This window comes from Bombina bombina, chromosome 7 (genome assembly GCF_027579735.1).
Source record: "Bombina bombina isolate aBomBom1 chromosome 7, aBomBom1.pri, whole genome shotgun sequence".
In the NCBI taxonomy this organism is placed as follows: Eukaryota; Metazoa; Chordata; class Amphibia; order Anura; family Bombinatoridae; genus Bombina; species Bombina bombina.
This window is the reverse complement of record NC_069505.1, coordinates 554,234,023-554,289,022: the sequence shown is the minus strand read 5'-3', so window position 1 is coordinate 554,289,022 and position 55,000 is coordinate 554,234,023. Positions and strand designations below refer to the sequence as shown.

The 55,000-nt window shown below is 39.8% G+C and overlaps 1 protein-coding gene and 1 long non-coding RNA gene across 2 annotated transcripts in view; both read right to left on the bottom strand.

Annotated features, from left to right (window-relative positions):
• The window catches only part of SLC39A7 (solute carrier family 39 member 7), a 17,825-nt gene extending 16,269 nt beyond the window's left edge, over positions 1-1,556 (bottom strand). Inside the window, exon 1 of the mRNA XM_053721879.1 lies at positions 1,455-1,556. The gene's annotated coding sequence lies outside the window, so the exon portion shown is untranslated. The remainder of the gene's footprint in view (positions 1-1,454) is intronic.
• Positions 1,557-32,225: 30,669 nt separating this feature from the next.
• Positions 32,226-41,413, bottom strand: LOC128667019 (uncharacterized). The gene is made up of 3 exons (XR_008403286.1): positions 41,188-41,413; positions 40,417-40,470; positions 32,226-32,293 (listed from the first exon to the last, which is right to left on the bottom strand). It is a non-coding gene; the product is annotated as an uncharacterized LOC128667019 (long non-coding RNA).
• Positions 41,414-55,000: the final 13,587 nt, after the last annotated feature.

The following is a 55,000-nucleotide window of genomic DNA, read 5'->3' as shown; positions in this document are numbered from 1 at the left end:
GATGCCCACTGTCTATAGTGCTCTTAGCAATGGCATTACACTGTTTGCACCATGATGCCCACTGTCTATGGTGCACTTAGCCTCAGACTGCACCCTGATGCTCATGCTCTATTGTACTTTCAGCATTAGACTGCCCCTGCCTCTCAGCATAAGACTGTATGTAACCTGCTGCCAAGTGTGTATGGTCCATTCATCATCAGATTATATGCAAAGTGTCTATGGGGCTCACAGCATCAGTCTATTTGTTTGCACTCTGCTGCCCAGTGTGTCCTCCAAGCCTCAGACTTCTGCATGCACCCTGCTGCCCAGTGTGTATGGTGCTCACAGCATCAGACTGTCTGTATGCACCCTGCTGTCCAGTGTGTATGGTGCTCACAGCATCAGACTGTCTGTATGCACCCTGCTGCCCAGTGTGTATGGTGCTCACTGCATCAGACTGTCTGTATGCACCCTGCTGCCCAGAGTGTTTGGTGATTACAGCATCAGACTGTCTGTATGCACCCTGCTGCCCAGTGTGTATGGTGCTCACAGCATCAGACTGTCTGTATGCACCCTGCTGCCCAGTGTGTATGGTGCTCACAGCATCAGACTGTCTGTATGCACCCTGCTGCCCAGTGTGTATGGTGCTCACAGCATCAGACTGTCTGTATGCACCCTGCTGCCCAGAGTGTTTGGTGATCACAGCATCAGACTGTCTGTATGCACCCTGCTGCCCAGTGTGTATGGTGCTCACAGCATCAGACTGTATGCACCCTGCTGCCCAGTGTGTATGGTGCTCACAGCATCAGACTGTCTGTATGCACCCTGCTGTCCAGTGTGTATGGTGCTCACAGCATCAGACTGTCTGTATGCACCCTGCTGCCCAGTGTGTATGGTGATCACAGCATCAGACTGTCTGTATGCACCCTGCTGCCCAGTGTGTATGGTGCTCACAGCATCAGACTGTCTGTATGCACCCTGCTGCCCAGTGTGTATGGTGATCACAGCATCAGACTGTCTGTATACACCCTGCTGCCCAGAGTGTTTGGTGATCACAGCATCAGACTGTTTGTATGCACCCTGCTACCCAGTGTATACGGTCCTCTCAACATTATACTGTGACTGTCTACAGCACCCTGATTCCCAGTGTGTATGGTACTCTATAGTTCAGACTGCACTGATGCCCATTATTTATAGTCCTCTCAATATCAGAATAAATGCAAATTGTCCAAGGTACTCACGGCATCATGTACAATGATGCCCAGTATCAATGGTACTCTCAGGAACCCTGATGCCCAATCTCTATGGTCTTCTGTAACTTAATCTGACTGTCTGTACACTGATACCATGTCTCTATGGTACTCCCGACATCAGCCTAACCCCTGATGCTCAGTGTCTATGGTGTTCTCGGCATAAGTCTGTACACAATTGTATAGTGACTGCGCCGCTCTCAGTACCCAGTATATATTCCATACCCAGTTCGTGCCCAGCCTTTCCGTTCACACCTGCAATCCGCTGTATTCTGTGCAACTCAGACGTGGCACATACAGATCCGCAATTAAACCCCGCGAGAATCACAAAAGGATGCGCGGCCCCAAGTGCTGGCGGAAGAATGTCAATAAAGTGCACATTGCCAATAGAGAGTATGGCGTCTCAACGTTATTGTGTTTATTTGTTATGACAAAGAGTTATCGCAAGATACAAAGATGCCGCTTTTCATACGTTGATAAATGTACATAGTAAATAAACGTACTGAGCATATCAGTAGTCAGCTGCTGCTTTTGTATACTGTGTATCTCATGTTATAGATTCATATAAAGCTCCTTATAACCTCTGCACTGAATTACATGTGATTCTCATGTCGGATCTGGTGTAATACAGCTGTTTAGCTCACAGGGTCTTCAGGTTCTACCATAGAATTATTTTGCTTTTGTGGATTCTACTTTTTGCTAAATGTCACTAAGACATACATATATATTTTTATCATTAGATTGGTTCTCTATTACAATACAAAGAGAATACAATACATTAATTGTTACATCAGAGAATCAGTACTGATATTTGTAGTTACAAATATTGATTACTATAATAGTCCTAATTTATTCATGAGTAGTGTCAGGAGGTCTCTATGATAGATATATATATATATATATATATATATATATATATATATATATATATATATATATATATATATATATATATATATATATATCATAAAAGCACAGAGAAAGACAAAACATGAAATAAAAATGTAACAAGTCAAAATTTAACAGAGAAAAAAATAGAAATCAACATCTCCAAAATATTTCCGGTGTATCCAGATTAAACTTAACAAAAAAAATAATAATGGGCTGGTTATTGTTGAATAAAGCACTTCACTTTAATGTTTAATAAATTAGCAATTTCATAATATAGATCCAATTGATCCATAAGCAGATAATATAATTTTCCAGTGTAAAGGTGGATTTACATGCATTGCAATTGCCAATCTAATATCTGGGCATTATCTGTTTGGCACTATTCAGAAGAATTAGTAGGGCACAATTATGAGATTTGGGGAGTTTAGGGATAGGTTTATGAATAAGGATTATGGAGCGATCTTTCACAGATAATAGGGCATTCATTTCTCTTAGCACTTGAGACCAAGAGGGTATTATTATAGGGCAAGACCACCATAGTGCCCCTTTCTCTGCAATTCCTCCAGCATCAATTAGTGGTTGTAGGGAATATAATCTATAATCAGTGTGGGGTCATATACCATCTCATAAGAATTTTTTAGTTTGTTTCCAATATTGAGGCTGAGATAGAAGCTTTAGCCGTGCGCTGGAAGATGAGAAATATTTTTAGCCCTTATATGACTAGGGTTGCCAGTTGTCAACGACAAACATACCGGAAAACCTGCACAAGTGGTAGGTGAGGAGGACACAGTTTGTCTCCCAAATTAGAAAAAGATAAACCCCCTTGGTTACCAGTAATAGCAGTGATTTGACCATCCATTGGCTGCCAATAGCACGCACAGAGCAGAAATGTTACTATTAAAGAGACATTGTACACTAGATTTTTCTTTGCATACATGTTTTGTAGATGATCCATTAATATAGCCCATCTAGGAGTGTTTTTGTAACAATGTATAGGTTCGCTTATTTTTTTAATAACATTGTGCTGATTTTCAGACTCCTAACCAAGCCCCAAATTATCAGATGTAGACTAAAGTCTACAGATTCCTGCTTGCTCCTTTTTGTGAAATGGGTCTTCTTATATGCAGGGAAGGGGAGAGTGTCTGATCTTCTTGCTTTCCCAGCCCCTTTCAATGGGTTTCCCAGCCTAACTTCATCAACTTTGCTAAACTGGGAGCTTCTAAGTAGGGTTTTAAAAGGTTTTATACTGCATTTCTAGATCATTATCTGTGCATATTTTTCTTTATAGTAGTGTCTATCACATGCAGTAAGTTATATGAAAATTGGTGTAACCTGTCCCTTTAATATCAGTAACACTTAAGAGAGTGTTTGTTACTGACAGCACAACATTTTTTTGATGATTGATATTATTCCCATTCATATTCAAAATTTGAGGGACTTGCAATCATTTAAAATATCAGTGTGATTCCAGATGCACACGACTAAGGGCAGGCCTGAAACGTGGTTGTTTTTTGCTTATGGTCCTAGTATAAGAAATTAAGTTCTTTTGAACCATTTGGAGACTGAAATTGCATGGATTTTAGTGATTCAAGATGCAGGGCCAGACTGGAAGGAATAAGCTGCCCACATCTGACTGAGGAAATTACTACCTTTACGGTTGGTTATCATCTCGCAGTCTATGCGGTGTTCGTGTCTGTCCTAGTCACCTCACAGTCGGCCAATCCCATCTCCTCATCCAATTGAATTGATCTCTTAACCCAGAGAGTGCAGCCAGAAGACAATTGAAGGTTATACAGATGGTTGGCGTTCTAAGTATTTGAAATTATTGACATGGTAAAATTAGATCGTCCGCTACCCCATGATGGCCTCATTTTTTTGGAGTATGCGGACATCACCTCCCCTGCAACATTGACGAATTGGCTCTTTTACCCCAGAAACACAGGGTTCCTGATCATTGAACCTGAAAAAAATATCTGCACCTGGAGATGGTTCCCCTCAGCTCATTTGTAAAGGGACAAAAAACCCATTTTTTTTTCTTTCATGATTCAGATAATGCAAATTATTTTAAACAACTTTAAAATGTACTTCTATTATCTAATTTGTTTTGTTGATATTCTTATTGGAAAAGGATTTCTAAATAGACTCAAGAGCTGCTGATTGGTGGCTGTACATATTTGCCTCACCTAGTGCATTCAACTAGCTCTAAACAGTGCATTGCTGCTTCTTCGCCAAAGAATATCAAGAGAATGAAGCAAATTAAATAATAGAAGTAAATTGTAAAGTTATTTAAAATTGTATGTTCTATCTGAATCAGGAAAGAAAAATGTTGGGTTTCACATCCCTTTAAGCAAGTTGGTAGGTAGTAGAGTTTAAATGGGTGCCCAGCTACCTAAACTTTACTCCTTTTCTTTAATTTCACATTTACTGTCCCTTTAATATAGGTTTTCCCTTATGATCTTAAAGTGTCAATTATTATTATTATTATCAGGTATTTGTAGAGAGCCAACAGATTCCGCAGCGCAATGAACATAGGTGGTATACAAGATAACATTTACAGGGGTCAAGTGGGTACAGGGCCCTGCCGAGAGTTGCACTGTTGTAGTCGGCTCTTATGAATGTGAACTACAAACAGCTGGGCTCATAGGCTTACATGCTATGGGGTGTAAGGGGATAGCAGTGGAGATAGGAAGGTTAATGTAGGTTGTATGCATCCCTGAATAGTAGAATCTTCAGGGAGCGCTTGAAGCTTTCAAAACTAGGGGAGAGTCTTGTGGAGCGAGGCAGAGAGTTCCATAAGATGGGAGCCAGTCTGGAAAAATCTTGTAAATGGGAATGTGAGGAGGTAACAAGAAAGGAGGAGAGTAGGAGATCATGAGCGGAGCAAAGGGGATGGGAGGGAGAGTATCTGGAGACAAGGTTTGAGATGTAGGGGGGAGCAGTGCAGTTGAGGGCTTTGTGTGTCAGAGTGAGAATTTTGTGTTTAATCCTGGAGGCAAGAGGAAGCCAGTGAAGGGATTGGCAGAGGTGTGCAGCAGATAAAGAGCGATGTGTAAGGAAGATGAGCCTGGCAGAGGCATTCATTATGGATTGTAAACGAGCTAGGTGGCAGCTAGGGAGACCAGAGAGGATGGAGTTGCAGTAGTCGAGGCGGGAAAGGATAATCTTAGAGATGTCTAATTTTAGAGATGTTTTTAAGGTGGAAGCGGCAGGCTTTAGCCAAGGACTGAATGTGAGGAGTGAAAGATAGATCTGAGTCAAGTGTGACCCCAAGACATTGGGCATGTGGGGTTAGGGGTAATGATGGAGTTATCAACAGTTATAGAGAAATGGGGGTGTGGAGATTTTGGATTAAGGGGGGAAAATAAGGAGCTCAGTTTTGTAGAGATTTAGCTTGAGGTAGTGAGAGGACATCCAAGATGAGATATGAGAGAGACAGTTAGTGACACAGGTTAGCAAGGAAGGAGATAGTTCTGGTGCAGAGAGGTAGATTTGGGTGTCATCGGTATACAAATGATAATGAAACCCGTGGGACTTAATTAAGGAACCTAATGAGGACATGAAGATTGAGAAGAGGAGGGGAACGAGGACAGAGCCTTGCGGTACCCCAACAGAAAGAGGTAACGGGGCAGAGGATGCCCCAGAGAAGGCTATGCTAAAGGAATGGAGGGTTTGGAGCAAAAGAGGGTGGTCAACAGTTTTAAAGGCTGCAGACAGATCAAGGAGGATAACTAGAGAGAAGTGGCCTTTGGATTTTGCTGTAAGTAGGTCGTTGGTAACATTAGCAATTGCTGTCTCTGTGGAGTGTAGGGGGCGAAATCCAGATTGCAGTGGGTCAAGGAGGGAGTTTAATGTAAGAAATGGGATAGACGTGCATATACTAACTTTTCAAGAAGCTTTGAGGCAAGAGGGAGTAGGGAAATAGGATGGTAGTTGGATCAAGAGGTTTTTTGAGGATAGGTGTGACCAGTGCATGTTTAAGAGATGAGGGAAATCTACCAGTGCTGAGGGAGAAGTTGAAGATGTGTGTGAGTATAGGGGTAAGGGTAGAAGAGAGGGAGGGGAGTAGCTGTGAGGGGATAGGGTTGAGGGGACAGGCAATGAGGCGAGAGGATAGTATAAGGGCAGAAACGTCTTCCTCTGTAACAGGGGCAAAAGAGCTAAATTTTTGGCTATATGGGTTTTGGATGACTGTGAGCTTTTTGGGGGATGGGAGAACGGTAGTATGTTGCAAGCCGATATAATTTCTGATGGAGTCTATTTTGTTGTTGAAGTAGCTGGCAAAATCTTGAGCTGAGAGAGAAGTTGTAGTGGGAGATGGGGATGGGCAGAGAAGAGTATTGTAGTAGTTGTAGTGGCAGATGTATTGTAACATGTTCTCCCCTTTAATTTGTTCAAAATTATCAGTTTTACCTGCTGGAGTGCATTGTTTACAAATAACTAACTCCTTTACCTTTATTTTGGAATTTGATATAACAGTTTTTACCTGTGGTATCACCACCTATATAAAAGTGATAAAATATGGAAATCTGATTCCCTGCAAGCTCAGCCCATTTAATTGGTTTTCATTGGTCGTGGTGTCAAACACAAAAACAATGATTTCATGTAGGAAAATAAACAAAACAATGTAATATAACACACATTTTATACTCTGATATAACAAGTGATTGGAAACACAATAAGCCAGAGAAAATCAGTGTTGTGCATCTGGCTACACAAAAGCTCTGTAAAATGACCATACCATGCTCTGATTTGCAGACCTCTCAACTGTCCCAGCCTGAGGGGAACAGTCCCATATTCTGAGCTCTGTCCCTCTGAGACAGCCATTTGTCCTGTTTTAAAGAAATTTCCTTAGCCCCACCCACAGAATACCCAGAAACACCCACAAACTGCCTGGACACACCCACAGATAACTCAGAAACAGCCACAATCCCACCCACTAACCATCCACAATCCCTCCCTTCCCAACACGGCCCCACCCACAAAATGGTGATGGACTCCTGTGTCCCTCATTTTTAGCCACAAATGTTGGGATATATGGATTTGAAGTAAAATGGGCCCCACTGATTATATTGATTTTATAGTAAGCTAATAAGTTATAACAGAATAAGCATAGATACATTTTCCTGGGGAATGCTAGGACTTGTGAGATTAATGGAAAAACAACTTTATTGTACATAAGAAAAGAACATGTTTATCGTTACAATGCACTTTATCTCTACATATAGGGGTTGGTTTATCAAAGGCTTTGCCCGCCTTTGCCCCCCCTACGACTGCGGGTTCTCACAAGAGAACCTGCAGTCCATATTTAACAATCAGCGGTCATTAGACTGCTGCCTCCCTAACCTCTTTGCCACCTGTTAGGTGGCGAATTTCTTTCTCCCCAGTCTCGTCCGACCAGGGAGATTGACAGCTCCTGCCCGCACACGATTGGCTGTGCGCAAAAGTGCGTTCTTGTGCAATACTGAACTCCGGCAGCAGAATTCGGCCCGCCAGAGGTGAGCTGCGGTGGACAGGGCATGCATATACACCCCTGTCCACCGTAGCTTGATAGACCGACCCTATAGACTATATGCCATAATGTTAATTTCATTGAATTTCAGACTTTCAAAACTACATTCTAATGCAATAATTACATAATAAAATACTTTAAGAATTAGTGCATCACAAAAAGGTTTATTGATAACTACATAAAGGGACCGTCTACTTCCCCTTATCACATGGCTATTTATTTATTATCTATTGACTTGCATTTTAGCCAATTAGTGCTGTCTCATGCACAACTCTAAGGGAGTAAGCACAATGCTATCTACATGGCACACATGAACTAGCAGTCTCCTCTTGTGAAAAGCCAATAAAGCATGTGATAAGAGTCTGTCTGTAGTGGCTTAGAAACAGGCAGAAATGTAGAAGTTTAAAGGTTATAAAGTATATTAATATAACAGTGTTGGTTGTACAAAGCTGGGGAATGGATAGTGAAGGTGTTATCTAGCTTTTTAAACATTAACAATGTTGGTGTAGACTGTGCCGTTAAAGGGACATGAAACAACATTTTCTTACTGGGACATGATCCAGATAGAGCATGCAGTTTTAAGCAACTTTGTAATTTACTTCTATTATCAAATTTTATTTGTTCTCTTGGTATCTTTTGTTGAAAAGCTGTGAGGTAAGCTTAGGGGAGTGCACATGTCTGGAGCACTAAGTGGCAGCAGTTGTGCAATAATGTTATTCATTTGCAAGAGCACTGTTCCCTGCCACATAATGCTCCAGACTCTTACCTAGGTATCTCTTCAACAAAGAATACAATGGGAACAAAGCAACTTTGATAACAAAAAAACTAATTTATTTCTATTATATGCTCTGTCTGAATCATAAAAGAAAGTCCTTTGGGTTTCATTATCCAGGTAGAGCATGCAATTGTGAACAACCTTTTTTTTAATCTAAGTTGCTTAATTCTTTTGGTATCCTTTGTGGAATGGCATACTTAGGTAGGTTTAAACGCAGCAAAGCACTAGTTGGAGCAAGTTGTTGATTGGTGGCTGCACAGATGCCTCTTGTCATTAGCTCGCCCAATCTTTTGAGCTAGCTCTCAGTGGTGCATTGTTGCTCCTTCAACAAAGAATACCAAAAGAAAGAAGCACATGTGATAATAGACGTAAATTGGAAAGTTGATTAAATTGTATATTTGTTAATCATAAAATAAAGAAAAATGGGTTTCATGTCCCTTTAACCTCTCCAAAAGGAGGTAAACACATATTTAATACCTGAAACAGCAAACATACGTCCGTAGCCAGTAGCCACTAACCACCATCCCTGTCTCATTCAAGCCTCGAGTGCATCTTGCGTGTGAGTTTGTTTTAAAGGGACAGTGTACACCAATTTACATATAATTGTATGTAATAGATACTACTATAAATACAAATATGCACAGTTACTGATCTCAAAATCCAGTATAAAACCTTTTTAAAAACTGACTTAGAAGCTCCCAGTATAGAGTTAGAGTTGATGCGGTTAGGCTGGGACACCCAGTGAAAGAGGCTGGAAAAACAAGAAGGGCAGACACTCCCCCCTTCCCTGCATATGGAATGACAGATAGCTTAACCCCTTAATGACCACAATGTACCCTGGCTGTATGTCACTGGTCGTTAAGGTTTTTTTCAGGACATAATAGCACAAGTCTAGCAAGAACATGCTATTAATGCCCTCCCTCCAGAAGGCTTTGTGGAATAGAGCAGTCTCAACGCTGGTGGCAAGACCACGTTATAAAACAATCAAGTCCCAAAAAAAGGCCAGCGACATACAGGGTACGTCGCTGGTCCTTAAAGGGTTTTAAACAGGCGCTAACAGTAGTCGCATTCATGCATCTGACACTGTGCGGCTTGGTTAGGAATCTGAAAATCACCTCAATGTTATTAAAAAAAAAATAAGACAAACTATAGATTGTTACAAAATCACTCTCAGATGGGCAGTACAAATGGATCATCTACAAAACATTTATGCAAAGAAAAAATCTAATACAATGTCCCTTTAACACTAGCAAATTAGGACATTGTATTGTTGCACTAAATGTCACTTTAACTCCATCCTGCTACACTGGGTTTAAGATATAAACTTTATGAAAAGGCACTCACACATTAATGAAAAAAAAGTAATTTGAAGTACATTTATTGCTGATAGTTAATATTTGTTATATAAAATGATACACATTTTGCAGAATGAAGCTGCAGTTTGCAGATTTTCTTCATATATTTCAGATGTATAATTTAAATATACAGTCTTTGTATCTTCTTTTGTTTTGGATATATTAATTACAGTAGGAAATTCCAGCTTCAAGAGGCTTACAGTCAAAGACAGGGGGATGTATAAAGATTGTCATTCTGTTCCTTGTGTAATTTCTCCAAGCTCTGTAACCTGAAAGTACATAAAATAAATTAATAACTTTTTATTATAAGTCGGAGATTGTAACATAAACTTACATTAGAATAGATTTTTATTAGGGTTGTGCTTATTGACCTAGCAGATCCTAAAACTGTGCTCCCAACAGTTCTTAGAAGCTATTCTAGTATCTTTTCAACCGCTGTATATTTCCAAAGTGAAACTTTGACTCCACCCTGATGCCGCCTCATATTACACAGACTCCGCCCCCCCCCCCCATTCCTGGAACCTAGGATTGAATAGCACATGACTGTTTAACCGTAGGGCCTTGAGACATGATGTTTCTGTTTCTGCATGTATATCAGATCTGGGGAGTTATTTTGCTCAAATATTATTTCTTTAAAGGTTTAGTCATCTCCAGAATTGTTATTGTTTAAAAAGATAGATAATCCCTTTATTACCCATTCCCCAGTTTTGCATAACCAACACCGTTATATTAATATACCTTTTACCTCTGTGATTACCTTGTAGCTAAGCCTCCTCAGACTGCCCCTTTCTTTCAATTTTTTTGACAGACTTGCACTTTAGACAATTAGTGCTAATTATAAATAATTCCACAGGAGTGAGCTCAATGTTATCGATATGACACACATGAACTAATGCCCTCTAGCTGTGAAAAACTGTCAAATGCACTGAAATAAGTGGCGGCCAGAAATTAGCGTATGAGCCTACCTAGGTTTAGCTTTCAACAAACAATACCAAAAGCACAAAGCAAAATTGATAAAAGTGAATTGGAAAGTTGTTTAAAATGACATGTTCTATCATGAAAGTTTAATTTTGGGCAGAAAGCTGCCAGCCTCTGCCCAGCCCCTGCAGCAGCTCTGGTAAACCAGGGAGAGGAGGTAGTCGTCCTCCCTCCCCTTACACAGAACCCCTTGCAGGGAGAAACGGATGTCAATAACTCTCCCCAGCGGCAGAACCCCTTACCGGTAGTGGAGACAGTCGATCTCTCTCCCCAGCGGCAGAGCCAGGAGCAGGAAGAGGAGACAGTCGTTCTCTCTCCCCAGCGGCAGAGCCATTCCTGGGGAGTGGATGTAGTCGTCCTCCCTCCCCTTACGCAGAACCCCTTCCTGGGAGAGAAGACAGTCGGTCTCTCTGTCCAGCGGCAGAGCCATCCCCTGGGAGCGGAGGTAGTCGTCCTCCCTCCCCGTAAGCAGAACCCCGTGCAGGGAGAGACGGATGTCGATAACTCTCCCCAACAGTTGGTCACTTTCCCCAGCTGCAGAACCCCATACAGGGAGCAGAGACAGCCGGTCTCCCTCCCCAGTGGCAGCACAGTTTTTCAGGGAGCGGAGGTAGTCGACCTCCCTCCCCAGCAGCAGATCCCCTTCCCAGAAAGAGAGACAGCCCATCTCTCTCCCCAGTAGCTGTGCATGATCTCTACCCTTTTTGCGCCCAGGAGGATTTCTCACTGGGGGCAGGCGTTGCATTGGGCAAGGAGGATAAAATCTTATGCAGTTGGTGCCACATGTTTGGGCACCCAAGCTTTGCCTGCCCCACCAAGGAGCAACCTCACCCTCCGGTCTGGGGTGGGAATATAGCTGGGAAACCGGCACTGGCTTTGCTTGTGGGTGGGTCAGCCGGTACTCAACAGAGGGTCACAGAGGGAGGCAGTATGGCCATGGAATTTAAAGACACTGGAACTTGTGGGAGAGCAACTGTTTGGGAGCCGGCCTTGGCAAACTTGTTTAGTACTTTGCATCGTGTGACTATCCCTGTGCCCAGGGCGCAGGGGATAAATGCCAGCAGAAACCCCCCAGGGTGCCTCAAGCGCAGGGGACATGGGATAACCTTCTCCATCATCCGAGAAGTGGAGGGTCACCGTCGGACAGCCCCAGGCCGACCCGTTAAGGATCTAGCCGGGTCTGCCGAACTGGAAGGGTGGATACCGGGCTGCAAGGGTTAAACCCTTACCCCCCTACCACCTCACCCCTGTTGTTTCTCAGTGGTTTTGGGCTCCTCAGAGCAACCACAAACTCTGGAAGCTTTTGTTTGCTTGTTTTGTGTTCTAAACTTGTTAAGAGAAGAGCTGGTCTATGACTGGGAAAACCCTCCTAGGCTGGTCGGGCTCCTGGAACTTCCGGTCGGCCACAGAACAGCAGGACACTGGCTAACTTTACCCCTGGTCACTCCAGCAACCATGTGCCTCAGAGCTCCGCTCTTTTGGGGATTAGTATCCCCTAGGGAGGACAAGAGGTGGGGCAATTACCGGAGGGGAGCTCCTTTGGGAACCAGGTTTTTTTGACACCCCTACCCCCATAACTTCAACAGGCTGTATCTCTGGTCCTCAATGACAAATCACGCTGATTTTTGAAATGTGGCATCTGGGAACTGAGAGCTTTAAAATGATAGAAGTGCTGCAGCTCCCCGGGATCACCCCGAAACTGCCACCAGTGTCCTGGGATTCTGTGGGACTGTGGCTGCTATGGAGGTACCATTCTGTCTGGAGGGGCAAGAATGGAGGGAAAATTGTGGGATTGTCCAGTATCTTATCAAGATGATCTTTGTGTATAAAATGAGTGTGTGTTTTCAATAAAAGGAGTTCCTGTTTCACCTGAATGCTAGTATGTCTAGTTATTTGGGTGGGCTCCTGCTAAAACCACTTTCCTGGGCTACATAGCAGCCTGTTCCAGGCCGAGGAAGGACCCTCTGGCAAAGCTACCTAGTCTGGGTAGCTGGAGTCTGACACAGGGTGGGACCCCCAGTACTGGTGCTGTCGGGCATCAGAGGTGGCTACAGGCTGTGGTCACTTGCCAGCTACATAGCTGCAGTCGGCAGGGAGGAAGCAGGACCTGTTTGGCGGAGCTACCCAGTCAGGGTAGCCGGGGTATCCGTCACAGGTTTCATGTCCCTTTAACAGGAAGTACCATCTATTTTTGGTTGGCTGATATTAGTTGTTAATTCTCATTGGCTGGTATTTATGTCCTTCTAATACTCATTGGCAGGAGATTAGCAAATTTATGGGCGGTGGAGGCAAGGTGGTTGGTTGTGATTGGTTTCTTGATCTACTATGGCTATTGGTTGTATCACACACAGGTAAAGCACAAGCCATTCACTGGTCAGAGGATTCAAGCAATGAAGAACTGGGGAACTGCTGATATTTTTAAAACATTCTTAACAATTAAATTCAATATTGGTTTGGCACTTGGCAATGTGGAGTGTTGTACTCGACTAAAGTCTTACATACGGAATGTTTATTAGTCCCTGAGAGTTCACTTAAATGGATACTGAGCCCCAAATAAAACAATGTTATACAATATTTAAGAAGAGTAAAAATGATCTCTCGCCCACCCTCACTGGGAGGCTTATTTCTTCTGCAAAATCTTGTTTACATAGCCTTTCTGCAGCTATTTTTGTAGTATAGGCTGAGTTTTAACAGGAAAAACAGCTATTTCAAATGACAATATGAAGGGAACACATTAAAGGATAGAACATTTGACTGCACACTGTCCTTTTAAAGGGGCAGTCTACTTGAAAATGTTTATTATTTAAAAAGATAGATAACCCCTTTGTTAACTATTCCACAGTTTTGCATAACCAACTTGGTTATATTAATATACTTTTTACCTCTGTGATTACCTTGTATCTAAGCCTCTGCAGACCGCCCCCCTTATCTCAGTCCTTTTTACAAACTTATATTTAGCCAATTAGTGCAGGGTTCATAAATATCTCCACAGGAGTGAGCACAATGTTATCTATATCCCACACAGAGGCGTATTAAGGCATAGGCCAACAAGGCCGGTGCCTAGGGCAGCAGATTTTTAAGGGGCAGCAGAATTTTGAGTCCCTAGGGCCACTCTACTGAACTCAGGGCCGGATGGCTAAATCAACCAATTAGTAATGACTTAAATGGCTGACCCGGCTATTGCTATCCTATGGGATTGTATGTGGGTGCGCATGACGTGGTGACAGTGGAGGCGGAGCTCACTTGCGCAGCCTGGCCTGGACAGAGAGGGAATGCGGTATTCTTCCTGGCTCCACCGCGTGATTGAGACTCACACAGACTACACAGTGCAGTGCACACTACAACGTGACCACTGTGAAACAGCATATGCCTTTCTCCCTTCAATACATCTTCATTAGGCATTAAAATACTTCAACGGATTAGTCACTAAATACTTGTACATTTACTGTTTGTCTATCTGTCATACATGCAAAGAATAAGTATTTATTGCTGAATCTATACAACTATGTGACTTAAAACACAACTGAAAATATGTTGTATGCATTTAATACATTCAGAAACAATACAAGTACATACTTTATTATGATTGTATCATGTGACTTTATCCCCTAGGATACAATTCCTAAACCTATCATAACTACTGTTTTAAAGGCCAGTTTGTATATTCATTACATATTTATCCAAGCAGATATTTTGCTTAAATAACTGTCAATCACAAAAGAAGATGTTTAAGGTTAAACAACTACCTACTGACAAACTATCATACAGTGAAGGATATTTTTTCTGATATAAACACTTTAATCATCTGACTTGCAAAATAATGTCTTTAATAATGGTCGTTAAGGTTTTTTTCAGGACATAATAGCACAAGTCTAGCAAGAACATGCTATTAATGCCCTCCCTCCAGAAGGCTTTGTGGAATAGAGCAGTCTCAACGCTGGTGGCAAGACCACGTTATAAAACAATCAAGTCCCAAAAAAAGGCCAGCGACATACAGGGTACGTCGCTGGTCCTTAAAGGGTTTTAAACAGGCGCTAACAGTAGTCGCATTCATGCATCTGACACTGTGCGGCTTGGTTAGGAATCTGAAAATCATCTCAATGTTATTAAAAAAAAAATAAGACAAACTATAGATTGTTACAAAATCACTCTCAGATGGGCAGTACAAATGGATCATCTACAAAACATTTATGCAAAGAAAAAATCTAATACAATGTCCCTTTAACACTAGCAAATTAGGACATTGTATTGTTGCACTAAATGTCACTTTAACTCCATCCTGCTACACTGGGTTTAAGATATAAACTTTATGAAAAGGCACTCACACATTAATGAAAAAAAAGTAATTTGAAGTACATTTATTGCTGATAGTTAATATTTGTTATATAAAATGATACACATTTTGCAGAATGAAGCTGCAGTTTGCAGATTTTCTTCATATATTTCAGATGTATAATTTAAATATACAGTCTTTGTATCTTTTTTTGTTTTGGATATAGTAATTACAGTAGGAAATTCCAGCTTCAAGAGGCTTACAGTCAAAGACAGGGGGATGTATAAAGATTGTCATTCTGTTCCTTGTGTAATTTCTCCAAGCTCTGTAACCTGAAAGTACATAAAATAAATTAATAACTTTTTATTATAAGTCGGAGATTGTAACATAAACTTACATTAGAATAGATTTTTATTAGGGTTGTGCTTATTGACCTAGCAGATCCTAAAGCTGTGCTCCCAACAGTTCTTAGAAGCTATTCTAGTATCTTTTCAACCGCTGTATATTTCCAAAGTGAAACTTTGACTCCACCCTGATGCCGCCTCATATTACACAGACTCCGCCCCCCCCCCCCCCATTCCTGGAACCTAGGATTGAATAGCACATGACTGTTTAACCGTAGGGCCTTGAGACATGATGTTTCTGGTTCTGCATGTATATCAGATCTGGGGAGTTATTTTGCTCAAATATTATTTCTTTAAAGGTTTAGTCATCTCCAGAATTGTTATTGTTTAAAAAGATAGATAATCCCTTTATTACCCATTCCCCAGTTTTGCATAACCAACACCGTTATATTAATATACCTTTTACCTCTGTGATTACCTTGTAGCTAAGCCTCCTCAGACTGCCCCTTTCTTTCAATTTTTTTGACAGACTTGCACTTTAGACAATTAGTGCTAATTATAAATAATTCCACAGGAGTGAGCTCAATGTTATCGATATGACACACATGAACTAATGCCCTCTAGCTGTGAAAAACTGTCAAATGCACTGAAATAAGTGGCGGCCAGAAATTAGCGTATGAGCCTACCTAGGTTTAGCTTTCAACAAACAATACCAAAAGCACAAAGCAAAATTGATAAAAGTGAATTGGAAAGTTGTTTAAAATGACATGTTCTATCATGAAAGTTTAATTTTGGGCAGAAAGCTGCCAGCCTCTGCCCAGCCCCTGCAGCAGCTCTGGTAAACCAGGGAGAGGAGGTAGTCGTCCTCCCTCCCCTTACACAGAACCCCTTGCAGGGAGAAACGGATGTCAATAACTCTCCCCAGCGGCAGAACCCCTTACCGGTAGTGGAGACAGTCGATCTCTCTCCCCAGCGGCAGAGCCAGGAGCAGGAAGAGGAGACAGTCGTTCTCTCTCCCCAGCGGCAGAGCCATTCCTGGGGAGTGGATGTAGTCGTCCTCCCTCCCCTTACGCAGAACCCCTTCCTGGGAGAGAAGACAGTCGGTCTCTCTGTCCAGCGGCAGAGCCATCCCCTGGGAGCGGAGGTAGTCGTCCTCCCTCCCCGTAAGCAGAACCCCGTGCAGGGAGAGACGGATGTCGATAACTCTCCCCAACAGTTGGTCACTTTCCCCAGCTGCAGAACCCCATACAGGGAGCAGAGACAGCCGGTCTCCCTCCCCAGTGGCGGCACAGTTTTTCAGGGAGCGGAGGTAGTCGACCTCCCTCCCCAGCAGCAGATCCCCTTCCCAGAAAGAGAGACAGCCCATCTCTCTCCCCAGTAGCTGTGCATGATCTCTACCCTTTTTGCGCCCAGGAGGATTTCTCACTGGGGGCAGGCGTTGCATTGGGCAAGGAGGATAAAATCTTATGCAGTTGGTGCCACATGTTTGGGCACCCAAGCTTTGCCTGCCCCACCAAGGAGCAACCTCACCCTCCGGTCTGGGGTGGGAATATAGCTGGGAAACCGGCACTGGCTTTGCTTGTGGGTGGGTCAGCCGGTACTCAACAGAGGGTCACAGAGGGAGGCAGTATGGCCATGGAATTTAAAGACACTGGAACTTGTGGGAGAGCAACTGTTTGGGAGCCGGTACTTTGCATCGTGTGACTATCCCTGTGCCCAGGGCGCAGGGGATAAATGCCAGCAGAAACCCCCCAGGGTGCCTCAAGCGCAGGGGACATGGGATAACCTTCTCCATCATCCGAGAAGTGGAGGGTCACCGTCGGACAGCCCCAGGCCGACCCGTTAAGGATCTAGCCGGGTCTGCCGAACTGGAAGGGTGGATACCGGGCTGCAAGGGTTAAACCCTTACCCCCCTACCACCTCACCCCTGTTGTTTCTCAGTGGTTTTGGGCTCCTCAGAGCAACCACAAACTCTGGAAGCTTTTGTTTGCTTGTTTTGTGTTCTAAACTTGTTAAGAGAAGAGCTGGTCTATGACTGGGAAAACCCTCCTAGGCTGGTCGGGCTCCTGGAACTTCCGGTCGGCCACAGAACAGCAGGACACTGGCTAACTTTACCCCTGGTCACTCCAGCAACCATGTGCCTCAGAGCTCCGCTCTTTTGGGGATTAGTAGCCCCTAGGGAGGACAAGAGGTGGGGCAATTACCGGAGGGGAGCTCCTTTGGGAACCAGGTTTTTTTGACACCCCTACCCCCATAACTTCAACAGGCTGTATCTCTGGTCCTCAATGACAAATCACGCTGATTTTTGAAATGTGGCATCTGGGAACTGAGAGCTTTAAAATGATAGAAGTGCTGCAGCTCCCCGGGATCACCCCGAAACTGCCACCAGTGTCCTGGGATTCTGTGGGACTGTGGCTGCTATGGAGGTACCATTCTGTCTGGAGGGGCAAGAATGGAGGGAAAATTGTGGGATTGTCCAGTATCTTATCAAGATGATCTTTGTGTATAAAATGAGTGTGTGTTTTCAATAAAAGGAGTTCCTGTTTCACCTGAATGCTAGTATGTCTAGTTATTTGGGTGGGCTCCTGCTAAAACCACTTTCCTGGGCTACATAGCAGCCTGTTCCAGGCCGAGGAAGGACCCTCTGGCAAAGCTACCTAGTCTGGGTAGCTGGAGTCTGACACAGGGTGGGACCCCCAGTACTGGTGCTGTCGGGCATCAGAGGTGGCTACAGGCTGTGGTCACTTGCCAGCTACATAGCTGCAGTCGGCAGGGAGGAAGCAGGACCTGTTTGGCGGAGCTACCCAGTCAGGGTAGCCGGGGTATCCGTCACAGGTTTCATGTCCCTTTAACAGGAAGTACCATCTATTTTTGGTTGGCTGATATTAGTTGTTAATTCTCATTGGCTGGTATTTATGTCCTTCTAATACTCATTGGCAGGAGATTAGCAAATTTATGGGCGGTGGAGGCAAGGTGGTTGGTTGTGATTGGTTTCTTGATCTACTATGGCTATTGGTTGTATCACACACAGGTAAAGCACAAGCCATTCACTGGTCAGAGGATTCAAGCAATGAAGAACTGGGGAACTGCTGATATTTTTAAAACATTCTTAACAATTAAATTCAATATTGGTTTGGCACTTGGCAATGTGGAGTGTTGTACTCGACTAAAGTCTTACATACGGAATGTTTATTAGTCCCTGAGAGTTCACTTAAATGGATACTGAGCCCCAAATAAAACAATGTTATACAATATTTAAGAAGAGTAAAAATGATCTCTCGCCCACCCTCACTGGGAGGCTTATTTCTTCTGCAAAATCTTGTTTACATAGCCTTTCTGCAGCTATTTTTGTAGTATAGGCTGAGTTTTAACAGGAAAAACAGCTATTTCAAATGACAATATGAAGGGAACACATTAAAGGATAGAACATTTGACTGCACACTGTCCTTTTAAAGGGGCAGTCTACTTGAAAATGTTTATTATTTAAAAAGATAGATAACCCCTTTGTTAACTATTCCACAGTTTTGCATAACCAACTTGGTTATATTAATATACTTTTTACCTCTGTGATTACCTTGTATCTAAGCCTCTGCAGACCGCCCCCCTTATCTCAGTCCTTTTTACAAACTTATATTTAGCCAATTAGTGCAGGGTTCATAAATATCTCCACAGGAGTGAGCACAATGTTATCTATATCCCACACAGAGGCGTATTAAGGCATAGGCCAACAAGGCCGGTGCCTAGGGCAGCAGATTTTTAAGGGGCAGCAGAATTTTGAGTCCCTAGGGCCACTCTACTGAACTCAGGGCCGGATGGCTAAATCAACCAATTAGTAATGACTTAAATGGCTGACCCGGCTATTGCTATCCTATGGGATTGTATGTGGGTGCGCATGACGTGGTGACAGTGGAGGCGGAGCTCACTTGCGCAGCCTGGCCTGGACAGAGAGGGAATGCGGTATTCTTCCTGGCTCCACCGCGTGATTGAGACTCACACAGACTACAAAGTGCAGTGCACACTACAACGTGACCACTGTGAAACAGCATATGCCTTTCTCCCTTCAATACATCTTCATTAGGCATTAAAATACTTAAACAGATTAGTTACTAAATACTTGTACATTTACTGTTTGTCTATCTGTCATACATGCAAAGAATAAGTATTTATTGCTGAATCTATACAACTATGTGACTTAAAACACAACTGAAAATATGTTGTATGCATTTAATACATTCAGAAACAATACAAGTACATACTTTATTATGATTGTATCATGTGACTTTATCCCCTAGGATACAATTCCTAAACCTATCATAACTACTGTTTTAAAGGCCAGTTTGTATATTCATTACATATTTATCCAAGCAGATATTTTGCTTAAATAACTGTCAATCACAAAAGAAGATGTTTAAGGTTAAACAACTACCTACTGACAAACTATCATACAGTGAAGGATATTTTTTCTGATATAAACACTTTAATCATCTGACTTGCAAAATAATGTCTTTTTATATATATATATATATATATATATATATATATATATATATATATATATAATGTGTGTGTGTGTGTGTGTGTGTGTGTGTGTGTGTGACCAGAGTGAATGCAAGCCCTGGTGAACATCTACTTAAAAAGACATTATTTTTTTAATTTTTTACACCCTGCCCCAAAAATATTATGTCTAAAAAAAGACCTTAAACCTGGGGTCGGGTGGGGGGGGGGGGCAGCAGAATTTTGAGTGCCTAGGGCAGCACAAAACCTAAATACGCCCCTGATCCCACATATGAACTAGCAATGTCTGGCTGTGAAAAGCTAGTACAATGCACTTAGAAACAGGCAGAGGTTAAGAGTTTATAAAGTGTATTAATATAACAATGTTGGGTGTGCAAAACTGGGGAATTGGTAGTAAAGGCATTATTTAAAAAAAAAAAAAAAAAATTTAAAAATCAAGTAGACTGTCCCTTTAAATACAGTAGAATTGCATAATCGATGGATAGTAAAAAGACAATGCAATAGCACTTATTTTGAATTTTAAATGGGCGGTAGATTTTTTTTTTTATAAATAAATATTCTTCCATTTGCTAACCCCCTGTATCATGTGACAGCCATCAGCCAATCACAGACTCTTATACGTATACACCGTGAGCTCTTGCCCATGTTCAGTAGTAGCTGGTTCCTCAGAAAGTGTGCATATACAAAATCTGCACAATTTGATAAGTAAATTGGATTTTTTTTTTATAGTATCCCTTTAGGTCGTATGCATACCCCAAGCATGCTTGAATTCCCTTACTGCATTTGTCATTACCAACTTTACTGGAAAGCTATTCCAAGAATCAACCTATAGGTGCTATTGAATTGAACCTATTACTCCAACATGCTTAGTAGGATCTGGTACCTCAGAAAGTGTGCATATAAAAAGACTGAGAACAAACTGATAATGGAAATAACTTGGAAATTGTTTAAAATTGCATGTTCTGTCTGAATGACAAATTTTTATTTTGATTTCAGTGTCCCTTTAAGGGCTGCATTTAAATTTATGGCTATTAAAACACACAAATAATAATATATTTCCTAAAAATGTTTAGTGACACAGGGGTAGATTTTGGTAAGGTTGCAGGGTACCCTATATCTGCTGTTCACCACTCCAGAGGGCTCTTGAGTTGTGGCCAAATTTTTGGCCCACTCACCAGGAGTCGCTAAAGAACAGACTGTTAGTTTAACTTTTTCCAAGGTCACAAAAACAATGGCACTCATTCTTTGTTTTGTTTGATCCTGGGGGTCCACATGAAATAGTGCAGAAGTCCGCCTTTGACCACAGGCCTCTAGCTGGCACCTCTGCATGCTATGCTATACAGTTTTTGGACCATACACTAGTTTAGTAGCTATCCTTTGACTAGTTACTAGAGAAGATGTTTAACAAGCTAGGTTCTAATTTAAAAAAAACTAGTTAATTGTTGTTGTTTTTTGAGTGGATCCAAAAAAGGAATGCACTGTTTGAGTCATTTAGAGAGTGAAATAATTGATAAGCACTAATTTATTGAAATCTATTTGGCATTCAGCTTCACTCACCTTAAAGGTCCAGATCTTCCTCCCCATCCTCCTGTGTCAAGAGCCAGTTTGTCAGTCCACGAGATAACTCCATCCATGGTATGGCGTAGTAAACTATGTAACACACCTCTACCATTAACACCAACGCAAAGATGGCAAGGAAGCAGAGGAAAATTCTGTCAGCCACATAGACCATCTTCATTTTTGTGCTACGTCGTTCCCAGGGTACTAAATCTGGTGAGTCCGTCACCCGGGCCAGGACAGCAAAGGCATCATCTTCATCAAAGTCATCATCATTATTGGAAGGGGGCAACAGCGGTGCAGAAGGGTCTTCATTGTCACTGTTACTGGTGTCGTCCATTAGCTTAATGAAGAAAATAAATTCTAAGGTTAAGGAATTAACACAGAACAATGGGACTTGGGAAGGAATTTAGAAATGAACCTTAAAAGAACCACAAAATAAAAAATATATATAAAAGAATAGGGAAGAAACAATTGCCATTACAAGAGAGACAGCTGGTAAAAATAATATATCTATGAGTCAGGCTAAGTCAGGCTATAGAGGGATTGACAAGGAACAGGGATAACCTTATCCGTCTGAGGACAATACACATTTGTACAGTCAGCAAGAAACAGATTACCAGCTCAGTGACATTTGTCTCAGACCATCTGTATTGTTATACAAAACCAGGGATGTCCAACCTTATCACTAGAGTGCACATTTGTTTATTTTTAAGGGACATTCAAATTAAATTCCCTAATAATGAATTTATAATTAATAATTAAAAGGGACAACAAAATAAGCAATGAAAAAATATATATAAATAAATAAAATGCATGGGTCAGCACAACTTTCTGCCGTAAAGGGACAGTATTCATATTTAAGGGTTTGCAGGCTGAGACAAAAGGGAAGATACTATGTACTTCCTTCTTTAAAGGGACACTTAAGTCAAAATTTAATGATTTAGATAGAGCAGCAATTTTAAACAACTTTCCAATTTACTTCCATTAACAAAATGTGCACAGTCTTTTTATATTTACAATTTTTGAGTCACCAGCTCCTACTGAGCATGTGCAAGAATTCACAGAATATACATAAATGGATTTGTGATTGGCTATTGGCTGTCACATGATACAGGGGGAGTGGAAAAAAGACAGAACTTTGAAAATTGTCAGAAAAAAAATCTAATACTTCTATGAAGATCAGACATGGGGGTCGAATTATCAAGCTCCGAATGGAACTTGATGCCCCCGTTTTCTCGAGAGCCTTCAGGCTCGCCGGAAACAGTAGTTATGAAGCAGCAGTCTAAAGATTGCTGCTCCATAACTTGTCCGCCTGCTCTGAGGCCACGGACATCAATCCGCCCGATCCTATACTATCAGGCTGATTGACACCCCCAATCTGCAGGGGGCGGCATTGCACAAGCAGTTCACCAGAACTGCTGGTGCAATGAAAAATGCTGACAGTGTATGCTGTCGGCATTTATCGATGTGCGGCAGACATGATACGCTACATCATATCATGTCCGCTCGCACTTTGGTAAATTGGCCCCTAAGTGTTATTTTGCTTAATTTGCTTAAAATTGCCTGCTCTATCTGAATCATTAAAGAAAAAAAATGGGTTTAGTATCCCTTTAAGCGCCATTAGGGTGTGTAGGACACGCTTTCATTGTCCACCGTGACAACTCATTGAACTGCGCATGCACGCATTCATTGGATGCACGCATTCATTGGCAGCAGCAAAATCCGACAAGACAACTTCCTTATCAGAATTTGCTACCTGTCAGTGCGCATGCTGCCGATTTACGTAATCGCATTCCACACATTCCTTTTTAGCATATGTGGAGTGCGATTACGTAATACAGAGCATGCGCACTGACAGGTAGCAAATTCTGACAAGGGAGCTAAATCTGACAGAACACCGGCAGGAGAGGGGTTAAAAAAAAAATACTTTTTTTTTTAAATAAATAAAAAAAATGATTTGACTGTACAAAACAGGAAGCGGGCCTCATTAGACCTTTCTCCTGGCTGTAGTTTGCTGTAATATACAGGACTAGAGCATGTTATTTTTGTGTTTAACTTGCAGAGATCTGTGTGTTTAATCACCACAAAGGTGGTAATGATGGGAGTTATCTTATGTTAGTGACATCTAGATTCTGCTGCTGGTTTTTTTTTCCCTTGTATATTTTTGTGGTAATTTCTTAGTGGTTTTTACACACATCTTGCTCTCACAGCTTTGCATTCAGGTTTAAAGAGTGGTTTGTGAAATGCACCCAGTTTATTCTGAAAAACCTCCCAACATTTGTGTCTAGGTATTAGGGACTAAGGAAGTTGAGGGCGGAGTTGTGTCAGGAGGGGGTGTGGTCACAGGTAGATAATTTACGATATTGTGGATATAGTCTCAATGGTGCATTACTGACTGTAATTAAAGAAGAAAGGGAATTGGGAATTATTATTTCAGATGATTTAAAATTTGGTACACAATGCAGCAGTGCAGCCAGCAAGGCCAGTCAAATGCTTGGTTGCATTGGAAGAGGTATTAGTAGCAGAAATAACAAGGTTCTTATGCCACTTTACAGATCATTAGTTAGGCCAAATCTGGAATACTGTGTACAGTTCTGGAGACCATATCTTCAGAAATATATAAATAAACTAGAAGCTGTCCAAAGGAGGGCTACTAAAATGGTACATGGTCTAAAATATAAAACGTACAAAGAAAGACTATGATCTAAATATGTATAGTTTAGAGGATAGAAAGGAAAGAGGTGACATGATAGAAACCTTCAAATTTATGAAGGGACTTAATAAAATAGAAGTTGAAAGCATTTTGCACAAAAAAATAAATGCCAAAACAAGGGGTCACAATATAAAGTTAGAGGGTAGCAGATTCAGGAGAAACTTGAGTAAGCGTTTTTTTACAGAAAGGGTGGTGGATTCATGGAATAAACTTCCATTTGAGGTGGTAAACACAAAGACTGTAAAGGAATTAAAAATGTCTGGGACATGCATAAGGCTATCCTAAGGAAAAAGTAACATGTAATATGGGTAGACTTGATGGGCCTTTTTGGTTCTTATCTACCGTCAAATGCTATGTTATGTTTCTATCTAATCAGTGGGCATGTCTGATTGCTTTGTGGGTGTGTCTGAGCAGTCTGTAGGCGGGGCTAAGGAAAATTATTATACATATCAGGACATATGGCTGTAGCCAATCCACTTTGAGAGTACAGTCCTTTGCCCTGTTTTGTGCATATATATTTATTTCAGACAGAACAGTAAAACATTCTCAATGATCTTTTAAATGCAACAATAAATTATCTTTAAAGTCACTTTAACACTGTTTTTTTATTTTTAATTAAATATAACTACCACATATTCCCACTTATATATTTATTTTTCACTTTGTTATTTTTATCATGCTTTTTCCTCAGTTTCCTATGACTAAAAAATAAAAGTAAATAGATTTTTGTGGAGTTAAAAGGACATGAAACTCAATTTTCTTTCATGACAGCGCATACAATTTTAAACAACTTTCTCTTAGGGCTTGATATATCAAACTTTCGCCTAGATTACGAGTTTTGCGGTAAGGTGAAAAAGCAGCGTTAACAGATCCTAATGCTGCTTTTTTACGCCCGCTGGTATTACGAGTCTTGCAGGTATAGGTGTACCGCACACTTTTTTGGCCTTACCCCAAACCGACTTACGCAAAGCCTTTTTTCTATGGGACTTCCATAGCGCTGGTATTACGAGTTTGTCCTGGGAGGCCAAAAAGTGAGCGGTACAGCCTCTACCGACAAGATTCCTAACGCATTTTAAAGTCAGTATAGTTATGAGTTTTACACTACAACGCTGTAGCATAAACTCATAACTAAAGTGCTAAAAAGTACACTAACACCCATAAACTACCTATTAACCCCTAAACCGAGGCCCTCCCGCATCGCAAATACTAAAATAAATTTTTTAACCCCTAATCTGCAACTCCGGACATCGCCGCCACTAGAATAAACATATTAACCCCTAAACCGCCACACTCCCACCTCCCAAACACTAGTTAAATATTATTAACCCCTAATCTTCCGCTCTGGACATCGCTGCCACCTACATTATACTTATTAACCCCTAATCTTCCGCTCCGGACATCGCCGCCACCTACATTATATTTATTAACCCCTAATCTGCTGCCCTCGACATCACCGCCACCTACCTACATTTATTAACCCCTAATCTGCCGTCCCCAAAGTCGCAGCCACTATTCTAAATTTATTAACCCTTTAAACCTAAGTCTAACCCTAACACCCCCTAACTTAAATATAATTTAAATAAGTCTAAATTAAATTACTATCATTAACTAAATTATTCCCATTTAAAACTAAATACTTACCTATAAAATAAACCCTAAGCTAGCTACAATATAACTAATAGTTACATTGTATCTAGCTTAGGGTTTATTTTTGTTTTACAGGCAAGTTTGCATTTATTTTAACTAGGTAGAATAGTTACTAAATAGTTAATAACTATTTAATAACTACCTAGCTAAAATAAATACAAATTGACCTGTAAAATAAAACCTAACCTATGTTACAATAACACCTAACACTAAACTACAATTAAATCAATTCCCTACATTAAATACAATTAAATAAATTAAATTAGCTAAATGACAAAAAAAAAACACCAAATTACAGAAAATAAAAAACAAATTACAAGATCTTTAAACTAATTACACCTAATCTAATAGCCCTATCAAAATAAAAAAGTCCCCCCAAAATAAAAAAATCCCTAGCCTAAACTAAACTATCAATAGCCCTTTAGCGGGGCCTTTTGCGGGGCATTGCCCCAAAGAAATCAGCTCTTTTACCTGTAAAAAACAAAATAAAAAAAATACAAACAACCCCCCCAACAGTAAAACACACCACCCACAAAAAAAAAAACACTAAATTACAGAAAATAAAAAAACAAATACAAGATCTTTAAACTAATTACACCTAATCTAATAGCCCTATCAAAATAAAAAAAGCCCCCCAAAATAAAAAAAAAACCCTAGCCTAAACTAAACTATCAATAGCCCTTAAAAGGGCCTTTTGCGGGGCATTGCCCCAAAGAAATCAGCTCTTTTACCTGTAAAAAAAATGCAAACAACCCCCAAAACAGTAAAACCCACCACCCACACAACCAACCCCCCAAATAAAAGCCTAACTAAAAAAAACCTAAGCTCCCCATTGCCCTGAAAAGGGCATTTAGCTCTATTGCTGCCCAAAGTCCTAACCTAAAAAATAAACCCACCCAATACACCCTTAAAAAACCCTAACACTAACCCCTGAAGATTCACTTACCAGGGGAAATCTTCATCCAAGTGGCAAGATGTCTTCAACGAAGCCGGCAGAAGTGGTCCTCCAGACGGGCAGAAGTCTTCATCCAGACGGCATCTTCTATCTTCATCCTTCCAACGCGGAGCGGCTCCATCTTCAAGACATCTGGCATGGAGCATCCTCTTCAATCGACGGCTTCTTCGGAATGAATGTTTCTTTAAGTGACGTCATCCAAGATGGCGTCCCTTAGATTCCGATTAGCTGATAGAATTCTATCAGCCAATCGGAAATAAGGTATAAAAAATCCTATTGGTTGATGCAATCAGCCAATAGGATTGAACTTCAATCCTATTGGCTGATCCAATCAGTCAATAGGATTGAGCTTGCATTTTATTGGCTGATTGGAACAGCCAATAGAATGCCAGCTCAATCCTATTGGCTGATTGCATCAGCCAATAGGATTTTTTCTACCTTAATTCCGATTGGCTGATAGAATTCTATCAGCCAATCGGAATCTAAGGGACGCCATCTTGGATGACGTCACTTAAAGAAACATTAATTCCGAAGAAGCCGTCGATTGAAGAGGATGCTCCGGACCTTAGATTCTGTCAGGGATTTTTCCCTGTTTTGTTTGCCATGTGCTGCTGGCAGCCATTTTATTCACCTCTCTTGGTGACTCTGGTGCATACTGTGTGATGCTGCTCATTTCCTGCACTTCCTTTTCTGGCCAGACTGGTGTACATCATCCGTGTGAGACAGGATGCAGTCTCAGAATTGTGATGTCATCACTTATTATTTAAAGGGCCTATGTTCAGTATGCTTTGCCCTTGCGTTGTATCAGACCTGTTTGTGAGAGCTCTTGTGTATTACCTGGCTGTCTGACGTCCCTCCTGGTTCCTGATCCCTGGCTTGTTCCTGACTCTGTTGTTCTCCTTGTTCCTGATTCCGGCTCGTCTGACTACTCAATTTGGCTCCTGACTTGGCTCGTCTGACTATTCGCTTTGGCTCCTGACTAGGCTTGTCTGACTACCAGCTCTGGTTTTGATTCCTGGCTTGTTATTTGACTTGTGGACTTTTTATTATTTTTTGCTATTAATAAAGGTGTGATTATTTTTGCACTTCTCGTCTCAGTCTGATTCCTGGCACCCTGACAGATTCTGTTTGGCTGATAGAATTCTATCAGCCAATCGGAATTAAGGTAGAAAAAATCCTATTGGCTGATGCAATCAGCCAATAGGATTGAACTTCAATCCTATTGGCTGATCCAATCAGCCAATAGGATTGAGCTCACATTCTATTGGCTGATTGGAACAGCCAATAGAATGCCAGCTCAATCCTATTGGTTGATTGCATCAGCCAATAGGATTTTTTCTACCTTATTTCCGATTGGCTGATATAATTCTATCAGCCAATCGGAATCTAAGGGACGCCATCTTGGATGACATCACTTAAAGAAACATTCATTCCGAAGAAGCCGTCGATTGAAGAGGATGCTCCGCGCCGGATGTCTTGAAGATGTAGCCGCTCTGTGTCGGAAGGATGAAAATAGAAGATGCCGTCTGGATGAAGACTTCTGCCCATCTGAAGGACCACTTCTGCCGGCTTCGTTGATGACATCTTGCCGCTTGGATGAAGACTTCTCCCAGTAAGTGAATCTTCGGGGGTTAGCGTTAGGATTTTTTAAGGGTGTATTGGGTGGGTTTTATTTTTAGGTTAGGGCTTTGGGCAGCAATAGAGCTAAATGCCCTTTTAAGGGCAATGGGGAGCTTAGGTTTTTTTTAGTTAGGCTTTTATTTGGGGGGTTGGTTGTGTGGGTGGTGGGTTTTACTGTTTTGGGGGTTGTTTGTATTTTACAGGTAAAAGAGCTGATTTCTTTGGGGCAATGCCCCACAAAAGGCCCTTTTAAGGGCTATTGATAGTTTAGTTTAGGCTAGGGTTTTTTATTTTATTTTGGGGGGCTTTTTTATTTTGATAGGGCTATTAGATTAGGTGTAATTAGTTTAAAGATCTTGTATTTGTTTTTTTTATTTTCTGTAATTTAGTGTTTTGTTTTTTGTGATTTAGCTAATTTATTTTAATTTATTTAATTGTATTTAATGTAGGGAATTGATTTAATTGTAGTGTAGTGTTAGGTGTTATTATAACATAGGTTAGGTTTTATTTTACAGGTCAATTTGTATTTATTTTAGCTAGGTAGTTATTAAATAGTTAATAACTATTTAGTAACTATTCTACCTAGTTAAAATAAATACAAACTTGCCTGTAAAATAAAACCTAAGCTAGATACAATGTAACTATTAGTTATATTGTAGCTAGTTTAGGGTTTATTTTATAAGTAAGTATTTAGTTTTAAATATGAATAATTTAGTTAATGATAGTAATTTTATTTAGATTTATTTAAATTATATTTAAGTTAGGGGGTGTTAGGGTCAGGCTTAGGTTTAGGGGTTAATACATTTAGAATAGTGGCGGCGACGTTGGGGGAAGCAGATTAGGGGTTAATAAATATAATGTAGGTGTCTGCGCTGTTAGGGGCAGCAGATTAGGGGTAAATAAATATAATGTAGGTGGCGGCGATGTCCGGAGCGGCAGATTAGGGGTTAATAAGTATAATGTAGGTGACGGCAATGTCGGTGGCGGCCGATTAAGGGTTAATAAGTGTACGATTAGGGGTGTTTAGACTCGGGTTCATGTTAGGGTGTTGTTAGGTGTAAACATAAATTTAGTTTCCCCATAGGAATCAATGGGGCTGCGTTACTGAGCTTTACGCTGCTTTTTGGCAGGTGTTAGACTTTTTCTCAGCCGGCTCTCCTCATTGATGTCTATGGGGAAATTGTGCATGAGCACGTACAACCAGCTCACCGCTGACTTAAGTAGCGCTGGTATTGGAGTGCAGTTTGGAGCGCAATTTTGCTCTACGCTCACTTCTTGTCTGTTAACGCCGGGTTTGTAAAAACTCGTAATACCAGCGCTGCAGGTAAGTGAGCGGTGAGAAACAACTGCATGGTAGCACTGCACAACTCATAACGCAAGACTCGTAATCTACCTGATATTCTCCTACATTTGCGCCTAAAACCACGCCGTCGTAATTTCTCTCCTATATATCATTCCAAAATACGCCTAAAAATGAGCAAATATGACTGCTAAATTCTCGCCCATCACTGTCTCTCACCTAGGCACACATTTGCGCCAAATAAAACATTAAAATGTCCTTTTCTGGTCGTATTTTCAACAATACGACCCACTTTTCTCCAAAATATATATTTATCATTATTTTGCGCCGGTGGAGAACCTAAACTTCTCCTACGAATACGACCACTAATGTTCTCCCTAAACACAGAGGAGAACTTTCAATTTACTCAATTTTTTTGGCACCCGAAGATGGATTATTTCCTGATTTTATCTGCTATTTCTTTAGCAAGGGGCCGTGAAAGTCATCCAGATGAACTGATTTTGCCCTTACATAGATGCCAAAGAGTTCCCCGAGTGTTTCTACCCCGTTGTGAACTACAGGCATTATCAGATTACAAGATAAAAAAGATTTCGTATTAATAGGGAGAGCATACACAATCTCTATGCTCTTATCCAGAATGATCTTGAGCCACAGACCAGAAGAACAAGGGCAATCCCTGGACTGCTAAAATTATTGGCAGTTTTGCATTTCCTGGCTACAGGTTCATTTCAGGCTGTGTACAGTGCTGTGGTAGGCATGACTCAGCCTTCATTTTGCCGACATTTGTGGACAGTTTTAAAAGCTATTCTAAAGCAATAAGTTCATCTATGTACCAAGGAACGTCCATGAATGGCACCAAGTTAAGGCTAGTATTCCAAATGTTCTTGGTGCAATAGATTGCACACACTTTGCACTTAGACCACCTGCTTCAAGGGAGGAGCAATATAGAAACAGAAAACAATTCCACTCTCTCAATGTTCAGGCGGTGTGTGATGTCAACCTTCAATTTTGGGCAGTAAGATCTGGATTTCCAAGGTCATGCCACGATTACCACATCTTAAAGAAGTCTTCATTATTTACAGCATTTGAATGTGGAGACATGCCACACGGTTGGCTACTAGGTGAATATGAAATTTTAAAGATTTTTTACTTTTTTGTTTTTTTTTAAATTGTCATTGTTGATCCTTTTAGTTAACTCTTTTAACCTGTAGTTACAGATCCCCCCAGATTTAAAAAGGCCATAAATTATTTTAGTCATTCCAAATTTTTTTCTATAATATATCAACCTTTAGATTTCTATCAATACATAGAAATATTAAATTTACATTTATTTTTTGAGCCATCATTTTTCTACATATAGAGTTTCATATATATATATGTGATTCATTCTATTTTATTGTTCATTTGTATACATTTTAGATAGATAATTTAAAACATTGAATTTCATTGTTTTGTCGTAGGTGACAGTGGGTATCCCTGTAGACCCTGGCTCTTGACACCTGTACAAATTCCTCATACACGCTCTGAAATAAAGTCTCACAGGTCAACAAGGAGTGCAATTGAGCGAACATTTGGGGTTCTAAAAATGAGATTCAGAGTTTTGGACCGTTCTGGTGGTGATCTCCAATATTCCCCTGAGAAATGCAACAATATAATTCTCGTGTCATGTACAATGCACAATATTGCTATTTCTCAAGGAAATCTAGAGAAGGTGTGTCTGGAGGATGTCCCTGAAGATGTTTATGTCCCACAAGAAATTACAAGAAGGCATACCACTAGAGCTGGAGTAGAAAATCATTTGGAAATCATTGAAAGATTTTTTACAGGTTAGACTCTATATAGAAAACAAAACTTATATTTTTAATATTGTCTCAACAATATTATTAATTGCAATTTATTTTTTATATATTACAGGAAAATTAAAATGTGGATCATGTTTGGATCATGTTTTTAATTATTTGGATTCAGATACTACCTTTATCTTTCTTTTTTTTCTTATCATTTCAAAATAAATATATATAATGTATACTAATGTGTATATATATATATATATATATATATATATATATATGTGTTAATAAAAAATATATACTTATTTTTTTAAATAACTTTATGTCTACTTGTCTTTTTTAATTGTTCAATAATGTCAAAATTGTGAATAAACTTTTTTATTTAAATTTATTAACACTTTATTAAATGAAAAACATAAAACTACAGAACTATAAATAAACATACAAACAAATGTTGTAACTGAAAGTGCACTAATTAAATTTGTTTTAAATTTCTTATTCTTGATGTGACCTCTTCATCTTTTTACTATAATGTTCCTTTTGAACAATTGCCTGTTCTTTAAGTATAGCATTTCTTTATTTTACTAGTTCTATCATTTGTTTAAACAAATAATTTTGTTCATTGCGAAAATACAATGCCATATCAGTCAATCTTTCAATTCTATTAGCTCTTTCAGGTTGATCTAATTGAGATAGTTGGGCATCCTCACTCTATTCCTCTAATTCCGATTCCGGTATTTGAGGTGTATCAAGTTCTGGTGGAGTTATTCCCTCTACTTGTGTTTCATCCTCATCATCAGTGTCCTCCACAAGTGGTTCCAAATTTATTTACATTTCATCTACGATTGTAAATAACGTTAATTATTATAATTTTAAAAAAAAATAAAAATTACGCTTACCTGATAAATTTCTTTCTTTCTTGACACGATGAGTCCACGGATCATCTAATTACTATTAGGAACACCACCCCCACCCAGCAGGAGGCAGCAAAGAGCACCACAGCAAAGCTGCCAAATATCACCTCCCTTCCCTCCAACCCAGTCATTCGACCGAGGCAAAGGAGAGATAGGAAGCAACAAGGTGCAGAGGTGTCTAAAGTTTATAACATACCAACAAATCCTGTCCAAAAAGAACAGGGTGGGCCGTGGACTCATCATATCAAGAAATAAATAAATTTATCAGGTAAGCATAAATTTTATTTTCTTTCTAATGACACAATGAGTCAATGGATCATCTAATTACTATTGGGAATCAATACCCAAGCTAGAGTACACAGATGATAAGGGAGTGTCAGTATATTTATGAAAATCTTAGCAGTATTCTCTAAACAATGTGTGAGCATATGGCAGGGAATATATTTAACAATCTTTCATTCAGACTGAACCCACAATCAATATACTTCTACTAAGACAACAAAATTAATATAAATATCTGAATTCTTTATTATTAGTAAATAACTATGAGCATGTTGATACTTAAATATTTGTAATGATTAGAATATGAGTCAATATTATATGCGTTAAAACAAAAACTATTTAAAATATGCTATGCAAAGCTCATGCCAATTTACTTTAAAACCAATCTTTCTTCAGAGCTGCATTTAAAATATTACAATGAGACCTAAAAATAGCAGCTACAAACATTCAGCAATATGATTTACAGTGCTAATTTAAATAATAGTACAATCTACACTTCCATTGAAACATCAGAAATTGTATTTATTATTTATGTAAAGACCCAATTCTGAGTTATAACTCTACAGTTGTATAGATAAAACAATTTAGCATCAAGGATATGTATTTAACCATATACAGACTGAATATAAACTACAGCTATTATGCATATATCTGTGTTAAAATATTAATTGCAACCCTCTTTCTTTTTATATATATATATATATATACGTTACCAAAATAGATAGTTCAGTTACCAAGGATTCCTTGTTTCATCTCAGAAAATATATAAGTAAATTTTTGCAATCACTGAGAAAAAGGTAGATCAGCTTGTTCAGAATGAATGTATTTTGGACGCCCAGCAGTATATCATTCAAGTCAGCAAAAATCTGTCCCTATTCTCATTCCTGCATTCACTTAAATAAGTTTTTCACTCATTGATGAAACCATGGGAGTGGCCCTACGAGATCTGACCATCCCATTGGTTAGGTGGGATGTCTATTTGGATTGGCCCTCGGTCACCATGGAAACACATCTTTTTAACTGCTAGATCCTTTAACTGCTATACCGGTATTGGCCCCTATGTGGCAGCAGACAGTACAAAACAAATTCATCCTTAACATTTCTAAACATTTTTAGACAGTGAAATATTTCTTTAAACTATGTAATAACTGCCATAATTTCTTGTATTAATCTTTCCCAATATTAATCATAGATGGATAAGATCACATTACCTCTCTGGTCATTTTGACATGAAACATGTGTCTAACATTATTTATATTGAATAATTTATATTAAGGCAATTTAATATTACTAATTATTTTGAAATTTATGGCATTTATATATCTAATATATTTTCACATGATATAGCATGCTCTATGTCTTCGACAATCTCTGCACACATGAATTGATGCCTGCAATAGAAATGGAAACAATCGTTAGAAATGATCTAAGCATTCATATGTCTATGGTCCATATGAAATAAGATTAAGTATTATTAATCATTTACTTTTAGGTCCACAAATATTCTTAAAAACCAGAGGCTAAGTAAGACCTTTTATGTTTTCAAAACATATATATCATTTCTATGTATATCTGAATTTATTTCCTATATAAAATATCCCTTGCAGCAATTATCTATTTAATATAATGTGTTTAATTTCAATATATATAGCATGAATCATTTTAAACATACATGGAAAACTGGCATTGTTCTCTTTGCAAAATGTGCTTAACTCCATTTGTGTCACCTTCCCCCCAGCTGTGTGTTTGCAACACATCTTACTTTGAAATCACAAGATTTAGGTGACAAATTCCAGAGAGCTCGAAAGCATCTTCTCCACCCAAAACACAGATCATTTATTCTAAATAATCAAAGGGGTTTCCTGTAAGTACTATGCTTATCCAACTATTTTAGATTTTATCCTTTTAAGTGATTGTGTTAAATTGGATAGACCAAATGTCTTAGAGTTATAAAACTCTGCATATAGTCAAATGAGCATGGTCACTGAGTTAGTTCCTTTTGGAAGTCATGCTTCAAAAGCTAGGCTGATTTTCAATCCTGATAAACGTGTATTCACCCAGCTCCCATCTGGTAGGGGGTTGGGACCCCCTGTGGATTAGAAGCTGTGTTCAACAAACTCATGTTCAATTAATCCTGAGATGTCATCTAACATATACAGTGTATAATATATATATATATATATATATATATATATACACATATATATGTATACATATGTAATATTCATCATAATATTCATATACTCTGACAGGAGGTACAAGACAGGGAACCTAAACAGAAGGCACCACTGCTTGAAGATGCTTTCTCCCAAAAGAGGCCTCAGCCGAGGCAAAAGTGTCAAATTTATAGAATTTTGAAAAAGTGTGAAGAGAGGACCAAGTTGTAGCTTTGCAAATCTGTTCCACAGAAGCTTCATTTTTGAATTTCCAGGAAGAGTAAACAGCCCTCGTAGAATGAGCCGTAACTCTCTCAGGAGGCTGCTGTCCAGCAGTTTCATAGGCAAACCTAATGATACTCTTCAGCCACAAAGAAAGAGAAGTAGCCATAGCTTTCTGCCCCTTACGTTTCCCAGAGAATACCACAAACAGAGCAGAAGACTGACAAAAATCCTTAGTTGGCTGCAAATAGAATTTTAATGCACGTGCCACGTCCAGATTGTGCAGAAGCCGTTCCTTCTGAGAAGAAGGATTAGGATACAAGGAAGGAACAACAATCTCCTCATTAATGTTACGATCTGAAACTACTTTAGGGAGAAACCCTAACTTAGTATGCAAAACTACCTTTTACGAATGAAAAATAAGGTAAGGAGACTCTTATACTGTAATGCTGAGAGCTCTGACACTCTACGAGCAGATGAAATAGCAACAAGAAACAAAACTTTCCAAGATAACAACTTAATATCTAAGGAATGCATAGGCTCAAACGGAACCCCTTGAAGAACCTTAAGCACTAAATTAAAACTTCAGGGAGGAGTAACTGGCTTGAACACAGGCCTGATCCTGACCAAGGCCTGACAAAACGATTGCACGTCTGGGACGTCCACCAGATGTTTATGTAACAAAATAGACAAGGCAGAAATTTGACCCCTTAGGGAACTTGCCGATAAACCCTTCTCCAAACCTTCTTGGAGAAAGGACAGAATTCTAGGAATCCTAACTCTACTCCAAGAGTAGCCCTTGGATTCACACCAATACAGATATTTATGCCATATCTTATGGTATATTTTCCTAGTCACATGTTTACAAGCCTGAATCATGGTCTCAATGACCGACTCCGAAAATCCACGCTTGGATAAAATTAAGCGTTCAATCTCCAAGCAGTCAGCTTCAGAGAAACTAGATTTGGATGAAGGAAGGGTCCTAGAAGTAGAAGGTCCTTTCTCAACGGAAGTTTCAAAGGTGGAAGAGATGACATGTCCACCAGGTCTGCATACCAAATCCTGTGAGGCCACGCCGGAGCAATGAGGATCACTGATGCCCTCTCCTGCTTAATTCGAACAATGACCCAAGGTAGAAGAGCGAACGGAGGAAATAGGTATGCAAGACTGAAATTCCAAGGTACCTCCAGTGCGTCTATCAGTACAGCCTGAGGGTCCCTTGACCTCAACCCGTACCTTGGAAGCTTGGCATTCTGCCGAGATGCCATGAGATCCAATTCCGGCTGACCTCATTTGAGAATCAGGCTGGAAAACACTTCCGGATGGAGCTCCCACTCCCTCGGGTGAAAGGTCTGTCTGTTCAGGAAGTCCGCCTTCCAGTTGTCCACTCCTGGGATGTGGATCGCCGACAGACAGCAATTGTGAGTCTCCACCCACTGAATTATTTTGGCTACATCTATCATGGCCAAGGAACTCCGAGTTCCTCCCTGATGGTTGATGTAAGCCACTGAAGTTATGTTGTCTGACTGGAACCTGATGAATCGAGCCGAGGCTAACCGAGGCCAGGCCAGAAGAGCATTGAAGATTGCTCTCAGCTCCAGAATGTTTATGGGTAGAACAGACTCCAACCAAGTCTATGTTTCCTGAGCCTTTAGAGAGCCCCAGACTGCTCCCCATCCCAGAAGGCTGGCGTCCATTGTCACAATCACCCAGGTGGGTCTGCGGAAGCAAGTTCCCTGGGAGAGATGGTCCTGAGACAACCACCAAAGAAGAGAGTTCCTTGTCTCCCGTTCCAGGTGTAATCGTGGAGATAGGTCCGCATAATCTCCGTTCCACTGCCTGAGCATGCATAACTGCAGAGGTCTGAGGTGGAAACAGGCAAACGGGATGATGTCCATAGCTGCAACCATCAGACCGATTACCTCCATACATTGAGCCACTGACGGCCGAGGAGAGGATTGAAGTGCTAGACAAGAATCAAAAATCTTTAATTTCCTGACTTCTGTCAGAAATATCTTCATTAATAAGGAATCTATTATGGTTCCCAAGAAAACTAACCTTGTATTTGGAATCAAGGAACTCTTTTCCAAGTTCACCTTCCATCCATGAGATTGCAGGAAGGATAACAACATTTCCGTGTGGGATTTTGCCTGATGAAAGGATGGTGCCTGAACCAGAATGTCGTCCAGATAAGGTGCCACTGCAATGCCCCGCAACCAGAGCACTGCCAACAGTGATCCCAGAACCTTTGAAAAAATTCTGGGAGCTGTGGCGAGACCAAATGGAAGAGCCACAAACTGGAAGTATTTGTCTAAAAAAGCAAACTTCAGAAATTTGTGATGGTCCTTGTGGATGGGGACATGTAGGTACCCTTCCTTTAAATCTACCATCGTCATAAATTGACCCTCCTGAACCAAGTGAAGAATGGAACGAATAGTTTCCATCTTGAAGGATGGTACGCTGAGGAACTTGTTTAGGTTTTTGAGATCTAGAATTGGTCTGAAAGTTCCCTCTTTTTTGGGAACCACAAACAGATTGGAGTAAAATCCCAGACCCTGCTCCTGTCTCAGGACAGGAACTATCACTCCTAGGTCGGAAAGGTCTTTAACACAGTGTAAGAACACCTCTCTTTTTGTCTGGTCTACAGATAATCTTGAGAGAAGAAACCTGCCGCTGGGTGGAAAGGTTTTGAACTCTAGTTTGAATCCCTGGGACACAATGTCAACCGCCCAGGGATCCTGAACATCCCGAACCCAAGCCTGGGCAAAGAAAGAAAGTCTGCCCCCCACAAGATCCGGTCCCGGATCGGGGGCAGACCCTTCATGCTGTCTTTGAGTCAATAACAGTCTTCTTGGATTGTTTTCCCTTGCTCCAAGACTGGTTAGGCCTCCAGGAAGGCTTAGACTGTTCCTGCTTGGAAGGAGAAGAGGAGGGTTTATTTTTGAAGTTTTGAAAGGAACGAAAATTGCTCCGATGTCCCTTCTGCTTATTTCTCTTGTCCTGAGGGAGGAAATTACCCTTTCCTCCTTTAATGTCAGAAATTATTTCCACCAAACTCGGCCCAAACAAGGAGTTCCCCTTGTAGGGAATAGCCAAAAGCTTAGACTTAGATGACACATCCGCAGACCAAGATTTTAACCATAAGGCCTTGCAGGCCAGCACAGCAAAACCAGAAATCTTTGCTCCCAGTTTAATAACCTGTAGGGAAGCATCCGTAATAAAGGAATTGGCCAACTTCAGGGCCTTGATCCTATCCTGGATCTCTTCAAGGGGAGTGTCTGTCCTAATAGAATCAGATAACGCATCAAACCAGTATGCCGCCGCACTAGTGATGGTAGCAATGCACACTGCAGGTTGCCATTGTAAACCCTGGTGTACATACATCTTCTTGAGTAACCCCTCTAATTTTTTGTCCATAGGATCTTTAAAAGAACAACTATCCTCTATGGGAATAGTGGTCCTTTTAGCCAGAGTGGAAATTGCCCCTTCCACCTTGGTTACTGTCTGCCAAGACTCCTTAATATAGGGGATGGAGAAAATGGGATACCCGGTCTCTCCCATTCCTTAGCAATAATCTCTGTAGCTCGATCTGGTACAGGAAAAACCTCCACCATGGAAGGTAAATCAAAATATTTGTTTAGCTTACTGGATTTCTTAGGATTGACTACGACCGTGGTGTCGCTGTCGTCCAGTGTAGCTAAAACCTCCTTAAGTAACAGACGGAGGTGTTCTAGCTTAAACCTGAAGGATACAACTTCAGTATCAGCAGAAGGAATTACACTATCTGAGTCTGAGATTTCACACTCAGATGCTACCGAAGTATCCTCCTCCTCAGGCTTCTGGGAGGGGGCATTCGAAATAGCAACAACTGCATCAGTAACCTCACTTACTGATTGTTTACTTTTCCTTGTGCTTTCCCTGCAGCATGGGAAAAGCAGACAATGCATCCGAAACTGCAGAGGACATGAGGGAAGCGATGTCTTGCAACGTAACTCCAGGTGGAGTAAGAGAGGAAACTCAGGGCACTGGAAGAGTGGACGATAAATTTTGTGACATATGAGGAGAAAGCTGCGGCATATCTTGAACATTGTCAGAAGACTCCTGAACAGCATCTGCCCTAGACAATGTTGGTTCAGAAAAAAGTCTATCCCTATAATGTAAAGTTCTCTCATGAGGAACAGAAAGGGATTGGTGGTTCAAAATTAGCATCAAAACATAAAGAACATGTAACATCTTGCAGGGCCTCTTGGTCCAAATTTATTCACCAACCAAACTGAATAAATAGATAGATAACTGATATTTTATTAAGAAAATACCTCACAAAAAAAAACGTTACTGTTGCTTTAAATTTTTAAAAATAAACTGCTTTATTTTTCAGCAAAAAAATAAAATAACATAAGGAAAAATTAAATACTCTGGACACCTTTACACCTCAGCTTAACTTTGCTGAGGTGCTTACCTGCCTGATAAACACCAGAGTGTATACACTGTTAGCTGATCAGACTCAACCTCTTTATTTCTCAAAAGGAGTCCGTGCTACTGCCAAAAACTGTGATGAAGCTTTCCTTGCCACAGAACACAGGAAGTATGAGGGAGAAGTGCGCAACAAAATTTGGCCCTTCCGTTAACCCCGCCCATCGTGGGCGTTACAAGAAAAAACTTCCCTCTGCCAAAAGTATAGTAATGCCGTTGTATCATTACTTAAGTAAAAAAAACACCACCTTTGAGCCTGCTCCTCGTCCCCAGTGCCTGCAATTACTGCCCTTAATAAAATATTCTCCAAGTCATAGGAGAACCTTTCTTTTGTCCCAGAATTTGATTAATTTAATGTGCCATCTTTTATTCTGAATAATGATCCCAGAAAATATAAAGTCAGCACTTACCTTTGTAAATCTGCCCAGCAGCAAGGCAGCTCACTAGGTTTGAGAGGCAAGATCCCTCACATGGACCTGTGGAAAAAATGCAAAGACTGAATAATCTTAATCAGGCTTTAGAAATAGGGCAGCATTAGTATATGGGAGGAGCAGTGACGATTATACCCCACAAGTTCCCATTGCTCTAAAGCCACCACTGCTCTACTCAAGAGACTGATATGGACTACGGCTACACCCTAGGACAAAGCAGCAAAATCTTGCACTACTTAAAAAATAATAAAATCTTGCTTGAAGAATCTATTCTAACACCTAACTTTACCACTTCCTTGCTCTAACGTAGGCAAAGAGAATGACTGGGGTTGGAGGGAAGGGAGGTGATATTTGGCAGCTTCGCTGTGGTGCTCTTTGCCGCCTCCTGCTGGGCAGGGGTGGTGTTCCCAATAGTAATTAGATGATCCGTGGACTCATCGTGTCATTAGAAAGAAAATAAAATTAAAAAAAGGGGAATACTTACCATCAAATAATGTTATTGAAGAATCCTGCATTGTCTCCAGTAATCCTCGTACACCTGTAAACATAAATATATTTATATCAATATACATATAAATGGACATTCAATAATCTATAATCAATATCTGTGTGTTAGACCAAAAATATTGAATTTAAAAAAATTAAATTAAAAACAAAATTGTTTTGTTTTTTTTGGAATATTTAGAACAGTGGTCTCAAAGTACAGTCAACATTTCCAAATTCGGCCCTCACAATAGTTTCACATGTCCCTTCCTTGTTGTGTTATTGTTCTGTTGTAACTAGATGAGATTGTTTACATAGGCACTCACAAAACAAATATAAAGACAAAGCATCTTTTTCAAGCGTAGACTACTAGCCCACACTGCGTTGGCTAAATCTCACTTTGTAGGCAGATATTCACTTCCAAGATGATCACTTTACTTGATAATCACAAGATAAATATACAACTGTATGTTTACTGTGGGCCACAACTCCCAATATTCACTACTATGTGTATAAATGTCACTTACATTTACTAGTATATACAGTTTATGAACACTTACTCAGTTCAAGCGGTCCCCAATTGGAGAAGATAACTTTACCTGTGGCCCCCTAGATACTTTTGAGTTCGATACCCCTGATTTAGATTAACAAATAGGTATTGATGTGTATGATACATTTGAAAATACATTACAATACATGGACCATTGGTTTCCATTATATAATTATTATATACATATGACTGCAATATTAATTTGAATCATTATATACTTACTGACAGTTTCTTCTCTGCATGATATATCACGTGATGTGGAAGGTTGTGGCTCCTGTGAAGTTGATTCAGACTCGAAAGATAGGTCCCTCCTAGGCATGTTCTAATTCTGGTTCTAACGCCTGTTCATGTTGTTCTATAATATACATACAAATCAAAGAAAAATTGACTATAAGATAAACTAAAATAATACACATAAACAAACATTTCATAACAATATTAAATTATATATTTACCTCTAAAATCCATAGTATCCGATGGAACATCAAGGCCCACCATGACAGCATCACCCATTCGGGCATACAGCATCTGTTCATAAACCAGAAGTTCTGTCCTATATGCAGGGCCTCCACCCGTTCCTTTCGATGACTGTTTTTCCTTGCACACTTTTTTCTTAATATTTTTACGAATATCTGTCACCGTCTACTGACATGCCCTTACGTCTTTAGGAAAACTACCCTCCGCTGTAACAGCATGACTAATTTGTTCCCAAATTGCCTTCTTTCTTTGAGGGTTAATAGATCTCGCTTGATATCCAATGATATTGTCATAATGTTCTGTGATAGCTTCAACCAATATACAGTTTTGACGGTGTAAACATCACACTTCTGCCACTTTTGGTCTTTCCAGATAATCCGGTAGCCATCGCAATATTGGTTATATAAATGGCGCAAAAAATGGTATACTCTTTGTTCAAAGTTAAAATAACGTTATGAACAATTCTAACAATAACGAGATTCGTTCTAGAAATAGGGCGTAATAAACTATATGAATAGATAAAACAAATAATTTAAATAAAATGATTGGATAATAAAATTTTACTTGATTATTATTGGTCTAATACTTTTTATTTTTTATTTATTATAACTGGATTGAATGTCAAAATATCAATGAACGTTAACATTTATATTTAGTTATCAAAAGTTATAATGTAAAATAAAAAATAAATAAAAAAAACGCAAGTGTATCTACTGTCAAAATATAGTCCACAGTATTGCGCATTTTGTAAAAAGTATCTTTATATTTAGATGAAAATAAATGTAACAATTTTAATGTTAGTTTTACAAGAAATAGAAAAAAAAATATTTGAAATTCGTTACTTATTGAATAAATAATATTGACTGTATAGTTAGTTTTTATGTGGGTATACATATGTTTCTTTATGAAGTTTTCCATTGGAGAATTACTTATTATTACGTATACAATGGAAAAATATTTTCCAAAAAAAAGGAAGGGGATTTTCACCTTGGATCAAGACAGACGTAATCCAATTTTATGTGAGATGGTGCAACGGGTTAGACGTTTGTCTGGGCATAACAGGACTCGAAAACAATGCCTCAAGAGATATAATGATAAACATCAGGAGACAATCCAAATTAAGGACTCTTATACGAACCTATCTCAGGAAATGTAAGTATTATACAAAGTTTACAATTCGAAGTTTAATAATTGTGACAGAACAGAACCCAAGGCATAGTAATGGAAGGTGTCTATATTCCCTCAAAAGTGCTGCATTGGGGGGTATGGTCTGACAACCCCAGGGAGAATTGTTATGTTTGTTTACCACATAGAGAAAATATGTGATTTATTTCTGGGTCCCTGGGGTGGAGCATTTGGAGAGTAGGGTGGGCCAGTGCTCCACCCCGCAGTTTGCAGGTAGCACATTATGTCAAAAACTCCAGTCCAGGAATTATGTCTGACTCAGCTAGCTACTCACCTGCATGTGGTAATTGACAGCAGGTGCTAATAAAATCCCCAGTCAGGGGTTGAGAGGGAGATTTTTGCCAGCAGTAAAGGGAAACTGCAAACACTCTCCTGAGAGACTGAGAGGAATTATCTCTAAAGGACAAAGTTTGAAAGGTCTGTGCAATATTAATTTTGTGAAAAGCTACTTAGTGCAGACAGTTGTACTTGTTAGTAAGTGCTCAGTAGAGCAAGCCTCTTTTGTTTTGTTTATGTTTATTTTGCCTGTTTTTGCCAGACCTGATAATAAACAGACTGTATTTTATAAAGCTACAACCTTGTGTGGTGTTTCCAGCTTTGAGGACTGTGTGTTTCCAAGATCCCAGGTCACATATGGTGGAGAATGCGGGCAACACACTGATAGTCTGTTAAGGAAACAATACCACACTTAAAATGGAGGAAGTTGCAAAGGCTTTACTACAGGCTATGGCCTCACAGCAACAGGCCACTGCCACACAGCAGCAAGCTACTGCCAGCCAGCAAGAAAATATTGCAGTACTACAACAACTGGTATTAACACAAAGAGAGGAACAGCAGAATATCACACGTACCATGCAGCAGGAGATTCGAGGCCTATCTGAAAGACTGGGCAGGTGTGCTGCAGAAATTCCACACAGTTCTAAGACTCTGAGAGTGAGTAACTATTTGCAAAAGATGGTGGCTACAGATGATGTGGAGGCTTACCTGATGGCTTTTGAAAGGACAGCCGAAAGAGAAGGGTGGCCTGCATCTGAATGGGCAAGCCTCCTTGTGCCATTTCTGAGTGGAAAACCTCAGAAGGCATATTATGATTTGGAGCCTGAGCAGGCCAGTGACTATAAAAAGCTAAAAACAGAAATCTTGGCCCGTCTGGGAGTAACGACAGCAGTGAGGACCCAGCGATTTCACTCCTGGACTTACAGTCAAGACAAAGCTGTGCGGTCACAGATGTTTGACTTGATACATCTTGCCAGGAAATGGCTACAGCCAGAGGTCAATTCAGCTAGTCACATTGTGGAACAGCTCATGATGGACCGGATCCTGTGAGGATTGCCTGCTTCCCTGCGGCGGTGGGTCAGCCAGAGTGAACCTAAACCCTGCTGACGGTCTAGTTGCCCTGGTGGAACGCTATTTGACTGCTGGAGAGTTTCTACAAATCCCCAACCAGGAAAGACCTAGAACCCCGAAGATCCAGAGTCCCAGTAAATTTGGTAAGACTGTTCCAGGGAAAAGGGGGTATTGGGAGGAGCAGATGGGTTTTTACAACCCAAGGGACATTACAGCAAGGGACAAGAGTTTTGTGAGACAGGAAGGGTCCACAATAGCCTCAAAGATGTTGTCTAATGCTAAAATTAAATGTTTTCAATGTAAAGAGTATGGACATTTTGCAAAGGACTGCCCTGAGAATGATGTTGCTATGGAATGCAATGTTGGCAATATGAGAGACAATTATTCATTGTACTCTCACTCAGTATATGTAATTACCAAAAATGATTGTTTAAATGGCCACCCTTGGTGCACTCTAAGGGTGGAGGGAAATTAAATTAAAGCTTTGCTGGACTCTGGTAGCATGGTTACGCTCATAGACAGGGGTCTGTTGAGAAATACTTCTATTGATAATTACCAGAACCTAGATATTGCTTGTGTCCATGGGGACATACACAAGTATCCAACTGCTAAAGTACTTATTGAAACACAAAATGGCCCTATAAATCATAGAGTTGGTTTAGTGGATAAATTAGTCCATGAAATGATAATAGGCAGAGATTTCCCCCATTTTTTTAATTTATGGGATGCTGCTGAGGAAAATTCACCAGATTCAGTAGAGGGTACTGTTTGTGACTTTCCCTTTTCTAATTTATTGGGGGATGACTTAGACAAAATAACTCCTGCTAGAGGGAAACACTCAACCCCTATGGAAACCCTAGTTGGAGGTAATACTGAACATAATAATACAGGTCAATCTAATATATCTGAACCTGATGTAGAAATAACTGACCTAGAGGTAAGCCCAAGTAACTTCAGGGCTGCACAGTGGGAGGATCCAACTTTAGCTGTGGCTAGAAACTATATTTCCATAAGAAATGGCACCCCCATTAATACTGATAAAGCGCTCACCTATCCATACTTTGAAGCGGAAAATGATTTATTGTACAGAGTTGGGAAAAAGGAGTCTGTCAAACAGCTGATAGTACCCCAGGCATATCGACACACTGTATTAAACCTGGCACATAGCCGCATACTTGGGGGCACTTGGGGACTGAAAAAAAACAGAGAGAGAATTCTTAGGATGTTTTATTGGCCAGGTGTAATGGCATCTATCACAAATTATTGTTTTTCTTGTCCTGAATGTCAATTAACTGCCCCTCTTACAGCATACCATAGCCCCTTGGTGCCCTTACCCATAATTGAGGTCCCATTTGAACGCATTGGTATGGATTTTGTGGGTCCTCTTGTAAAGTCTGCAAGGGGACACCAGTATATATTGGTAATAATAATAACATAGAAAAGGGAGTAGAAACCTCAAATTCTGAAGTTTCTAAAAGTCTAGGCAAAAACAGCACAACTGTCAAAATAAAAGCACACAAGGGATTCTTAAAGTACAAAAAATTTAATAAAAAGTAGTATCATACATCCAAACATTCAATCCACATACATACAGGGGATCCCCGGATGGCGCATAAGGAAACACACTGGCCGAGAGTTAGTCTGGTGCACCAGTATTAAACAGGATTAAATGTCATTAAGAAATAGCATATTATTTGTAATCCAGAGAGAGAGGAGCCGTCCCCAAATATTCTCAAAGCCAGGTGAGTAGAGTCTATACCCCTATACGTCACATCAGTGTAAATACGTTAGAGCGTCTCAAAAACAGGGGGAGCTGTGCAAAACCGCGTCTTTTTCACAGGTATACCATATTAACAAGCCAAATATGTGATAGATAACAGTTCACATAGGTACCTGTCTTTTTTCACGTGGTCGCTTTTCCCTCATTGGTTGCTACCATAACGTATCGTCTTCTGGGGTAGACTGAAGGCAAACAAAGGATCCGCTGAAAAGTGCTGCAAACCACTGTTATCTATCACATATTTGGCTTGTTAATATGGTATACCTGTGAAAAAGACGCAGTGTTGCACAGCTCCCCCTGTTTTTGAGACGTATTTACATTGATGTGATGTATAGGGGTATAGACTCTACTCACCTGGCTTTGAGAATATTTGGGGACAGCTCCTCTCTCTCTGGATTACAAATAATATGCTATTTCTTAATGACATTTAATCCTGTTTAATACTGGTGCACCAGACTAACTCTCGGCCAGTGTGTTTCCTTATGCGCCATCTGGGGATCCCCTGTATGTATTTGGATTGAATGTTTGGATGTATGATGCTACTTTTTATTAAATTTTTTGTACTTTAAGAATCCCTTGTGTGCTTTTATTTTGACAGTTGTGCTGTTTTTGCCTAGACTTTTAGAAACTTCGGAATTTGAGGTTTCTACTCCCTTTTCTATGTTATTATTATTAAATTTTTCTAGGAAGCACCTGTACACTTTTTCATGACTAATTAGAGTGCTACTTACCTGTTTGTTGTTTTTGATATATTGGTAATAGTAGACTATGCTACACGTTACCCTAAGGCAATACCCATGCATACTACTTCAGCAAAAGCAATTGCTAAGGAGTTAATGTTAATGTTAATGTTCAGCCGTGTTGGGATTCCCAAAGAAATATTAACAGACCAAGGCACTCCATTTATGTTGAGAATTACAAAGGATCCGTATATCACCCACAAACTGATGGTCTGGTAGAACGATTTAATAAAATACTAAAGGCTATGCTCAAAAAAGTAATTGATAAAGATGGGAAAAACTGGGATTTCCTTTTGCCTTATTTAATGTTTTCCATCCGAGAGGTCCCTCAAGCTTCTACTGGGTTTTCGCCCTTTGAACTTTTGTATGGAAGACACCCAAAGGGTTGCTAGACATAGCTAAGGAGACTTGGGAACAGGAGTCAACCCCTCACAGAAGTGTGATTGAACATATAACTCAGATGCAGGATCAGATGACAGCCATTATGCCCATAGTTAGAGAACACATGGAAAATGCCCAACAGCACCAGCAGAACAGCTATAATAAAAATGCCAGGGTTCATGTGTTTAACCCAGGAGACCGCGTACTAGTCCTGGTTCCCACTGCAGAGAACAAATTTTTGGCAACATGGCATGGGCCATATGAAGTCATTGACAGAGTGGGGGAAGTAAATTACAAAGTAAGACAGCCTGGGAGGCGAAAGGAAGTACAGATTTACCATGTGAATTTACTTAAACCGTGGAAAGAAAGAGAAACACTTGTGGCTATAAAAACAGCAGACCTCCCTACAATGGAGGAGAATGAACCCGTAGTCAATATCTCAGAAACCCTGACTATCCACCAGAAGAGGGAGGTAAAAGACTTCATCAGATTAAATAAAGATTTTTTCTCCTCAGTCCCAGGAAGAACTACGATAATAGAGCATGACATTGTCACTGAACCGGGAAAAAGAATAAATCTAAAGCCATATAGTATACCTGAAGCCCGGAGGGAAGCAATCAAATCGGAAGTAAGGAAAATGCTGGACCTTGGGGTAATTGAAGAATCCCAAAGTGACTGGAGTAGCCCAATTGTGCTTGTACCAAAGCCTGATGGCACAATCAGGTTTTGTAATGATTATCAGAAGCTGAATGCAATATCCAAGTTTGATGCATACCCCATGCCAAGGGTTGATGAACTTGTGGAGAGACTCGGGAGAGCCAGGTACCTTACCACATTGGATTTGACCAAGGGTTATTGGCAAGTGCCGCTTACAGGATGGACAAAGGAAAAGACAGCCTTCTCTACTCCAGATGGGCTCTTCCAATACAAGGTGTTACCTTTTGGCCTACATGGTGCTCCAGCAACATTTCAAAGAATGATGGACCGGATCTTAAGGCCACATGCTCATTATGCTGCAGCTTACTTAGATGACGTGGTCATACATAGCGAAGATTGGGAGTCTCACTTGTCAAAAGTGCAAGCTGTCCTTAATTCCATAAGAAATGCCGGTCTGACAGCAAATCCGAGTAAATGTACCATTGGCTTGGAGGAGGCCAAGTATCTTGGCTATTCCATTGGAAGAGGAATAGTGAAGTCACAACTTGCTAAAGTTTAAGCCATAAGGAATTGGCCATGACCTATGATGAAGAAACAGGTCCGAACATTTCTTGGGCTTGTTGGCTACTACAGAAGGTTTATCTCCAACTTTGCTACTATAGCGGGTCCTTTTACAGACCTCACTAAAGCAAAAGCTCCAGTAATAGTGAAATGGTCATCTGAAGCTGAACAGGCATTTCAAAATCTCAAGGAAGCCATCTGTAGACAACCAGTGTTAGTCACCCCTGATTTTTCAAAGGAGTTTGTTTTACAGACGGATGCCTCTGATGTAGGGCTTGGAGCAGTGCTTTCCCAGGAAAGTCAAAGTGAAGAGCACCCAATACTATACCTGAGCCGGAAACTTCAACCTAGAGAAAAGAACTATTTGATTGTTGAAAAGGAGTGTCTAGCAATTAAATGGGCTGTTGAAACTCTCAAATATTATTTGTTGGGCAGAAAAATTAGACTAGTTACTGATCATGCACCTCTCAAATGGATGAGTCAAAATAAGGATAATAATAGTAGAGTTACACGCTGGTTCCTTAGTTTGCAACCCTATCTCTTCTCAGTAGAACACAGGGCAGGAAGTAAACAGGGAATGCTGATGACCTTTCACGTACGCATACGCTTTTGGCCATGGTCGCTCACCCCACTAGGTCTGAGCTGGCGGGGAGGATGTGTGACAGAACCCAAGGCCTAGTAATAAAAGGTGTCTATATTCCCTCAAAAGTGCTGCAGTGCGGGGTATGGTCTGACAACCCCAGGGAGAATTGTTATGTTTGTTTACCACATAGAGAAAATATGTGATTTATTTCTGGGTCCCTAGGGTGGAGCATTTGGAGAGTAGGGTGGGCCAATGCTCCACCCCGCAGTTTGCACATTATGTCAAAAAGTCCAGTCCAGGAATTCTGACTGACTCAGCTAGCTACTCACCTGCATGTGGTAATTGACAGCAGGTGCTAATAAAATCCCCAGTCAGGGGTTGAGAGGGAGATTTTTGCCAGCAGTAAAGGGAAACTGCAAACACTCTCCTGAGAGACTGAGAGGAATTATCTCTAAAGGACAAAGTTTGAAAGGTCTGTGCAGTATTACTTTTGTGAAAAGCTACTTAGTGCAGACAGTTGTACTTGTTAGTAAGTGCTCAGTAGAGCAAGCCTCTTTTGTTTTGTTTTTGTTTATTTTTCCTGTTTTTGCCAGACCTGATAATAAACAGACTGTATTTTATAAAGCTACAACCTTGTGTGGTGTTTACAGCTTTGAGGACTGTGTGTTTCCAAGATCCCAGGTCACATAATATATATGTTGAATTTCAATTATTGACTGTCAAGTTTTACCGTTATGTCTAGTTAAAAAAATTACAATATGAGCATCATAAATAATGTATGTCTATATACAACTAGGAACATATTTCATTACAGTTCAGTATCAGTATCAGTAGATTTAACGCAATTATAATGTGTCTGTGTTCTCTGTTACTTATATAATATGTTTCTTTCTAGAATGTTTAACTTTATTTAGAATATATGTTCTGTTTTTGTATCTATTGGTGTCTGATTGAAGATTGTGAAACAGGATTAAGAATCTATTAGTTACTCTAAGATATTGTGAATTTAGAAACATACAATTTGAGTTACATTGTAGTATACTATTTATTTAAAAATCGAAATATAAATGTACAATTTTTTAATTTTACAGTCAAAAACCGAAGAGCGCCAGGTTATCTGTGCCCAATAACCACCAATCCATCCAGTCCAGAAGTAGATTCAGACCCACTACCCACTGTGTTTATGGACTATGAGGGTATTATTCCAGCAGTTAATAATAGAGCTGTTATCTTTCCAGTAATTGTGTAAGTATTTTTTTCAGAACATATAATTTATAGTATTTTTTTTTTTTTTTAATTATCTTAAAAGGAGAAAAAAAAAATCTCAGACGACCACGTCGCAGAAGGCCAATGCCCATCAATGATGATAACACCGATAATGGAGATAGATTTTATTCACATTTATATTTCTAATATTAATTTGTATTAGAGTTAATGACTATAATCGTATTTATAGACATGATTGAAGAAGATCATCTACATATAGAAACAGCCAGCGATGAAATATATGATGAGGAAGCACCAAATAATAATGTGATGGAAGATTCGATATCGAATAGTGACCAACCACAAGAAAATATATGTAGGTTCTAAATTATGTTAGGTGTATGTCACACATGATCTTAATTCATTATTATTTATTGCATTATGTTCACATTTTAGTTAAGAATGTTCTTAAAGGGATAGTGATTGAAATCAGCATTGTTCATATTAGATAAGTCAATAGTGAGATTATTGGTTAATGTCTTAAAGCTATTCTTGAAGAAGGAGATATAAACACTGAAGAAGCTGAAGAGCAGCAATCCAATGATTGGGGAAAGTTATTGAATTATATTGCATCACTAAAATTGTTAGCTCTATGCAATACTCTGGAAAAGGCCACAATGGTATTGAAATACATCTGGAACAGATGGCTCACATGAAATGCACGTGCGTGGACACTATATTATCAAGATGACATGCAGGAAATAACAACGTAGGTGTTGATAAATTTTAGTATAGATCTGTTAGACGTACTTTCCTTCAAAGGATTAGTCAATTGTCTAGGAACCTACTAGCATAAAATGTGAGGTGAATACAGACATGATGAAAGTTTGAAAAAGAATTTCATGTTCTCAAAATAACGTTTTTACTTTTTCTTTTTAACAGTTCCTGAAGATCAAGAAATGTTGATCAACAAAAAATAAGTTTTGGATACCCTTCTGGAAGCAGAAAATTATTTGATCAGGACATACTATACTGTCCAAAAACTCAGAGAAAAATATGAATCGTAATCATTATTTTTTTTAAATGAATAATGAATGAATATTTTTAAATGTGAAAATAATTTTTTTTGTTTTAAATAAATTTATTTTTGAGAAATTAATAACATTTTGTTGTCTGTGTGTTTTGTTCATAGTATAAAGTATTTTTTATAAATGAATTTGACAACATAAATACTGTTGACATGTAGTCCGAGAAGAGATGATGCAATGGAAATATTATAGTTTGGGTATATCTTTGAAATACATTGCACATGTTATACAAAACTGTAAGTTTTTTGCATCATGGTAATGTATTACCTAAATAAGTGACAGACAAAAGGGTTAATAAAACACGTTTGTTCAATAATACAGCTTGTTTAACTGCAGTCAAACATATCTTATGCTTTTAACATCATTATACTTGCACAGTGATAACTATTATTTATATTAAACTATAACAAATAATTAAAAAATAAATCAATAAAAATATGGATGTACATATACATATAAATAAGCTTTAAATACACTGTTTAACTCTAATATTTATATACAAATATAAAGCTATCATTTATTTGCTATTATGTGCTATAATTATGCTAAATTTTAATAATAAATACAGCACTAAAGTACGACTAATGGAGAGATTTATCAATATCACGCCACATCTCTACTTTGCAAAGTAATGTAAAAATACGACCGATTTGATGATAAATAACGGCGCACATGCTCCGATCCGATGGCGAGATGCGGAGAACTGGGAGGAGAACTGAAAGGAGAACTATAACAAAGTTTGATAAATCAAGCCTTTAGTATCTATTGTTTAACGAGCAGTAATAAACTATAATAAACTACTGAGACCTAGCTGAGCATATCTGGGGAGTCATTGACAAGAGACACTTATGTGCAGCCACCAATCAGCAGCTAGCTCACAGTAGTTTGCCGCTTCTGAGCCTACCTAGGTATGATCTTCAACAAAGAATCCCAAAACAACAAAGCAAAATCAGATAATAGAAGTAAATTAGAAAGCTGTTTAAAATTGTATTCTCTATCAGAATCTTGATACTGAAGTTTTTAAGCATCTATCCATCAAGCAATTCTCCCAGTGGGAATGTTTTGTATTATATTTCTTGGTCTTACAAATTGTGGTTGATGCATTTTTGATCTTATAAAAAAAAAATCAATAAAAATAAATAAATCAGGAATTTGTTTTAATTTAAAAAGTGTCTAAATTATACAATAACATATAATCTGGTTTCCCCTGAATGTGTTTTCAAGTACTTTTTATACCAACTGCAGAGTTTTAAATATATGGAACATTTACATTTTGGTATATGAAAAAGTTGTTTCCGTTAATTGAAACCACAACCCAATACATTCGGCTGAACTTGTAGGGAAAACAAACCTCTATATTATCTGTTTTATTATTTACACAAACCCCTCCTTATCTTAACTTACTCAAAGACCAATACTTAGGGCCGGATCATCAAAGGAGTCTCCAGCTTGAAAACTGTAGTGCATACTTTACAGAGGCTGAACTCACTGTATATTCAAAAGAAAAAGGGCTGAACTTTCCAGCACTGCAAGATCTCTGTAATTTCTTTATATGAAGGAGAGACAAGCCTAGTGCAATATAGCACTGGATGATATGAGAGTTGTGTTACACTTACACTTTGTGCAATGTATTTTATATTACTTTATACTTATAACGTATAATTACATTTTAAGATTTGCACTGTTTTATATTGTAATAAATTAGATTTAGATCCAGCAGTGATTTTACAAATTCTGATTATTTTTTAAAAGTTTTTGCGTTACTTTGAAATTACGTAAGCATTTTAAACAAGCTAGTCTCACTGATTTATCTTGCAAGCTGTATGCTGTTGAAATTTGCTCAAAATTCACACATCAAATTTATAAAACTTAGAAAAAATATGTAAGGAGGACCAGGTAGCTGCCTTACAAATATGATCCAAATAGGCTTAGTTCTTAAGAGCCCAGGAAGAGGCAACTGCCCTAGTGGAATGAGCCGTTATCCTCTCAGGAGGCTGTTGTCCCGCTTTCTTGTAAGCTAAGCTGATGATACGCCTCAACCATAAAGACAAGGAAGTCGGAGTTGCTTTCTGGTCCTTGCGACTACCTGCATAAAAGGACAAACAAAGATGAAGATTGTCTAAACTCCTTAGTAGCCTGAAGGTAGAACTTTAAGGCATGAACCACATCCAGATTATGAAGCAAACTTCGCGGAAGAAAGATTGGGACGAAAGGAAGAAACAACAATCTCTTGATTGATGTTACGATCTGACACCACCTTAGCAAGGAAACCTAACCTAGTACGTAAAACTGCCTTATCGGCATGGAAAACAAGGTAATGGGGATCACACTGTAAAGCCGAAATCTCAGAGACTCTGCGAGCTGAGGCAATGGCTAACAAAAACAAAACTTTCCAAGATAAGTTTAATATCAACAACATGCATGGGCTCAAACGGAGCCTGCTGCAAAACACAAAGAACAAGATTGAGGCTCCAAGGCGGAGCAACAGGTCTAAAGACAGGTCTGATCCTAGTCAGAGCCTTAACAAAGGACTGCACGTCCAGAAGATCAGCTAATCTCTTATGCAGTAAGACTGATAGGGCCTAGATCTGCCCCGTCAGAGAGCAGGCAGATAGACCCTTCTCCAATCTATCTTGAAGAAACGATAAAATCATGGCAACTTTTACCTTATGCCATGAAAAAACGCGTACCTCACACCAGTGCAAGTAAGTCCGCCAAACCTTATGGTAGATACGCAGAGTAACCGGCTTACGAGCCTGAATCAAAGTGTCTATGACACTCTCAGAGAATCCTCTCTTGGCTAAGAATAAACGTTAAAATTTTTACACAGTCAGTCTCAGAGAATCTAGATTTTGATGTAGGAAAGTGCCCTGTATTAGAAGGTCCTTCCAATTAGGTAACCTCCACGGAGGAGATGAGGACATTCTCACCAGATCTGCGAACCAGGTCCTTCAAGGCCAGGATGGAGCAATTCGAATCACAGAGGCCTACTCCTGCTTGATGCGGCCACTACACGAGGGAGAAAAGGCAATAAAGAAAAGAGATATATGATTCTGAACCTCCATGTAACCGCTAGAGCGTCTACTAATTCTGCTTGAGGATCCCTCAATCTCGACCCGTATCTGGGTAGTTTGGCATTGAGACGAGAGGCCATGAGATCAATCTCTGGCATCCCTCATCTGCTGCAGATCTCTGCAAACACCTCGGGGGGGAGGGACCATTCCCCCGGGTGAAAGGATTGTCTGCTGATGAAGTCTGCGTCCCAGTTCTCCGATCCCGGGATGTGGATCGCTGACAGAATACAGTTGTGGGCTTCTGCCCTTCCTAAGATTTGAGACACCTCCCTCATCGCTAAGGAACTTTTCGTTCCTCCCTGATGGTTGATGTAAGCAACTGAAGTTATATTGTCTGAATGGAATCTGATATACTGGGTCAAACTTAGTTGGGGCCATGCATTCAGTGCATTGAAAATTGCCCAAAGTTCCAAGATATTGATCAGAAGAGTGGATTCCTCCTGAGTCCACAACGCCTGGGCCTTCCTGGCACCCCAAACAGCTATCCAGCCAGAAAGACTGGCGTCCATAGTCACAAATCTCCCAGGACGGTCTCAAGAAGCACGTGCCTAGAGATAGGTGATCTTGACAGAGCCACCAAGAAAGCGATTCTCTCGACAGGCTGTCCAAGACGATTTGTTGAGACAGTTCTGAATGTTTGCCTTTCCATTGTCTCAGCATGCATAGTTGTGAAGGTCTGAGATGGAATCTGGCAAAAGGAATAATGTCCATACAAGACACCATGAGCCCAATTACCTCCATGCACTGGGTGTCATGGATTTAACCTTATTCCTGCTGGCCCTTTAATTTACCTGCTCACTCACCTTGCAAGGTTATTTAAACCTTGGACACGCCCTTCCTGTTGCTTCAGTATTGTGATTACTAGCTGTATTCATACAACTACTCTTGCTCTGATATTACCTCTCAGAGTAAAGGAACTACTATCTTAAGGCTTACACTATTTCTCGAAGAAGCTG